Source organism: Phalaenopsis equestris, unplaced genomic scaffold, assembly GCF_001263595.1.
Source record: "Phalaenopsis equestris unplaced genomic scaffold, ASM126359v1 Scaffold234359, whole genome shotgun sequence".
Classification (NCBI taxonomy): domain Eukaryota; kingdom Viridiplantae; phylum Streptophyta; class Magnoliopsida; order Asparagales; family Orchidaceae; genus Phalaenopsis; species Phalaenopsis equestris.
The window spans coordinates 1-63,292 of record NW_018252277.1 but is presented as its reverse complement, the minus strand read 5'-3'; the positions used below and the strand labels follow the sequence as shown (position 1 = coordinate 63,292).

Sequence of the window (63,292 nt, the reverse complement as noted above, 5' to 3'; positions counted from 1 at the left end):
ACTCAAGCAAGGGCTGAGGGCCCCTCAGGGGCCAGGTGGAGGGAACCTTTACTTCGAAGCTTCTCAATTGAGGGTCAAGGTGGAGAATTGTTATATTGATTCACAATTATTGAACTAAGGTAAAATGATACTTTTGTAATGTGACACTGCTCACCTACCACATCTCACTTACCGCTCACCTACTTCCCACCTACCACTCTCTTGCTTCTATAAATAGAGAGAGTGTGAGACTTAGGAGAGCAAGGGAAGAAATCTTAAGCTACCACAAATGATGAGAGAATAGCTAGAGAGCTATAGAGGAGGAGAGCATCTTGAGGCCTTGTATCAAGGTGTCGCTTGAGAGGGAGACCATAAAAGGAAGATGAGGGCTCAGCTCTATGTATAAGCTATGTATTCTCCATTTTTTTTGTCTTAGCGAACTATTTGATTCATTCCCTCCCGTGGACGTAGATCCAGTTGTATCGAACCACGTAAATGATTTGTGTTCTTTGCGGTTCATTTCTATGTCAGGAAGTACAGATCTCACAACAGGGTCAAATGAAAAATTCCAACCCGAATCTAACCCATATGACCCATTTGATAGTGGTCAATGGCTTTCATGTTGCAGCTCATGGAAGAATGAAAAATTAACTTTCGCTCTCTCTCTCTCCTCCTTCTGAACTTAAATATTGATAGAAGGCTTACTAGTTCTTTGCCTCAAGGTAGCGATTGTTGCATTAATTGTAGTCATCTAAAGCATTGAAATCTATTTCCTTGAAGATTTCAGTGTATGTATTTACACAACACAATATTTATACATGTACATATCTTACACCTAAACTATGATATTTATATTTATTATGCTATGGTGTAAGAAATTTATGCATGAAAAAGTGTTTTCTTTTTTTAGGTGATATTAAAGATTCGGAGTGTTATTTATGTAAATATTAAAATTTAGGTGTAGATATGTGACTGTATGAATGTAAATCGCCTAAAGTAAGTTGGCCTAAATGATGACAAGTCATAAATACTTTTTTTTTTGTTCTTTCAAATTACTCTTCTTATTGAGTTCCATGTGATTAAGAGAACTGATGTAGTCATGGTACTTTTTTCATATTTATTGATCAACTATATGTGAGGATATATGAGAGATAATGGAAGTCAAGTTACAGTTGAGTGTTTAACCAAAGGGCCGACTATAAGACATCTCTAAAGGACTTCAACTTAGGAGATAATCACAAAATTAAGACCAATAAGATCACCCAATGTTCAAAATGTTTGAACACAAGCATAAATAATATTATGACTTATTATAATTAATATTCAAGCCTAAGATAGGGAGAGAATCATCCTTGCTTGTAAAGATAATTCTCTATCTCATAATAAATTAAGGGTGGTCTTGACCATCACTATAGATGACTATCATTTGGGACAAAAAAATGATCGAGGATTAACAAGAATTATTGAAGTGTTTTTTTTAATTGTGTTATTGGCCTATTTTGATTATAATACATGGTTCATAAATTATGATATTAGACAAAAATAGTACTCATACAATATAAAAAAATTTGAATGGCAAATCTAGCACAAATATTCATTCGAAATACACATTTTATATCTGATGAGAAATTTTATTCAATTTATACTCACGAGCTTAGATTATTTCAATTCTTTCCAACTATGAAATGTTAATTTAATATTATTTGGGAGCTATAGCATGCATGCCACACAATTCTTATGTATTTATATATCTTGGACCTAAAATTTCATGTTGATATGTATACTACTCATATTTATGATATAACAAATAAAAAATATTATGATTGCTTATTTTTTAATAGTTAAATATATATATATATAATTCTATAAGGTGATCAATAATAATAATTCCTTTGTAAATACCATGATAAATATTTATATATCTTGCATCTCCATTGAGGAATCTTTAGGTATAATGCGTGCTAGAAAATTCGTGGCGGTAGAGTAATGAATTATTGTCTTAGCGTTGCGCCATGATTCAATACACACTCATATGAAGATGAATCAAGCTGTGATAACACCAGAAGTTTTTACGTGGAAAACCCGTAAAGGGGAAAAACCACAAGGTCTGACCAAGTTGTAAAAATCCACTATAAGTTAATGATTATATATGTGTCTGACCAAGTTGTAAAAATCCACTATAAGTTGATTATATCAGATGCCCCTTGTCCCACAAGCGGGAAAATGTTACTAGCTTTCCAAGTTACAATGTCGACTAGTCAACGGTGGCAATGGTAGTTGATGACAATCGATGGCGGTCGGCGGTGATCAACGGAGGTCAGCGGTGGTTGTCGACGGTCAGTGATGGTCGACGACGATCAACGACGGCGATGATGATTGTGGTTGTCGACGGTCAGTGGTGGTCGACGACGATCAACGACGATGATGATGATTTTGGACTTGACCTCCTTCTCAAAATCTCAAGTTCTCTCTTAAGCATCCTCCTTCTCATGTGAGAGGTGATGCTCTATTTATAGTGTTTTGAGTGCAATTAATGCAGAAATATGAACAATTTTGATCGAGCGGTCTAAAAAGCTTCTGCGGTCCAAAAAGCTTCTTTTGATCAGATGACGTTTGATGGACATTTGAGTGCCTTAACGATGTCGAAATTGAGCAATCTTGTGCTCGTTGGACTCCTCTTATCGAGACGCTGGATTCGACAATGAACTCGCTAGATTCGACATTCGTTTGACCTTTCAAATGCCTTCATTTCAAATGCCTTTCAAATGCCTTCAGAAATCCTCCAATAGTGGTTTAATGATTTGATTCGGGCTTGATTTAACTTGGATTAAACTGACTTTCATATCATTAGGTCTATCTCATTGAGTCGATCAGTTTGACTATAAGTTTGCTAAAATCGGAGCTCCGGATGACTCTTAATCGAAGTTTGAATGATTCTTGTTTAAAGAATTGCATTGAAATTCAAGCTGACTGATGAAAATTTGTTGGTGACGTATCAAGTTATGATTGATCAATCATACCTAAAGAGAAGAACACAAAGGATCCTATTTGAGAAAAGGCAGAAAGTGAGAGTTGACAAAAATTCCTCAATGGAGGAGAAAAAAAAAGAGAGAATTCTCTCTTTTTTGTATCACCCTAATAGGTTTCGGTTTAGACAATATGCAACTTGAAATCAAGGCTGGCCTGTAATAACAATACTTGGGAAACAATATCTTCATGAAGGGTTTAGTCCTCTTATGTAATCGTCTCGACTATGATTATGGACTTTTAAGCTATTTACCCCCCAACTTTGAGTTGCCTAGTCATAAGGCTTGATACTGGCGGTGTGGTATAAACGACAACCCCGTGACCAATTCCGATCTTCCGGTTGGTCTCATAAGTGCACCCTATGCCAATCATTTATGCTTAGGTCGTTGTCGCTTGGCTCGGGTGGTTCTCATCACTAGATCTATCATCTTTAGCTGCCAACTTTGTTTCCGTGGCTCATTAAAATCTCCTTATCGTCCTTTGATGCGTGCACGTAACAAATATTGGGCCGCCTGAATACACTATGGGATGGCTTTATGAATATTTAAATTTTTATATTTAAAAACATGAAATTTCAATGTTTCAGGTAAAAGTTGTAAAAAATGATGGGACTCTCAGGAAACGACAACGGTAAAAGTGATCCGAGAGGCATTTTACTGCCGATATGAATGAATAGGTCCCATCGGAAAGCAGTCGCCACAGCTTTAGCTGTAACGTGCACCACGAATCCAGCGCTAGATTTTCCTCCAGTTGAGTCATTTAATAATTTGTTGGTTTCTTTGATTCCCACCAACTCGTCACCCTCACTTTAGATCCAGGCGGCGTTCGGGTGTAATCCTGGGTTCCTGACAGCCAGGAATCGATTATTTAAAGGGACCCGCCCTATTGATGGGCCTTGGCATTTTTCTGGACAAACTTATGGGTATAGCCGCTAGTGGGCCCTATCTCATGTACCCGTTACTCCAGGCCCCATAACTTAAAAAAATAAAATAAAATAATTTTAATTTGTTATTGATTTTGAATTTGGATCGATTACGTTGAACTCGATGAAGACTCGAAATTACTAAAAAAGTTATAAATTAAAAGTATATTTATATAAATCAAATTTAAATTTAAAGGATATTGACATACTTACGCATTTACATATCCAATATTTATATAACACCACAAAAAAAAAAAAAAGTTATTTCTTGAAAATGAAAATTTGGACCTGCTTAGAAAAGTTGGATTAACTGTCAAATAAGTTTTAGGACAACTTCTCTACTTGAAGGGCTCTCCCCCATTAATTTATTTTGATTTGATATTGTTAAATTAATAATTTTATTTTATTTTACAATAAAAATTGGTGACTAGGCACACGAATTAAAAGGACAAGCTAGTTATTTAGCACATATCACAGTCATGTTTCAAAATCGAATTAATTAAAATTTATCAAGTAAATCATATTTAAAGAGCCAGCTAGCCGAATAAACTAGATCAGCCCTTAAAAAAAAAAAAAAAGGGAAATTTAAATGCCTAGCACATAATTCTTATGCATTTACATATCTCACAACAAGTTTTTCATATTTACACATCTTTGTATTCTAAATCTACCTATGAAAATGTTTATTTTACTTATATATTTGATGTGATATTAAAATTTAAAATGCTCGTTTAAATATATAAGTATGGTTGCTATGTATATCTAAATGCTAAAAAATTTGTTGCTAGCATTTCTGCATCCTATACTCAGTAGTTTAGGCCAAATCGTTTTAGCTTTCATACAGAAACATAAACACGATTAGCCTTTTAAAAAATAAAATAAAATAAAAGAACCAGAAGCATAGATTGGGATTTGCATCTCCAGACATCTTACTGTTAAATCACGTGCAATCACGATGCGAGAGAATCAAACAGCACCCCGCTCAGCTTACAATAAAGCCGTGAAAAGACGTTAAAGTAAGAATTTAACTGCCTTCCGTAAATATATATGTATATTTTTATATATATTTATTTAATTATACAGATTAATATTAAAAATAAACAAAAAACTTACTCAGATATGTTCTATAAAACTAGCTTCCCAGCAGGTTGTAGCTCCATCTGCTAGCAGCAGCGCATATTCATGAGCGAAGTATATTAAGCTGTTAAATTTTCTGAGAGCTTTAGGTATTCGATTCTCCTTCATAGCTCTTTTACCTCTTATTGCAAGAGGGTTTTGAGGTTTTGTTTGGCTGCGGTAGAGCTCCTTACTCTCCAAAAATGGGTTTTTGAGGGTTATTTGAGCTGCTGGGTTATGGATTCCACTCACTTATTCCATACCAAGTCTGCAAAGAAATGAAATAGAATAAAGTCAAAACTTTGGTGTATATAAATATATGGGATAGGCATGTGGTTTGCATAACTCAGGAGCTGGAGTGGCCTTCTATCTGGTCTTTTTTTGGATTGAAGGGAGCTCTACATCAACTCATCTTTTCCTAAGTTATCAGATTTATAAGAAGTTTTTTATTTTAGTATTATAGTTTTAGTTTGCAATTTAGTAATCATATTTCACTTAACTTCTGTAGAGGTGTGTTCTGTCACAAATTTGTACTTAGATTTTATCTTAAAATCAGTTTTTGTTCTGCCAATGTTTGCCTTTTTTTTGTGCTAATAGGCATTACTTTTCTTAGCTGTGTTTGCTGGCATCTACTCTAAGCAGATTCTGATTGTTAATTCTATAGTAACGAAAATTGATCTTATGTATATCATCAAATAATCAAATGGTTGATACATTTATATTTTTTAATGAACGCTTTGGTGTGTGTGTGTGTGTGGCTTGATCATTAAATTAAGAACAAAATTTGACTGTAAGGACCATTTTCTTTTGCATGTTTTATGTATTTATTTAGAAATTGACTCATTTGATGCTTAATGATGGTTTTTTTTCTTGTTTGACTTTGAGTTTGAAGGTTCATTAAATCATGATATTGAAAGCACGAGGTTGTTGTAGTATAATTTTTTAAGGTGCTCTTCAGCCTTGAATGAGGATAAGGTTGTTTAGAGAGGGTTCATTTTCAGCATAGCCAAGAGTTTTAATTTTACAGCCAAGTATAAAGTTCTCTTTTTTATTATTAAATATTTTTATATTTGATTTAATGATAATATGTACCTTTTATAATAAAATTTACGTATGAACATGATAGATTTTAAATTTGAAAACAAAAATTATTGAAGGTTTGTGTTCATTTCTAAAGATGATACGTACCGTTTATTTTGTTTTTCTTTTCTTTTTTTTTTTAAGTTTTTGTGGCTAAATGCCGCATGGACCAAAAAGCGTGGAAGGTTTGACGTCGCATGCTAATGTTACTACTTACCATGTAGGTTTTATTTATAGCTTTACATTCATATAATTGTTCCATGCATGGTTTTGAAATAGTAGAAACCATGTAATGGATAACTAGATAAGTACATTTTAAGTTAACATTAACTGCAATTTTTCTTAAGAAAGTATAATTACCCGTGTTGATCAAAAGCCTTCTCTGTTTACACTTTACTTTTTAATTTTGAAGTGGCTTATGAAATTTTATAAATTCAGAATATATAAAAAATCAATTAAAAAAATTCTACATTGTGATAGAAGCATCAAGCTTGCGTGGTGGTTTTTATGATTGTGGGTGGCTAGATTATATATATCTATGGTTGTAGATGATTTTTTTTACTTTTTTTTCCTTTGATGTTTTTATCTATTCTTTTCTTTTCTTAACCTTTTTTTTTTAATTTACGATTTTTTTTTACTTTTTTTTTCCTTTGATGTTTTTAACTATTCTTTTCTTTTCTTAACCATTTTTTTTCTTTTGCATAAATTTAATTTTAAATTAACATGAAGGTATTTATGTAAGATTTTAATCTCATAGTATCTGCTTTCTTGTCAGTAGTTATGATCCCTGTCTATAGGCTGTATTAATATATAAAAAGCAAAATAAAAAGATGGATTGTATTATTTCAATTTTGGATTGTCCTTTCTAAATAATGGCATGTCTTCTAAATTTTATTTCTTTGTGTCCCACTTTAAAAACTTTATTCCAAGCAACAATATCTAAGTTTTGGTGAACAATTCATCAAGTTGAAATTATTATTATTAATTATTTTATTTTCTTTTAGATCGAAAGTTGTTTATTTAGATTGACCTTTTTACTGTACTTTTAGATTCAGGCAGATATTATCAGTGTATTTAACTTTGAGGCATACATTCCACCCAATTCTTATGTATTAGCATATTTTATTTTGGCGCATTTGAGGCGCTTTTGCACTTTCTCAATTTTTTTACTATATCACCCCACATATTTCTACATATTTCTAAAAATCTCTAATCAAATCCATGTGCTCCTAGGCTAAAAACCACCTAAATATAAAAATTCTGAGTATTGTGGTGTCATTTGCTAGACGCATTCCACTATTCTATTACTTTCATAGGATCTCATTTTCCACCATTAAATTATTCATATGATCTTAGTTTCACATCCATAGAGATTGATGACTATTTCATGTATACAACTGTTGATATTTGAGTATCCACAGAAACAAACACCAATCTTTACAACTATTTAGGACAATTGACATTATATTAAATATAAATAGCAGATCCGAAACGGATTTTTAGATTATTTATCATCAAATTAGTTTTAATAAAAAGACTTGGATGGGGCATAACCACCTATGGTAAAAACTAAGAATCATTTGTCTATAATTTTCAATGTATTGAATTTGCATCATTCCTTTTTTTTTTTTTTTTTAATCAACCCAATACTGTCATGTATTGAATTTGCATCATTCCTTTTTTTTTTTTTGAATCAACCCAATACTGTTACGATTATGTCCTACAAGTAAGATGTTATTCCTTTTGTTATCATTATTTTTAACTGCATAATGAAGCGACATGTTATTTTTACATTTTTTTACTAATATAAAATTATAACTCATTAAAATATTTTAAACAATGTGATAATATTACATCAAAGGTTCCATTGCTATAAATTTTGATGGTTCTAATCAACAACTTTAAGCGCTCAGCATCAAAATATCACATATTTAGCAATAGTAAATAGTATAAAATTTTCATACAACCAAAAATATCTAATTATTAATTGTAAAAGCCCAAATGTGTAGGTCCACATTCATTTTCTAAACTGTGGGAGGTAGTGTGTTTGAAGTGGGAATTGTAGACTATCAGAAAATTTTTTAAGTAATTACGTTCTATATTCACAACAATTTTTCAATAAAACATTGAAATAATTAAAAGTTGCTTACCTCTTAAAATCAGAATCCTCTTTTATGCCCGCTATGCATCGTTCTGATTATTATGAAGATTTGCCCATGGGATCTTGCGTTTGCTCTCTTTTTCTTCCGTTCTTTCTATTCTTCATTCAGTTTGTCATGACTAGTTGCAATGTAATCACTTCACTTCTCTTTGTCAGCTGAAAAAATCAAAATAATTTATGAATTTATTTTCTTTTTCTATTCTTAACCAACTCTGATTGATGCTGAGAGGATTTAGGGGGAAAAGGTGAACTTATTTGTGTGAGAGAGTATACATTTTATGGCGAGAGATCTTAGACCTAAACCGACTAGCGTTTTACCCTAAAGCAAATTGGCCCCATTCAAAAGCCAAAGGTAGCCCGCTCAGTCACACGATTCAAAGCTTTGCAGAGCAGAAATGACTAGAATGCCCCATTTCAAAAAAAAATGGGTGAAATATGAAAATTCATTTTTTGTCCATTTCTTACAAATAAGAGGGTCAAAAAAATTACATATAGAGGGACTTTTGAGTCTCCTTTGCATGTAAAGCCAACATTCAATATATTAAATGAGTCAGAAGAGCTTTAGAAATACCCCATTTTGGTCCAGAGGGGCAGGTCGCTTTGCATCTCCTCACCTCTCTCGCTAACTTGAAGGGCAATCTCAGATTTAATATTTTTAGATGTGCTAGTCAGTTTGGAGCATGCCACCAACCAAAATGTGAGTAACACTAATGAGGAGAAACCCATCATAGGGACACTCTTAATAAGGAGCATGCCAGAGCTCATTCAACAATAAGCCCTTGATTCAAGCAAAAAAAAAACTCTATTTCCATCCCCTCCTAAGAGGGTTTGACTCGAGGCGAGAACCACTTCGAGAAACTCCCCCAGAAGACCAACCGACCACACCTCAACAATTCTCGGACGATACTGAGTGGTTTGCGTCCAACTTGGCAATGAAAAGTTGATATCTTGAATTTCTCACATTTTTTTAAAAATAATAAAACTCTAAAACTTTAAATCAAATAGAATCTGAACAATAAAAACAACTCGATGGTCAACAACGCCATAAACATCCAATTGATGTCCTGATAATTGATCGTCAACTAAAAAATTAAAAATCATATCTCCTAGCTCAGCACAAGCCTAGCCTTAGGAATGATTACGCACTCATCAACGACACGATTTACGTCGAGTGACATGGTGACAAGCTTCAAAGGTTACCCCAACGAAGGAAGAGACAAGATCCACACTTGGTGAATGGTGAAAGATGAAGCCTTGGTGCGGCGCTTGCTTAATGAGCAAAAGAGATATGAAAAGTGGTAAGCCTTAGTTAAAAAGTTGGCATTAGTCGCCCCTAAGGGCCAAATTGCCAACCACAAACAAAGAGCAAAATAGAAGTAAAATGGCAAAGAAGCAAAGGGAAACATAGAGTTTTCACTACAAAAGATTTTTTTCCTTTACAAATAAATTGCATACATAAAAATAAAATTATTTTTACAAAGTTTTAATACCAACAAATTTTCAGGCCATCTGGAGCTAAGAACAAGATATCCTTCGTGTCCCCTAGCTTTCAATTCCTGTCATGAAGACCATTTGGAACTAGTCTAAAGGGCGACAAATTCCTCCAAATCGATAAATTTGGGGTGCACAAGTCTCGACTTAATGAACAAGTCGACAGTCGTGACGGTACTGATCCAAAACTGCACATTCAAACTTCCCATATGTTGTGGAGGGTTTCTTGATGGGCGACCAACAACAACTTTGACAAGATAGAAATAGCTTCCTCTTGACTACAATTGCTTTTTTAATTTTCTTCTTGCAAATGAGGTCGAAGCCTCTGCCATTTCCGCAACGGCGGCCCATCTTGACTCCACTTAATCAAGAGCCATTAATTGAAAATGGAAATCCCTGGTGACTTCTGCCTATTCGCAACAGCCTCCATGATGGAAGCCAGCTTTGCCCGAGTCTCTGTTTTACCCTGTTAATTTTCATAGTCACAATCTTCCCCTTTAACATATAATTTCTTGATGGAACCAACAACAGTTTCGACAGGATAGAAATAGCTTCTTCTTGGCTACAATCTACTGCTTTTTTAATTTTCTTCTTGCCAATGAGGTCGAAGCCTCTGCCATTTTTGCAACGGCGGCCCATCTTGACTCCACTCGGTCAAAGCCATTAATTGAAGATGGAAAACCTTTGGTGGCTTCTCCCTATTCACAGCAGCTTGCACGATGGAAGCCAACTTTGTCTAAGTCTCAACTTTTCACTTTTGCAAGGCAATTCTAGCAACGATTTCCTTTTACTGTTGTATCTCCTTAACATCAGAGACGACCCATAATTATGTTGTCACCTGACCAAACTTGTCCAAGAAAGGACTTTGCTAACAGTACCCCTTTCCTTTGTCAGTATACTGGGGTATTGACAATATATGCATGTCAATCGTGACACTCTCAATGTGAGAGTAGTCTACCCCTTTCATTTTCTTGATAGCGCCCCCAATTGGAACGTTCTTAATCACCCAACCTGAGGAAGATGAGTTTTTAAAGAACTATGTTTCCAGTCTTTCATTTTGTTCCCGACACAAAAAAAATTAAAGCAACCAACTTAGCGGAATTGGAGTACCCGAAAGGAAAACATGTGGCTGAAAAGAAGGGATTCCTTTGCGTCGACAAAAAAAATCAAGAAAGTCATGACTGTCGTAACGGAGTTCGACTTGATTTGTGTCAGAATAACTCTGTACCAATTAAAAACAGCCTAGAGCTACTGACAAAGAGACAATCACAGACCATACCTCAACTGGTTCTTGTAAATGCCAAGTCATTCACAAATAGATATGTACCCCTCTCATTCTAGCAAGCCGACCAGAGCATAATAGATGGATCAAAAAATGAAGACCTCCACTCAGTCGCAATTGTCTATCTAAAGGATTATGGAGTACATTGTGAACCTTCAAAAATCAAATTAAAAGATAAAGTTAAAGAAGACAAAATTAAACGAAAGAAAGGCAAAGGAAAAAAAAAACGGTGCAAGCGCAGAAAAAACTCATTCAACTCTAATTTATTTGGATATAGAGGAAGACGAGCCGTCACAATAAATCTTTGAGAGAAACATCACTTTGACATAGAGATCGAGAAGAAAATAAAATTTTAATTTTTCTCAAAAACATTAAAAGATTACTCTCTTATTCTAGTTCAACAAGAAGTATTTTACAAATCAGCCTTTGGTAGCCTCGGCCGAGACGAGACCCTTCTTAAATATCCTCTTGCACAAAATCTATCTGTCAAGCCTGAATTCATTTACTCAATCACTCTCGTATTGTGCCCTTTAAATAGAAGCATCCTAATGAATTTCAACCACATCTTGGCAGATTGCTGATGTCTCCCATCAAACCTCCTTTGGTCAGACCAACACTTTGCGAAGATTCTCTTCTCGTCGGGCCCTCAACAATTTTTCTGTAAATCTCGATAGGGTCCGTCGACAAGTTAATGGCCACCACAAGTTCCTTGTGCTTCGACCGATTGAGGGACGCTGATTTTTTTTGGTGCAACCTGATCAATTGGCCGATTTAGGATCATGATGAGAATCTTAGTCGAAATACTAGTGTCTGAGCCACCCAACTCTTTGAGGACATTGGCACGATTTTCCTTTACAACCTACTAAATCAAGTCAAATGATTCCTCCTACTTCACCCTCTCAAAGCATCTTCGACTTTTCAACTAGCATCCTCTCCCAGGCCACGAGTTTTGGGCGAAGAATCGCTTCCTTTTCCCACAAGGATATTTTCAGAAACCGATCAGATGTAAGGAGGGAAAAAACCATTTTTGTTGAGTCATCTGCTATGTCTTTTTTTATAAATATCATGGGCATAGACACCTAATGAGTTCAATTATTAGAATTTAAATTATAACTGTCGAAATCTCTTTTACACTAAATTCTCTTGTTTTTATTGCAGATTTTGCTTTCAAAAAACAAGAAAATCAGTTAACTAAATATACATACAAAAAATGTGTCCACATCAATCTCAAGACAATCTAATGATTCTGATCAAAGAAGACAAAAAGAAGATACCCCACGATGAAAGAGTGAGAAGCCCCACAAATCCGCCCGACATCTTACACTTAAACCAATAGGCATCTTACACCTAAACTGACTGGCATTTTAACCTAAAACCAACTAGCCCCAGTCAAAAGCCAAACGAAACCCGCTAGGCCACCTGACTCGAAGACCAGCCGAGCAGGAAGTCCAGGTATACCAAACGATTAGAATGCCTTGCATGAACCCTGCTTTGTCCTTCTCTCTCTTATAAATATGAGGGCCATGTCAGGTATGAGGGACTTTGGCTCTCTCTCTTTTTTCATGTATTACACACATTCAATATATGAAATAGGTCACAATAGCCCGGGAATAGCCCAATTCGCCCCAAAGGGGCAAGTCACCGTGCATCTCCTCTCCTTCTCTTTTCGTCGCTCCCTCATGGTGCCTACCACTCTAATCTTTAAACATGACTCAAAAGGACAATCTCGGATGCAACTGAAGTACTAAGAGGACTTTGTGGCTTCTTAGCCTAGCCCACCGAAACAAATCGAATGCAAGCCGTAGAGTGTGAACACCGAAGTAAGGGACGTTGAACCCACAACCACCATCAAAAGCACATATGATCTAGTAGGCATCCGTATTCGAGTTAAATCAAAAAAGAGTTTATCTTGCTCCAAAGACAAACTCAGCGCCTTTAGAGGGAATTAATGTTAATCTTATAGAGAAAATATAACATTTCTCTTATAAATTTTTCTCTTTAGTTCATTCTGTCCTCTTTTGTTACTTCTTCCCTTGAGAAGTAAATACACAAACTATTCAGGATTCTACACGATTTTTAAGAGAATACAAAAGATGGTTAGGCAATTTTCTAAAGGTTTACATAATTCCAATATATTTGTATGCATGTCCTAGATTTTGGAATTAGCTTCTGATTTTCTAAAGGCTTACATAATTCCCATATATTTGTACGCATGTCCTAGAAAATAGCAACTGAGCCTGGTGCTCACGAGCAGCTAAGGCAGGTAACCTACAAGACGCTAGTAATATGTTTTTCGCATCAATCTATTAACTCAAAATCATTAAATTTAATTTTAATTAGTCATGTCATAATTACCTTAAAGAATTTGATGATTATAACTTTATTACTTAAATTTACGTTGGAGGCTACTCGTTTATTCTCAATGGACCTCATTGTTGGTCGTACACGGTTAAATTAAAATAGATGTTGGCACCATTTTTAGATCTATTGTTAGATATTAGGATCCTCTAATATTCTGTTTGTTTTCTTTAGTCATATCTAAAAGATCTCTCACCCTTATATTTAATTTCTTTATGGCGGTCACTTTTTGGGATTTTATATTTTCGTATTAACTTTGCCCAATTTCCTTTCTGGTTCAATCAACTTTTAGAACAAAAATTGAACTTATTTGCCAATCCCGACTGGCTCAATGGCCTTAGCTTTAAACTTTCTCCTGTTGATTGATTTAGTTAGATGCTCTTGCATTAGGTATATTATATTAAGTCCTCTTGATCTATTAATGATCAAATTGTCACCGAAAAAAAAAATCAATTTGATAGTTGGCCTTAGAAGGAAAAGTGATTAGAGATTAACTCTCTTTTTCTTTTTTTTTTACTAATTCTTAGTTCTTATATATTTTTATATTTATTGTTCTATGATATTCTAGGATTCATATTATGTGAACTTTCTTGTTGATAATTAGAGTTACAGGAGTGTGCATCATTCTCTTACCCCAAATTTATTTTAAAATGAAATAGTACATAACCTAAGCTTTTAGTAGCAATTCAACATACTGGTCATAAATATGTGGCATGTCAGCCTCCAATCTTGTAAATACACATATCATATCATGCCCTTGTGAGTATATGTATATGATCCAATATTTATTTTAGAACAAATAGTTTAGTCACTTAATATAAATATATGCATCTTTTCTATCTAGCTTGCACCAACGCCTGCCTTTTCTCCATCTGAGTTTGACTGATCTACCACTCACACATGTACCTAGGTAAATTGACATTCTTGATCAAATAGGATGTAATTTCAATGTTCTGTGCTTCATAATTATTAACGTGGTGACGTTGTAAGTTCCAATTTTTCTACTTTTACAATCAAGACTCACAAATTTTACGATCTAAATCCTCCATTGGGCTTCTGCCCCCTTATGATTGTAAAGTCTTGTATATCAGCTAGGATTAAGTCTCTCTTGCATTTTGAAATTTATCAAATTCCTTTGGCTGATGAAGACCATGAAAGCAGATAAAGATTCTCATGACTAAAGAAGTATCATTTTTTTTTGCCAAGTAGATTAGAAGCTATGGCAAACCAATATGATACATAACCATGGGATGTTGACTGGGACCATCCATCTTTCCGTTAAATTAACAAGCCTTTTTCTTATGTTTAGTCAATCTATTTTTATAATTGATATTGTTTCTTTAGGTTGACACTGTTCTTCTTTCTCAGATATAATATCTTTTTCGAGATTAATCTTATTATTTAGAATAGTCACTTTATTTCTAGATTAGTTAACATATCCCTTAGGAGATAGTTCCCCTTAGGATGTTATCTCTTAAGGACCTTATCATACCATCATCTTTTGTGGCTTTATAGATTGTAGAACCTCCATTCCCTAACTGTCTTTGTGAGATATAATTTAGGCGTTTCAAAAATATCCAAACATTATCTAGATGTTCTAGAATATAAATCTCATCATTTTTAAAATTTTTATTCAAATATTATATTTCTAAAATTAACGCAAGAAATCTTCTTATAAAAAGGACCTCTTTATATTCAAGACTTAGTTATTCTGATGACTTCCGATTATATCTTCATCATCCCAAACCCTACCTCAATTAAATATTATCTATTTGACAAAGCTTTATTTCTCACACACTTTAATTTATCTTTGTTTTGGGTCTAATGAGCCCCCCATCGGCTTATTAAAGGTACAACTCAATTAACTAGATATTATAAATGGCATTTTAAGGTGATTAAATTTGTATAAACGTTAATTTATGAAGCTTAATAAACATAATAATTCAAATTAATTTATGAATTAAAGTTTTAATGTAATCAAAATTTATTTTATTTAAAATATAAGAACCTTTACTAGTTATATGCTGAATATTACCTCATTGACATAACGGTTCAAGGGTGTTAGCTTTTGTCCCAATTTGACATGGACAATTTTAATAAACTGGGGAAAGAAGAAACACTTATAGCAGTTACTAAGTTTATAGAAGATTGACGTCAAACGTTCATCGATTACTTGCGAACAGAAAAACTATTGGACGATAAGTCAGCAACACATCAGATACGCAGAAGAGGAACAAAGCACTCGACTGAAAGAAGAGGCGATATCTCGATTGAAAGGAGAGGGAAGCTTGTATTTGCTCGACTGATAAGGAGAGGCTGTAAGAAGAGGATGGTCTTGCTATGCCTTTTGCTTAAAAGAGCAATAAAAGAAATTTCCAATGTAATATGGGACTAAATGTTTCGTGTGATAGCTTAACACGGACCACTAAAAATTCTCACTCAGGTTATGGCTTTATTTTTCAGAAACTTACATGCATACTACTCAATTTCTATGTTTTAACATATCTAACACCTAAACTTCAATTTTTACATGCACACCAGACTTCACAAGTTAAAACGGTGGCATCACAAAATTTAAATACTTGTATTTTTGATTTGATATGAAGGATTTAGGCAGTATGGATGTAAAATGTGAAGTTTATGTGTTAGATATGTAACTACGAAAAAATTTAGTTTTGCAAGCTCATAACACATATTTGTATTAAAAAAATTATATTATTTGTGATATTTTAGCCCAAATAGACAATAAAATGTGGTAAAATTATAAATTTTATATGTGAATTATTAATTAACTGTTTTGAATACAATTATTTATTATCTTTTTTTAATAAGTTTTTTGTAGTAGTATGAGTTTCACATGAAACTTGAACTCTCATTAAATTGTGGTGTGTGTGTGTCTCTATTTACATCTATTTATTGTTTGCTATTGAGTTACAAGAATTTTAATGATTCATTTGCTTTATATATATTATTTTAATATTCATATTATAAATATTTAATTAGAAATTTTTACTTATTTATATTGATATTAGACTTTTTTCTAGGTTCAAGTAAATAAATAGTTCTTTAAATGAGTGAAAATAGATTGAAGAAGTGTTTGAAATTATGCAATACTATCAAAGAAAATGCAAAATATATTGAAATACTGGTAATATATATCAATTTATCAATGAAAACAAATATAAAACTTAATTTTGAATTATGTGTTTTTTAATTAATTAATTTTTATAATAAATTTGCCCCTTAATAAAACTAATTACGCTCTACATTTGCTAATTTCAAATACTTATCTCAATTATTATTGTCAATATAAAATTCCCAAATCATATAACAAATATATAAATATTATACATGGAAGACATTGCCTATACGTTGGCAACTTTCATTTCTAAGCACTGCTACATGTGTGGGCCCTTAAAATAAATAAATAAATAAAGGAATAATTAATAAAATTAAATTATTAATCATTTCCACCTATTTTCATTATGGCGCATTAGTTGAAAAAATATTAAGTCAGGAGTTATAACGCATCAGGATTGTAATGCGTGTGTCAAATGACCCCTATACTTTTTTGGGGTTATTTGACAAGTGGCGTCTGATCATTCATCACTGACATAATATTGTTTTTGGAGATGGTGGCGCCCAGTGCGCTAAAAAGCAACGATGGACCGCGGCACGTGAAGAACTCCGAAACTTTGATCATTCCTCTCTTGGGTTGAGATCCTCCGCCACAACCTCTCTGCCTCTTCCAGTTCACTTCTTAAGTTCGAAACCCACACAACAACGCCGAAGCACTGCCTCACCTGCCGACACAAAACCGCACTGCACCATTTCTCCTTCCCCGCCTCATTTGTGGTTCAACCAGTCGAAGCCCCTTTGACACGATACCGTTGCGGTTCGAATCACTGGGAGGGCTACGGCGGGATCGTGGTACAGAGACCCGAAACTCGCATCTTTTTCTCCTTCCGCACTTTTCTCTATGGTCGACGCCGAAGCCCTCTGCCTCGCTCGTTTTCCTGCGCCGGAAGTCCTCACTGCAATCGATTCTCCTTGCCGCTTCTCAAGCCGCACGTGAATCATACTTTGCCGCCAGTCTGATGCCGCTCTGCCTCTCTTCACTTCGTCTTCTTCATCTCGATCGCAGCATTCTAAGAAATCCGATCTGCATCGATTCTGCTGTCCTTTGCTCAGTCATTGCTACATCGAGCCTCAAGCAACTTCCTTTTTCGGCCACCGTCCGTCTTCTTGTACCGCCGCGCCTCCTAAGCTGCTCTATCCTAGTCGCACGTGCTGCTTTGGCGCTTAGCACTAAATCAGCCTAATATTCCTCATAATATTTGAATTTTTAAGCACAAAATATTCTAAAAAGAATAGGAAGAAGTATTGAAGAAAGGAATATTTCACTCAGAAAGAATAATCAAAAAGTTTGGAAACTTGGAATGTTTCCTTAGATCCTTTCTTAGATAGTTCCAAATGAGGGGGAGACTCCTATTTATAGCCCCCTCCAAACCCAAGAAAAACTTCTATATTACATGAGAATAGCTTAGTTTCTAAAGAATTCTCTAATATTTATGTATACATACATAGCCATAGAACTTTCTAGGTTATTCTTGAGTTTTCTAGGTTATTTTTGAGCTCTCCTTGAAGTCTTTTCTTCTCATATTCTCTAGAATTAGGTGAAATCTTCTAGAATCTCTTGAATTGCTCTCTACAATCTGGTTTTCTCAAGAATCTTCCATCTCATGCTTGTCTTGCCAATTCTAGAGGATAATAGAGCGTGACACTCTTTAACACTAAATCAGCCTAATATACCTCACAACACTTGGACTTGTAAACACAAATTACTCTAAGAAAAGTAAGGAGAAGTATTGGAGAAAAGAATACTTCACTAAGAAAGAAGAATTACAATACTTGAAAGCTTGGAAGCTTGGATGGTTTCCTTGGATCCTTTCTCGGATGGTTATAAATGAGGGGAGGGACTCCTATTTATAACCCATTCGAAGCCCAAGGGAAACTTTTAGATCACATGAGAATAACCTAGTTTCTAGAGAATTCTCTATTATTCATGTATACATACATAGTCCTAAAACTTTTTAGGTTATTCTTGAGTTCTCCTTGAAGCCTTTCTTTCTCATATTCTCTATAATTGGGTGGAATCTTCTAGAATCTTTTGAATTGCTCTCTATCTGGTCTTCTCTAGAATCTTTTATCTCATGCTTGTCTTGCCAATTTCTAAAAGATGGCGGAGCGTGACACTCTCCCCCACTTAAGCTTGCAATGCCCTCATTGTGGCTTCCTCTTGGCACTCGGACCAACTTCCTTTGTTTGCTCTTGACAAACTTAGATTTTTTCCTTGGTTTTATGGGAGAGGGGTGTCATGCAGTGAGACTTCATGACTGGCGACTTAATCCTTGACTCCAACCTAATCAGATGATTTTTCTTCATACTTGGCGATAGTTCTTTAAGAACCTCCACCGTTCCAAATATCCTTTGCCAATAGCATGTGCATCATGAAAGGGAATCAAGCTTGCTTAGTACCAATAACAAGGACTAACAGGCAGGAACTTAAAATGCTATCGGTCATGCAATTCAAGAAAGACATTCCAAAAGACGAGGAGAGCTACTTGACTATTCTTTATGACTCCGATGAAAGAATTGAAGCCCCAAGAAGATATATTAAGGGAAGTGTTGTGAAAAAACGACGGCAATAAAACAAAAAATAGATCTAGAAAAATTACACCAGAAAAGGCGACACAAGATTTACGTGATTCGGCAAATTGGCTACGTCCACGGAGCTTCAGAGAATTTTATTAGCTTTGAGAATTACATCGTCGACCACGTCAACTTACAAGAAAGAATTCTCTCTCTCTCTCCCTCTCCTCACCTTCTCTCTCTCTTCAACTTACAAGAAAGAATTCTCTCTCTCTCTCCTCCTCCTCACCTTCTCTCTCTCTACCGAGAGGCGCACCAAGAAGAAGAAAGACAACTTTTAAAGAAAAGTTTCCTTGTGATTCCTTTATTTCAGTCTCACGACAGGGTATAATCCAAGGAGAAAAGGCTGTTTGGACAGTCATTCAACTTCCCTGTAATCGTGAGCCCCTTTTAAAGCTTCCTAGTATCCAGCTTATTTTGGTAACCCTTAATTTCGTGATTCCATAGAGAAAACATGGAATCATGCTTTAATGACCCATATAAAGCCCATTAAGACAAGCTATCAAATTCATTGTCTTTTTCTCTATAGCAACAGGAGGGACGGGAGATTAATTTGGTAAAACTTAATTAATTAATTAAGCTTTCCTTAATTCTTCCTGTCAATAGAAGACAACTGTTTTATATGAAAAAAACAGGGAAGCATCAAGCTATAGCAGGGAACAAAATAGATAAGGAAATAAACTTAAATAATTTTCATAAGTGTCGAGGTCGCCAATTCAAGGAAGTGGACCGAGTCTCCACCTTTCTTAACAATTCTCCCACTTGGAGACTAGGACACTGACTACATCGACCTTATCCTCAAACGTGATATCATCCACCTCTGCAACTCAAAACCTCTGTCTTCAAGCTAGAAGACTAACTGAAGTCGAGCACAACTTCAGTTTCTCAAGTGTAACGCCATTGGTCAACATATCCGCAGGATTCTTGCTTCCACAAATTTTCTCAAGTAGTAACTGTCCGTCATTTAACAATGATCGAATAAAGTGATACATGCTCTGAATGTGCTTGGTCCTGGATTGAAATGCTGGATTTCTAGCTAAGAATATGGCGCTCTGGCTATCACTGTAGAAAGTGCCTTTCTGAACCTCCTTACTCAATTCCGCTAAGAAACTCTGCAGACATATCATTTCCTTAGCAGCCACTGACACTGCAACATACTCCATGATGATTGTTAGAGACCAAGTCAGAGGCACGTTGAGGCTTTCACAGGCTGAATATGTGAAAAAGGTGCTTAGCAGGTTCAATATGGACAAAGCTAAGCCAGTTCACACACCTTTGGGCAATCACTTCAAACTCAGCAAAAATCAGTTACCCAAGTCAGAAGAGGGATAAGACTACATTAGTAAGGTTCCTTACGCTTCAACTATTGGTTCACTTATATATGTTATGGTTTGCACCAGACCGGATATTGCCAATGCAGTAGAGTTGTGAGCAGATACATGAGTAATCTAGGGAAGAAACATTGGGAAGCTGTGAAGAGCAAGTCAAAGTCTGGTCAGCAAGCAACCTGCTGGAATTGTGGCAAAACTGACCACATAAAAATGAACTGTAAAAATCCTAAGAAGACGGAGAACGTCAGTGCTAACACTGTAACTGAAGAAGTGCAGAATGCATTATTACTTGCAGTTCATAACTCTATTGACGACTGGATGCTGGACTTGGGGGCTTCTTTTCACACATCTTCTCACCAGGAGTTAATAAGAAACTATGTTTCAGGTGAATTTGGGAAAGTGTACATGGCTGATGGAGCAACTTTGAACGTGGTAAAGATGAGAGATGTTGAAATTGCACTCTCTAACAGAAACAAATGGATCCTGCAAAAGGTTAGACGCATTCCTGAACTGAAAAAGAACCTCATATTTGTTGGGCAGCTTGATGAGGGAGGTCATTCAGTAGTGTTCTCTGATAACACCTGGAATGTTACTAAAGGAGCATTGGTACTGGCTCGGGATAAGAAGACTGGTACACTATATATGACAACTGGTTTAATTAACAAATACTGATACCACAGTTGCAGAGAGCACAACAGACATGTGGCATTGCACACTTGGACACATGAGTCAGAGAGGTATGAAAGAGCTTTAGTCCAGAGGCAAGCTACCAGAACTAAAGTTCGTTGATTTCGACATATGTGAAAGTTGTATCATGTGGAAGCAGAAGAAGGTCAGTTTCCTGAAAGGTGACAGAGTGTCAAATGCAGGAAAACTAGAACTGATACACACCGATGTGTGGGGGTCTTCCCTAGTGGCATCTCTTGGAGGCTCTTGCTATTACGTCACATTCATAGATGCCACAACATACAACATAAAGGTATGGGTTTACTTTCTAAAGCATAAATCTGATTTATTTTCTGTGTTCAAAACTTGGAAGGCTATGGTTGAAACAGAGACAGATCTAAAACTGAAATGTTTGAGATCTGACAATGGTGGTGAGTACATTGATGGTGGGTTCAAGGAGTACTGTGCAGCTCAAAGTATCAGAATGGAGAAGATCATTCCGGGGACACCACAACAAAATGGAGTTGCAGAACGCATGAACGGGACCATCAATGAGCGTGCTAGGAGCATGAGATTGTACGCAGGACTACCACCAACCTTCTGGGCATATGCGGTCAGCACTGCAGTTTACCTGATCTGCAGTTTACCTGTACCTGATCAACAGAGGGTCATCTGTCTCATTAGACTGTAAATTACCTGAGGAGGTCTGGAGCGACAAAGAAGTCAAATTTTCTTATCTTAAGACTTTTGGTTGTCTTTCTTATGTTCTAATCAATCCTGATGTACGTAACAAGCTTGATGTTAAGTCAAAGAAATGTTATTTCATTGGTTATGTAGACGAAACATTTGGTTATCGTTTCTGGGATGATCAGGATCGAAAGATTATCAGAAGCAGAAATGTGATTTTCAATGAGAAGATGATGTACAAGGACAAGACCAATACAAATTCTGGAGCAGCTCCTCAAGAGTCAGAGTTCGTGGAGTTCGACGATCTACCAGAGGACACAGAGTAGGACAGAGATGGGAATGAGGAAGAGAATGGGTCTGAGGCACCCATTCCTATTATTCCGCAGGCAGGTCCAGAGTCATTCACTACTCCAGTCGTCGTTCGGATGTCAGTCAGGAGCAGGCATTCGCTGCAGCGTTACTCACCAACTTTAAATTACATATTGCTGACAGATAATAGAGAACCACAAAGCTATGAAGAAACCTTGGCATATGAAAATTCTATCAAGTGGGAGTTGGTCATGAATGAGGAGATGGATTCCCTGCTGAGAAATCATACATGGGATCTAACAGAACTTCCCTCAGGGAAGAAGACATTGCACAACAAGGGGGTGTACCAGGTAAATACTGATTCTGATAACAGTAAAAGGTACAAGGCCAGACTTGTTGCAAAAGGCTTTCAACAAAAGCAAGGCATTGATTACTCTGAGATATTTTCTCCTGTGGTAAAACTCACAACCATCAGGATGGTCCTGGCTATGGTTGCTATCAAAGATCTATTCCTGGAGCAATTAGATGTGCAGACAGTTTTTCTTCATGGAAACCTTGAAGAAGACATCTATATGCACCAGCCTGAAGGGTTCGTGGTACAAGGAAAAGAAGATTCGGTTTGTAGACTGAAGAAGAACTTAGAAGAAGAGCTTGTATGTCTGAAGCAAGCTCCCAGACAATGGTACAAGAAGTTTGATAATTTCATGCAAAATGCTGGATACAGCAGATGCCAGGCAGATCACTATTGTCATGTCAGGTACTTTGACCATTCTTATATCATCTTGTTATTGTATGTGGATGATATGCTTATTGCATGGGCCAACATTGGCCAACATTTATGAGATAATGAGATAAATAATCTGAAGAAGCGGATGTCAGAGCACTTTGCAATGAAGGATTTGAGAGCGGCAAAATAAATCCTTGGCATGAGGATTTTAGAGATCGAGTCAAAGGCACATTGAGACTTTCACAGGCTGAATATGTGAAAAAGGTGCTTAGCATGTTCAATATGAACAAGGCCAAGCCAATTGACACACCTTTAGGCAGTCACTTCAAACTAAGCAAAAATCAATCACCCAAGACAGAGGATGAACAAGACTACATGAGGACGGTTCCTTACGCTTCAGTTATTGGTTCACTTATGTATGTTATGGTATATACCAAACCGGATATTGCCCATGCAGTGGAAGTTGTGAGCAGAAACATGAGTAATCCAGGGAAGGAACATTGAGAAGCTGTGAAGTGGATTTTGAGATTCCTAAAAGACTCTTCATAAACCCGTTTGTGTTTCTCAGGAAAGAGCCTAGAGGTACAAAGTTATGTTGATGCAGATTTGGCTGGAGACATTGACAGTAGGAAGAGTACTACAAGTTATGTTTATACTCTTGGCGGTACTGCAATGTAATGGGGCTCTAATCTACAGAAGACAGTTTCTTTGTCAACTACAGAGGCTGAGTATGTTGCAGTGTCAGAGGCTGCTAAGGAGATGATATGGCTGCAGAGTTTCTTAGCAGAATTGGGTAAGGAGGTTCAGAAAGGCACTAGCTACAGTGATAGCCAGAGCGTCATATTCCTAGCTAGAAATTCAGCATTTCAATCCAGGACCAAGCACATTCAGATCAGGTATCACTTTATTCGATCATTGTTAGATGACAGACAGTTGCTACTTGAGAAAATTTGTTGAAGCAAGAATCATGCTGATATGTTGACCAAGGGCGTTACACATGAGAAACTGAAGTTGTGCTAGACTTCAGTTGGTCTTCTAGCTTGAAGACAGAGGTTTTGAGTTGCAGAGGTGGAGGATATCACGTTTGAGGATAAGGTCGATGTAGTCAGTGTCCTAGTCTCCAAGTGGGAGAATTGTTAAGAAAGGTGGAGACTCGGTCCACTTCCTTGAATTGACAACCTCAACACTTATGAAAATTATTTAAGTTTATTTCCTTATGTATTTTGTTCCCTGCTATAGCTTGATGCTTCCCTGTTTTGTCATATAAAACAGTTGTCTTCTATTGACAGAAAGAATTAAGAAAAGCTTAATTAATTAATTAAGCTTTACCAGATTAATCTCCTGTCTCTCTTGTTGCTATAGAGAAAAAGGCAATGAATTTGATAGCTTGCCTTAATGGACTTTATATGGGTCATTAAAGCATGATTCCATGTTTTCTCTATGGAATCACGAAATTAATGGTTAACAAAATAAGTTGGATACTGGGAAGCTTTAAAAGGGGCTCACGATTACAGGGAAGTTGAATGACTCTCCAAACAGTCTTCTCTCTTTGGATTATACTCTGTCGTGAGACTGAAATAAAGGAATCACAAGGAAGTTTTTCTTTAAAAGTTGTCTTTCTTCTTCTTGATGTGCCTCTCGGTTTGATTCCATGTTTTCTCTATGGAATCACGAAATTAATGGTTAACAAAATAAGTTGGATACTGGGAAGCTTTAAAAGGGGCTCACGATTACAGGGAAGTTGAATGACTCTCCAAACAGTCTTCTCTCTTTGGATTATACTCTGTCGTGAGACTGAAATAAAGGAATCACAAGGAAGTTTTTCTTTAAAAGTTGTCTTTCTTCTTCTTGATGTGCCTCTCGGTTCAGAGAGAGAGAGAAGGTGAGGAGAGAGAGAGAGAATTCTTTTTTGTAAGTCGATATGGTCGACGGTGTAATCCTCAAAGCTAATAAAATCCTCTGCAACTCCGTGGGCGTAGGCAATTTACCGAACCACGTAAATCTTGTGTCGCCTTTTCTGGTGTAATTTTTCTAGATCTATTTTTTGTTTTATTGCCGTCGTTTTTTCACAACACTTCCCTTAATATATCTTCTTGGGGCTTCAATTCTTTCATCGGAGTCATAAAGAATAGTCAAGTAGCTCTCCTCGTCTTTTGGAATGTCTTTCTTGAATTGCATGGCCAATAGCATTTTAAGTTCCTGCCTCTTAGTCCTTGTTATTGATGCTAAGCAAGCTTGATTCCCTTTCATGATGCACATGCTATTGACAAAGGATATTTGGAACGCTCTTGATTGCTCCAAGAAGTTCATTCCTAAAATAACTTTAAAATCATCCATGGAAATGACAGAGAAGTCCAAGGCACTTGAGCACGCCCCAATACTGACCTTTACTCCTCTAACTATTCTATGGATTGATCTTTCTGTTGAATTGACCACCTTGATGGAGCCTCCTCCCTTAATCATCTGCAAATCTAATATATTAGCGAATCAATCCTCCTTGTTTGAGCCTTCACAATCGGGCTCTAACTTCATCCTTGCATTCTTGGGATAAAATTGTCTCTTTAGCTCTCTCTTGAAATCATTAAATATGGATATGGTGCACATACCTTTCTCGATATCTCCTCTTCTTCTTCACAACCACAACATGGCGATGTCTGGGAGATAAAGGGTTGCAAATTGAATTCTTGCAACTTCATCTGTAATCCTCATCGCTCCAAAGTATTGCTCAAGTATCCATAAGAAGTTATCCCTTCCTTCGCGTTGCGAGCTCCTTCAAAACTCTTTGATTTTGGATCGTCAATCATCTTAGCCTCGAATGTGTGATAGCTGGTGAGCGTCACTAGTGCCCTTTTGCATAGCGAGATGTCTCCACACATTTCCTCCAAGCTAGCATGTACGTCGCTCTTCTCGTCTTCATAAGCTCTTCATACTTCCTGGAGCCTGCCCATTAAATCCTCTTGCATTTTAGCCATTTGATCCCTTAAGGATCCCTCAAGTTGGAGCATCATACCTCTGATCGTTGAATGGATTATGATGTCCACTTCCTCGAGTCCATCAACCTTTTGGTCAAGATCCTCTATCTAGGCCTCCGGGTTATTCATTGCCTCCTCCACTAGGGCAAGGCGCGAATCAAAGTCGTGAATGATCTCCTTTGACCTCCCATGTGGTTTGGATACGACTGGATCTCGTTGCTCATGACGACCTCACCCTTGTTGAGATAATTCCACATCAGTGGCTTCAGACTCCATTACGTGCTTTCTAACGTTCTTTGACATACCTTTGAATCGAAACTCTGATACCAACTGTCACGGACCCACTTATCCCAAGTTAACCGTGCAGCTTTGACGCTCATCTTTAGTATTAAATCAACCTAATATCCCTCACAACAATTGGACTTATAAGAACAAAATACTCTAAGAAAAGTAAGGAAAAGTATTGGAGAAATGAACACTTCACTAAGAAAAAGAATTACAACACTTGAAAGTTTGGAAGCTTGGATGATTTCCTTGGATCCTTCCTTGGATTGTTACAAATGAGGAGAATGACTCCTATTTATAGCCTCATCCAAGCCCAAGGGAAACTTTTAGATTACATGAGAATAACCGAGTTTCTAGAGAGCACTTAACTATTAATATATACATACATAACCCTAAAATTTTCTAGATTATTCTTGAGTTCTCCTTGAATCCTTTCTTTCTCATGTTCTCTATAATTAGGTAGAATCTTTTAGAATAATTAGGTAGAATCATTTAGAATCTCTTGAACCGCTCTCTATAATCGGGTCTTCTCTAGAATTTTCCTTCTCATGCTTGCTTTGCCAATTTCTAAAGGATGGCAGAGCGTGACACCTAGCTTGCTTCCCTTATCCAACAAATTGCACAAAGGAGCTACTACACCAAACCAAGTCCCCTTAGTCTTCTTTGTTTGAGCATGACCCCACCCGAATTCCAACCCATTCCATCTACCTGTGTCAAAACAGTAATCCTACACTTTTATTTTCTAATTTGTTGTTTGCACATTGCATTGCAAATTGTATGAAAAAAGGGTATGGGTTTTACTTTTATTTTATTCTCATCGAGATTGTCACAGTCAACGCCATTAAAGCTTGAAAGGCATACCATTAGGGCAATGGGGTCAATTTTGAAAATTTCTACTCCAGAAAGCGCCTGTTCATGGGGAGAAATAACACACTCATTTGGAAAACTTTTTAAAATTGGGGCTTTAAAATTCTCGTCCGTGGGAAAAGCAAGTACTCATTTGTGGGAATATTGATTTGAGATCTAACTTTTTTGTGAATGTATATTGAAGGCTAGTTGTGTCTTCTAAGATCGAGAGTTAAATTTATATTTTTCTTTCCGATCGTAGTGTCTTACAACATTGACCGGTGTGTCTTTTAAGATAGGAAGATTGTCATTCACCCGTGCCCCCAAAAGGGAGCTGGCATCGGGAGGCTGTCAGAACTTGGGGCGATTTCATATTGTAAAACCACTCTTACACTGGATTTTCAAACTAATAAAATAAATAATTAAATTTTAAAATAAGTTGAATATTTTGAGATTTTAAAGTTTTTAGGCTCCTCATGTTTGAAAGTATTCAAAATTTTAAAACTATAAAATTTTAGGCTCTTAGGGCTTTAAAAATAATATCAATTTTTTGGTTTTTTCAAACTTGAAATTCTAAAATTTAAAATCAAAATCAGTGAGAATTTTTAAACTCGAGTCACGATGGTTCAATTAATCCAAAGTTGAGCTTTCAAAATTAATAACTTAGGGTTTACAATTAATCCAAAAAATTGAAATTTACAAATCTAAATTCTTAGCTTTGAATCATTTGAATTGACCTAAATATTAAATATTTGTACTTCCAAAAGTTAATACATCTGGGCCTTAGTCGAATTTAAAATTGAAGTATTAAAATTAGCAAGGCTAAGCTTAAGTTGAAATTCAAATACCCCAAATTGAGGAGTTAAGTTTGAATTAAAAAAAAAAAAAACGCCACCAAATTTGCAATACACCTACTAGCAAACAGAATGTGATAAAATGCTTAAAAATAAAAACTTATATCTATTTGATTTAATTCATGTTTTACAATCATATGAATTGCCTTAAGACATCAAATGCTCCAGCTAAAATAGCTTAAATACATAAATTAAATGCCCGCATGTGCTCCAAACAATATATTTGATGCACAAATACTATAGATTCGAGAACTTTGTGGTCGCCTTGTCTATAGGATAGAATTATAAGTCTCACCCCACCAGTCCAATCTTTCTCATCGTAAGGACTGGAGTTGACGAGGCTAGTAAGCCCAAATAAAGGTCTAAAACCTAAAATAAGAATTTACAAGTTCAAGTCACCTAACTTGATCTTATTTCTTGACTGACATGAGTCGACATGACTCATACCTTAAAAGTCTAAATTAACAAAACTAAATACCTCTTTCAAATATAAAATTTTTAAAATATTCAATATTTTGATATTGACTGAGTGGATCGAAAATTTCAACCGAAAAGGTTATTTTTTAAATTAAGATTTTCAAAGTAATTAACCAAATCTTCCAAGTAAAATTCAATCACTTAAAATTTAAAAGCAAAATTTATTTACCCTTCGCAACAGTTTATCGAGGGTGACAAATTTATGATTGACTTCATCTCACAAAGAGCTAATGTCATATGGAATGTACATCTATATTTAGAATCAAAGTAATTGCATGTCAGTAAGGACGTGACCTGAGACCTCTATCCACGTGGTTTCACCGCCAAATAACACCACAAAACAATAATTACGACCAGAGCCCTCTGACTGAGTGGTTGCTGTCAAATGACACAATTATATTACGGTCACGACCGCAACCATATGTTCCCCAATGATTTTATACTCTTGGAGTTGTGAATCATAAGGGTATAATTGATTGACGTAAAACCTTAAGTTAGCTAAGGTTAACTTAAATTTGTCACTTTAGACAAACATCCACCTTAGATCTACAATGATTTTTTGGACGACACAACTCATGGCTATTAAGAAGTCCTCTGACTAAGTAGATCAAGGATCACGATGACCCGGGATGACAAAACCATATGATTTTGATTGGGTTTCGTCTTTATTCCCCCACCATCTGCTTTAAACTTCAAGTGATGAATTGTACAACTTAAATTCTAAGTTTAATGCTATTATATGTTAAATATTTAATTTTTAATGTCTAACCTTAATCAAAAGTGTTCTCCCATTATCAGGAGGTGTAATAAACCATAAGGGTTTGCGCTTATTGAAAACCTCGAACCACATATCAAAAAGTCCTAACAAAATGAAGGTGAAATCTGTGAATAGCGTTATATCTATAATCCAATTTGTTTTCTGAAAATTCAAAGACCTAAAACTCTCTCAAAACAAAAATAAAATTAAATGAAGAGTTTCCTAGGGAGCGGTCGAAATTTTTGAAGCCTACAATATGTTGTTATATATTATATATATGCTATATTATAAGAAAATTGGTCTTACTTGTAAAGAAAGTAACATGGACAACCCTTTTGATTCACATTCTTTTATGAATACAAGCGCTTTCATTATAAAATAATTTAAAAACTACTTGTCCAAAAAATAAAATAAATAATAACTATTTGATATATTGGTGTGAGCAAAACCGAACAAATTTTATTTATTAGATATCGCCTGAATCGTAAAGAGCGTAATAAAATAATAATTATGTTTGTTATTACATTCTAAATGAATATCATGACATGCCTAAAAATATGAATTTGTTAGCTTATATTTTTTTAGAGATGTGTTAAGAAATATAATTTAAAAAAATTAGATGATATGAATGTTATTTTTCCTAATTATATAATGGTGGGTAATGGTAAGAACAAACAACAGGATGGTGATTAAAGCTTTGACAATAAAGAAAATTATGAAACTAATTGTAAGACTATAAGAAAAATTGCATTAAATTACAACGAAGATAAAGAAATTTTAGTAGATGAGAGTGAAGCGTACTTAATTCTATCAATTCCTTCTCTCCTGAGAGCATTCGGATCCACTCCCGCCTTATGTGCCGCGATAACTCCCACAGCTTCCCAGTAATTTTTTACCCTAACCTGCCAAGTGAGAATCAATGAAATCAATCTGAATTTCACTTTCGGTGGATTTTCAATTATATTTGCAGTAAAAGAAACAAGCAATTAAAAATAATCTATTTGGCTGAAAAATTGGACAGCGTTTTCCTACTTTTTTAGAATTTTTTCTATTTAGAAACTATGCAGAGTTCGTTGGGGCACTTTATGAATCCTGCTTTTGTTGTTAAAATTCCTTTCTATAGGTTTAATCTGGCGCCGCCACACTGTGTAACACTAGAATCAAAATGGAAAATAAAGTTTAAAAACAGTAAAAAACTAGCATTCAAACGGACAGGCTAGCTGTTTTTATCATAAAAGTTGTCCCAAACGAACATCTGAAAACAGCTTCTTAAAAAACTGATGGCTAAAACAAATCATTTGAGGCAGTTTGTGCTTTCCCTTTCTTTGTAATTATTTTTTTAGAAGATATAAATCAGATACAATCTCTCTTTTGCTTTACCAAAAATAATTTTTAAACGAATCTTGCAAAAATCAGGAAAAAATGTACAATATTCTATTTTTGCTGGCCACTTTTCCTAATACAAATGCGATAAAAAACTGTCCCAAACAAATAATTTTAGTATCGAGATAGATTTGTTAAGTATCAGAATGCATACCGCTTGAATTCCAAGCTTCTCAGGAGTGTCATCAAGTACCGTTTCATTCTCCTCAACAGCTACTAAGAGGGGCTGCATGCAAACAGTAACTAAATATAAAGCAGTTTCCTGAATTTAATATATTCAAATTCAACTTAAAAAAGAGTTAAAAGTGTCAAAATAGTCCCCTGCCTATTTACATAGGGTCATTCTAAACCCAAGTAATAAACGTGTGAAGTTTGATATGGGCTAAAATAGCTCTTGTTGAGAGTATTTCAACCTATATTAAAAGTCCTAGAACTAAATTGACACTTCTATAAACTCTGAGCCGCAAGTGACCCTGAGCAAAAAGACAAAGGACCATTTTGACACTTTCTCCTAACAAAAACACAACTATAACAAAATTACCTTGTTTCTTCTGCTGCTCCTGGCAAAAGCTAGAGCAGCATCACCCCCACAAGCATCAATAGGTAGAATTACACTGTCAATATCACCAGTGACTATACAGCCATCATTACAGGAACCTTGCCAGTCTACTAAATATTGAGGCGCTTTACTCAGTCCAGAAAGAACACAAGGCAGGAAGGTATATCCTAGCTATTGCACGCAACAAAAGAATAGTGGTGAGGCTAAGCATATACGTTATCATTGCATGGCGTCTCTCAAATAAAAGAAAGAAAATTAGATAGAAATATTTAGATGCATACCACTCAATTCTTATGTAATGTGTCTAACATCTATACTTCACTTTTTTTTACATACCCCACCTTAGCCAGGCAAGAAAAAATGTATTTCACCTTTAAAAGTAAAAAATGGTGGTATTTTTTATGTGATATGAAAGATTTGGGTGGTATACAAATTAAGAATAAAACTATATTGTTAGATATGTAAATACATAGGAATTGGGTGGTATTTATGTAAATGCCCCTATTAAATGATGCTAGAAGCATTCAAATCTTTTCGTTAGAACTAAAACATTCTAAAATATGATAAGAATACAGAATTAATGGCACTATTTTGCAAAATAATATTTACTCTATATATCTATCCAGTCTATGGAAGATGGGTGGCCCTTGGCCTCCTCCATTAAATTTGAAAAAAGTCTATGTAACTACGTGTAATAAAAGGCATTATCTCTTTAAATTCTCCTCCAAGAATTTAAAAACTCTTTGTCAAATCTCCAATAGAACGTATAAAATCATACAAAACCAGGAAATCTTCACACATACCATTGTATAATTTGTCCAAAAGATCCGCTCCAAGGTTGTTATTTACAAGATAAAAAAAGGTGTAATGAATCATCATCACAAATATCCATATTCAGCTGTTTGAATTTGGCTTTATGCACTCTCTTTTTTCGATCGTTCATATGAAATCAGTGTTGGAAGCGTTAAATTTATTCTTAACAAATCATTTTGAACAACTTCTATCCGTTATATTACATCTACACATCCTTCCCTAATGATTTAATGTGAATTTTATCTGCCAATTCAATGAGCAATTTTTCTGCCACCGATTGTATTCACTAACCGTATGTAATAACAATAAACAAACTTGCTTCGATGGATCAGATGGAAATATATTTTATTTAACAAATTGAAATAAATTTTATTTAACAAACCTTATCATAATCAAACTGATACTCTAAAACCAAAATAAATTGAAGCCTATATGCATTACTAACCCATAAGTTTATTGTATGACTCGTTAATTTGACTTATCTTTGATTAAAATAAGTATTAACATCGTTTTTATCATAAAATCAAAGCGCTAGAAGGCTTCTTCTCCAAGTATTTAAAAGTGACGTGGGCCATCTTAGAAGTCTACATGTTAGGCAAATTACTACATCTCTTTCAATGCAAATCAAAACGAATATAAGAGTCGCTCCAAATAATATATTAAAAGTAGCTTAAAATAGTTGTTTTTTTGCAAGAAATATTAATTAGAAAAACCACATAATAATTAGATTATACTCCACAAGAACAAATTATGTCAAATTTGGTCTAGTTGCAGCCACAAAAAAAAAATCACAAAGTATGTAGATGAAAACAATATGAATAGAAATCATAAAAAAAAGTCATATCCCATGCCTACCAAAACTTGCACCACTCTAAGAATCCACATTCAATAACACAAATTCAAAACAGAATCCAAATTTCACTAAACATTAATATGATTTTTAATATTCTTTGAAAGTAGTATTTATAGTTAAAAAAACTAAAATAGTTTCTCAAAATCTTAGAATATGGCCAACAATTGTATTTTCTGTGATTCAACTAAAGAGACTTCTAAGTTCAATTATAGTGCCAAAAAACTCCTAATCCACAGCCAAACAACTTTCCAGAGTTCAACTATAGTGTAGCATGGCCAAAATCAGTAACTTCCTAATTTATGCAATAAAGAGAAAAATACGGAATCCATAAATAAGGAATTGACAACCAACAGCAACAAGCAGTAAGTCATACATAAAAGGTAACCTATAAACAGCCACATAGGAGAATAAAAATAAACATGCGATCATAGGTATGTTATAAAACTAGACTAGAAAAATAGAAAAATCAGAAATAAAACTAAAGCAAAAATCAAATACTTGGCAGGAAAAACATCAAGAGCGTACACTGCATTTCCATTAAGTATAAACCTTCAGATCTATATCAAATCTTCCTAACTTCAAAACGAAAAAAAAAAAAGACTAAAAAAAATGAGCATTTGATGTTCATCAACTATAGGCAGATTTGTCATACAATTGGATAAGGCATATTTGATATCCACCATTAATAAGGGGCGTAATCTCATCATTTAGAAAAGTTTCGTGAATAACAAGATCTATCTAATATAGTCTTGGGTGAGAAATGAAATCTACACAAATGCATTGAAAGCTGAAATAATACCAAACTTCGACGGATTTATAATTTATTTGCACTTTTCCAAATGTTTTGTATGATTATGTATGATATAGCCTATTTTGCAATTAATTTCTTATTCAAAAGAAAATATTTTAGAAATCAAATATATCACTATCTTATCACATTGTTTGAATTTGCATAACACTTATTTATATAAAAGGAATACTTATAATTACCAAAATTAATAGTTAATTTTTAGGTAATATCTTCACGAAAGTTGTGCATGTGTTATGACCAGGGATGAGCCGGTAAAGCAACCCAACCGGCCCACCGCAATAGCAAGTGAGCCGGTCTTTGATGCGAAGAGAGGCGGCGCGGTCAAGAGCTGCGGCAGAAGAAGACATGGAGCAGAGGGGTCCACTAGAGCCATAATCACATACTCAAGAAGGAGAAATTAAGGAGCCTAAAGGGAAAGTTCGGAAGGAAAGTTTGAAATGCTGTGGGAGGATTCAGTTAAGTGGAATAACCTAGGATTTGTTTTATTTATGCATGTTTTGTGGGCTGCGGTGTTTTTCTTCTACTTGTGGTGTTCCTAGCAACATTTAGGGTTTTGGGAGAGTCGATCTACCTCTCAAAAAGTAGATCGCCATTATATCTTGCTTGTTTTTATGTGTGTTTTGTAAAAGTAGCCCTTATTTGAATTGTTCCCATCTATCTAATGTCGTTTCGTCATTATTGTTTGCTGATATTGGTTCCGAAGCATATCAAATTGGTATCAGAGCCTAGATCTTAGTAGGATAACAACAAAGAAAGTAGATTTGCTAGAAGGGAAGGTAGAGCAAATCACATCCGAAATGGAAGATAGGTTCACCACCACGGAGGACAAGTTTTCTTCTATTAAAAGTCCAATGGAGGACGGATTTGAGAGCATAGAAGAAATGCAAGAGATAATGAAAAAGCTCATGAAGATGCAATCCAAGGCCATGTCGATCGCTCCAATTGCAAACCCTAACCAAAAGTTGATCAGAGAATCCTTGACAAGGTCAAAAGAAAATGAGATCGAGAAAGAAGACAACGAAGAAGACATCATCTACCAACAAGAGCACTATCCTAGGACTCCGAGAGGAGAGAGAGTGAATACTTCTGAGGGAGGGGATAGGCCGAAAATTAGAGGGATGGTGTAAGAGGCACTGAAGAGCAAGATGGAGGAATGAGAGAATTAGAAGTTGGATATGTCTATGGCTGAAGAAGAGAATTCCAACCTAGATACATGGGAGGAAATACCAAAGGAATAGGAGGTTGGGTTGGAGATGCATTGGCCAAAAAGCTGAAAATGTCAATCTTCGAAGAGGTATATGCACATGAGTGGGTGTATCGGGTAGAGCGATACTTTGCAATCAATGGGTTAACTGAGAAAGAGAAACACATGACAGTGAAATTATGCTTGGAGAGAAAGGCTTTAGCGTGGTTTCAGTGGATGGAGGCATGGTATCCGATGCAGTCATGAGAGGAGTTTAAGGATTGCTTGTTGGAATGTTTTCGAGTAATTCGGGAAGGAGATCTGCACGAGCAATCATATACTCTAACTCATGAGAGGACGGTTACGGAATACCGAGAGAAGTTTGAGCTCTTGTTAGGAGAGGTCGAGAGAGATTTTTGCAGCAAACAGAACGGGAACTTCTTGAAAAATCTAAAGCTCGACATACGAGAAGTCACATCCGCCCTTTCAGACCGCGAGGATTAAGAGAAATGATGAAGCTCGCCCAGATGATGGAGGATAAGAAACATGTGAAAAAGAACATGTGAAAAAGACCAGCAAAGGTGGCAACACCGGAGGATTCTACAAAAAGACCTTGACAGCTACGACACCGAGGACCCAAACCGTGTCATTTCAGAAAGAGACATCGAAGAAGAAGAATACAGGGACTTGTCCCAGAGATAATTTCAAGTTTCTCACAGATGTAGAAGTGCAGGAAAAAAACAAAAGAATTATGTTACCGTTGTGATGAGAAATATATCCCAAGCCACTGTTGTAAGGAGCACGCCCTGCAGATTCTTTTAATTTATGAGAAGGATACAGAGAGTAGGGATCAGAAGAGGAGGAAACAGTGGAGGAGGAGCATCTGCATTTGGATGTGGCGGAGGTGTCCCTCAATTCGGTGATGGGATTTACTCTGAATCACACCATGAAAGTGAGGGGGTGGATCCGGAAAAAGCTGATTATGGTGTTGGTAGATAGTGGGGCCAAACATAACTTTATCTCAAATAAGTAGTGGAGAAGCTAGGGTTGGCGTGACTACATGGAGTTTCAGCGTCATGAAAGGAATAGAGAAGGTAGAGAGAAGTGGGGAATTTGCAAGAGGTTGATTTTGACACTATATGGTCTACAAGTGGTGAACTTTTTTCCCTTATATTTGGGCAACATAGATGTGATTTTAGAGATGAAGTGGTTGCAAACACTGGGGAAGATAAAGGTGGATTGGAAGTCCTAGCGATAGAGTTCCAAGTGGAGGGTAGGAAGGTGATGCTGAGGAGATGCTAGTTTATTCAAAATTATGGTTTTGCTAAAAACAATGGTCAAGTCAATTCAAGTAGCAGAACTGAGCTACTTGGTGGAGTTGCAGACATTGAAGAGATTCGAGATTCAAAGTTGGCAAAGTTTCTTGAAGGGGTCCAGCAACTCCTACAACAATTTACGAATGTCTTCCAACAGTCAATCGAGTTACATCCCTCGAGGGAGCAAGAGCACGCTATTACATTGAATGATGGTTTTCCCTCATCAGCATCAGACCATACAGATTCCTCCAAATCCAGAAGGATAAGATAGATAAGCTGATCCGAGAGATGCTCGATGTCAGGATTTTCAGGCCTAGTGTGAGTCTTTTTTCCAATCTCATCATATTTGTGAAGAAAAAAAGATACTAGTTGGAGATTATACATCAACTACTGGGTTTTGAACAAGGAGATAGTGTTGAACAAGTTTTCTATTCATGTGATTGATAAGTTATTGGATGAGTTTTATGGGACAATCATTTTCTCAAAAATTGATCTTAAATCGGGATACCACCAGATCAGGATGAATCTTCGGATGTGTACAAAACAGCGTTCAGGACATATGAAAGACATTATGACTTTTTTGTGATGTCGTTTGGCCTCACCAATGTCTCGACGACATTTCAGTCCCTTATAAATAGGATTTTTCAACCTTACCTTCAAAAATTTATCCTAGTCTTCTTTGATGACATCATATTCTACAGTCGTACAAAAACAAAGCATGTGGGGCACCTAAGGACAGTCCTGGAAATGTTGAGGGAGTACCAGTTGTATGTCAATTTAAAGAAATGTTTTTTTGCATAGTTACAGGTGGAGTACGTAGGACATGTTGTGACTAAAAAGGGAGTAGCAGTGGATCAGTCCAAGATCAAGGCTATGGAGGACTGGCCCTTACTAAAGAATTTGAAGGAGTTGAGAGAAGCCCTCTATTACCGGAAGTTCGTGAGGGGATATGGCATGATAGCATGGTCATTGACGGAACAATTGAAAGATAATTTCAAATGAGGGGAAACAACAACCCAAGCATTTAAACATATGAAAAGAGTCGTGACTAGTGTTTCAGTATTATCACTTCCAGATTTTAGTAAACCGTTAGTGGTAGAAACAAATGCATCAGAGTATGGTTTAGGAGCAGTGCTCATGTAATACCAACGACCGATTGCCTACTTTAGTTGGGTTCTTATTGCCAAAGCAAGACTAAAGTTAGTATATGAACGTGAATTGATGGTGATTATCTTGGTCATTCAGAAGTGGCGGCCCTATCTGTTGGGACTACATTTTCTGGTCAAGACAAATCAGAGTTTAAAGTATCTTCTAGAGGAGTGGATGGTAACTGAGAAGCATCAAAGATGGCTATCCAAGCTACTGGGATATGATTTCGAGATTCAATATCGGTCATGATTGGAGAACAAGGCTGTCGACGCACTATCGAGAAAGTTGTAGGAACCCAATTGACGGTCCTATCAGTACTCTTGATCCTAGATTGGGAAGTCTTGAGACAGAAAAGCGAATGGGATGAGGAATTAAGGAAGATAAGGGCCGAGTTACTACATGACCCGAGCAGTAATCCAGGATATGCATTAATACGCCAACAGCTGCTCCACCATGAGCGATTTGTGCTACCCAAGGCGTCAAAATCTAGTCCCGGATTATTACAAGAGTTTCATGGCAGTACGATTAGGAGACACTCATGGCTACAGAAGAACTACAGTCGTCCAGCGACACAATTACTTGACCACAGAACCAGGAGGTTTACTACAACCATCAACATTATCGGGGAAGGTTATGGAAGAAGTGACGATGGATTTTAATGAGAGATTTTCATAATCAAAAGGGTTCACGGTAATCCTGGTGGTCGTGGATCGCCTGAGTAAGTATGCAAATTTCGTCCCCTCAAGGTACCCCTACACTGCGGTCTCAGTCACACCGGTATTTATCCGAAAAGTGGCCCATTTGCACGGAGTGCCGGAATCGATAGTATCAGCTAGGAACAAAGTGTTCCTCAACCACATCTAGAAAGAGCTATTTTGATTGCAACGGACAGTCCTTAAGAGAAGCACCACAAATCATCCCCAGATCGATGGGTAGACAAAGGTGGTCAGCAGGAGTGTGGAGACATAACTATGTTGTTTTGTATTAGATATGTCGAAGCTATGGGTCAAGTGGATTGTGTGTGTCGAATATTGGTATGATACATTGTACCACATCGCAGCACAGACAACCTCATTTAAGATATTGTATGGGTGGGATCTACTTCACTTGATACATTATGGGCATAGCGCTAAAACAATATCCAACGTCGATCAATACTTGGAGGAGAATGACGGGATACAAACAAAGCTCAAAGGGCATCTAATGAGAGCTCAACAAATCATGAAGAAGAAGCGGATGAACACGGAAGAGATGTGCAGGTTGAACCAGGGAACATGGCCTACTTGAAATTGAGGCCCTACCGACAAAAGACGTTGGTCTGGAGGTGCGAGAAGCTTTAACCACGAAACATTGGATCTTATGAGGTAATGATACGCATTGGGGCAGTGACTTACCGCTTGAGGTTTACCACCGTTACCCTCAGTACACCTGGTCTTCCAGGTATCACAACTAAGACATGCGATTGGAGACCATACAACCTCGTCTAAACTACCCCTGATGCTAACGAAGAACTTGGAGGTAATTCTGGAGTCGTTAAAGATCGAAGGACTGCACCGAGGAGTAAGGTGAGCAAATAAGGTATTGGTTAAGTGAAAAGGGTTGTCATATTATAAAGCAACATAAGAGCCTTACCAGGTGATCCAAAAGGAGTTTCCATCAATCCACCTTGAAAACAAGAAACTTTTTTGGGAGGAGAGTAGTGTTACGCCAAGGGAATACCTGGTCCCTCCTGGACTAGCCGAACGCAACCCAACCGACATGCCACAACAGCGGGCAGGGCTACTAGGGCTATAATCACATACTTAAGGAGGATAAATTAAAGGAATTTGGAAAGAAAGTTTGGAAGGAAATTTTGAAATATTGTGGGAGGATTTTATTGAGGTGAATAACCTATGGTTTGTTTGTTTTTTTATGCATGTGTTGTGGGCTTCGGTATTTTTCTTCTTCTTGTAATGTTCCTAGCGACGTCTAGGGTTGTGGGAGAGCCGATCCATCTCTCGAAAAGTAGATCACCATTGTGTCTTGTTTGTTTTCATGTATGTTTTGTAAGAGTGGCCTTATTTGAGTTGTTCCCATCTATCTATTGTCATTTCGTCATTTTTTCTTGATGATTTTGGTTCCGGAGTGCATCAATATGTCACTCAAATGATGGTGCAAACTCAGTAGTATTGGATGCAATAAGAGGTTTTATTAAAAGCCACATTTTTATCAACAAGCGCAATTAACAAGGATAGCAAAAGAAAAAATACATACAACAAAAAAAAGATAGCATAAAGCACACGCAACCATCTGAGTCCAAAAACATGTATGATAAAAATATTTGTTAACATAAGAATAAAAAGGGTAGCCCATGCAATAAATATAAGAATAAAAGTTCTCTTTTTTAAAGATATTATATAACAACGCGTCTCTATAATCTATATGATAAAAATAATTGTTAACATCCATTGCATTATAAAGAATTCCTTTTAGCTTTCTGGTTCAATCTTTACAATATCCAATATAGATCTCCAAATCTCTGAAGTTGTCTTATTTGAAACTAAAGTTTTATCCTTGTGCATCTACTTTAGAACAAACTCCAGTTCACTTATTGCCCACAATCAATTCCCATGTTATAAATCATAACAAATTTTATTGGATAACAATCTTATTGGTCAAACCCAATTAGTTTCTCTAAATAAATAGAGCAGTCAATACATGCATTAAACCCCTTCAATACAAAATTTGAATTATTGATGAATGTGCAGTAATACAATCGTTTTAGAGAGGTTGTTTCCTTGATTCTAAACAATTTTCTCCAGATCACAATCAAAGAAATCTAACCATCACTAAGAACTCGTTGTTGAACATAACTTATAACAATAATACGATACTCAGATATGTAAATACATAAGAATTGCGTCCCCCATATGTAAATTTCCTTGAACTTGTTCCACTCTGTTAAACGTATAAATTCAAAGGATATTCTGTTCATGAGTTGCAAGGAAAAAAGCTCAAGATTCAGAAACTAAATTTCATCTCCTTGAGTCAAGATTCAGAAACTACACAGAATTAAAGGGTAAAATGATTTCTTTACTGACCTCTTCTGCAGCAGACTTTGGGGACAGTGATGAGCAGAGAGGAGCAGGTAATATTGCAGGTGAATGGGCACAAGGAATCTGAAACTTTTCCACAATAAGATGGCTAATAACCGCCTCAACTCCAGCCAAAGAATCTATGCCCTGCAAAATTTTATATTAAACAAGAAAATGGTTCAAAATTAGGCCCAAGAAAAGTAAGGTTTACAACGACGACTCTTCAAAACAAGAAATAAATGCTAACAAACAAAAAAGATACACTAGAGCGACGGCAAAGGGGCGGGTGGTGGCTGGCCAGCAGGTACTTACGCCTGTAAAAGGTGGTGGAGACAGCAGGGTGGTTGGAGGTGGGTTGCAGTTTTGGACAGCAGGAAGGAAAGGGGTGGTGGCTGTAGATGAGAACAGAGCAGGGGATTGCTTTGGCAGTAGGATTAAAGTTGGGAAGGAGCTGCGTGCAGGGTCAGCAAGGTTGTCATGTGAGAAGGTGACAGGTTGGAGCAGTAGATGGAAAAGCAAGTTACGGGATGGCTGAAGGGTTGCGGGTGGAACTCGAGACAGGTGGGAGAGGGGGCGGCTCAGCAGGTAAGATAGGGAAGGGGTAGCGACACTGATATGGAGCAAGCATATAATTTACAGCAGGAGGTGTAAGGCAACAATGGCAGAGAATGAGGTCAACAGGAGGTTGCGGAGGGAAGTGGGGAAGGATGGCAATCCCGCGGTGTCGACTTACAGTAGGAACACCCCTCGAAACTTTGAAGAAGATCACCACCTCAGAGGAGTTACAACCAGAGCACCTCATCGACATCAAATAAAACCCGAAAATGAAAAACAGCCGCCGATAACTAGCTTAGACATAAACACAGCAAAAACCAAACCCCAAATAACATTAACATATATTTATAATAGGCGAAATAGGGGGAGGGGGAAAATACGGCACATGCTGCCCATTAGCCTCAACCAACTGAACCAGCCTTCCTGCTGGACTGCATCCCTTGCAGAACCAACATGTTCAGCCCAAAAACAACTGTGTCACATGCTTAGTTATTTTTAAGATCAAGCTAGTTTGTTTTAAAAATAAAAATAAAAATAAAAACAGGGAAAATATGGACTAAACAAATATGTTTTTTTAAATAAAACCAAAAAAAAATTTTAAAAAAAATATAGTGATTCCAAACAAGTCCCAAGTATTCCAAAAGAAAAGCGGAGAAGGAAACTTTCAAGTAAACTACGGATAAACATTGGCAAAATATTACACTATAAATTAGTATTCGAGTAATATCAATCCCACATTAACCTTTATGGCAGTGAAACGTCTTAATAGAAGTTTAAATGGAAGTTGAAAGTTACCTTTCCTTGCCGATAATCTTCCATTTCGTCTAAGTCATCATCTGGAAAACGCCCAACAATAGCTACGGCATTTACATGTGAACGATTGACTAAAATATCAACCGCCCTAAGTAAAGAATCAGGGTTCTTAATCCTCCCCGTTGACTGCCCACTCTTGGGGTTGACCCATTTTTCAACCTACAAAATAATGAGAGATGTTTAAGTTTCTCTTTTAAGGCCTAAGGAGATTTTGAGTTTTCTTTTTATTCCTTTTTAATGAAGTTGATAAAGTTACACAGTAATTCATTTTTGTTTGATATGAAGTGAATTCAAGGACTACAAAAATCATGGTTCAATTTCTTCATGGATCTGCTACAAATATCACATTAGTACAATACATTCATTTTGCCGCAAAGCAAGTAGCCTTTTAAGTGGTTTGTTGGTTGATGGAACTTGAAATCTTCTAGAAGCGTTTTAAATGTACAAAGAAAAGCGAGTCCGATATGATTAAAAAGTATGATCAATATTCAACATATATTTCAAACATAATGCTCCTGCAGATGCTTATCAGTTGTTAAATGAATAGAATCATAAGCTTACATAAAGTAATGCAAAACAATAAGTATGATCCTAAATATGTAGGGTGAGGGGTATGGGGAAGGCTAACTTATCAGTTTTACCACTTTTTGTGAAGAGTTTAATCTAAAAGCTTGAACGCATAATGTCTAGATCTAAGCGAAGACAATTAAATCATTGCTCCACCCACCCTCACACATGATGCAAATGCAAATAAGAATTTGATACCTAAAATATATTCAATTTGCATCTGCAGTTCGCAAAAAATGCAGAAGTTTACATCATGTGCTCGTATATGAATGTTCCATGACGATAATTAGAAAAAATTCAATACTGATATTTATAACTCTTCATACATTATTCTTTACAACTTGAAGTATCAACATTTTATATGCCAGTACGTTATACTATGAACTTTTGTTTTGCTAATAAAATGACGGAGTCACTAAAAATAATTAAAATTTCAATCAAATTAAACCGAGCAGCAAGTTCCTAAACTGGCTATAAATAAATTTTAAGTAAAACATAAGTTCATAATTGCTCCAAATTGATATGAAACACTTCCAAAAAGTGTAGACAAACAAGTAAATACAGCCTTATGCAAATTTACATGGGTTTGTGTACATGTGGATACTTTTTCACTAGAAGTTGTAAAACTTTTCCCTGTGATTTTGATTTTACACCAGTTCTTTCCTTCCCTAATTTGACTTCGAGTCAAAGAAATTTCATTCAGAATTGGCTCAAAACCGGTGGCCTTCCAGCAAAGCTAGTTTAATTAAAAAATTAATTTATTTCCCAAGATAAGTTCAAGTTGAACTAAAATCAACGATTTAAAATTCCATTCTGGCTTGGTTTAATTAAATTTTGATTAGCTGCCCTTCATTATTATTATTCCAGTTTTAATAAATTGGAATTACCTAAGATGACATTTTTCTAGCATTTCTTGGTCTAACAGAGCTTGAATAGAGTGACGTAAAATCTGCATGAAAGGAAAAACAGGAATAGCGCTAAAAAATTGATATTGACGATTATTAGCACCTAAGAAACAAAAAAAAAAAAAAAACACCGAGACTTTACATTGAATTTCTCTTTTCTTTGTTTGATTGTTGAAAGTTTTACATACATACCACTCAGTTCCCATGTCTTTGCATAACTAACACCTTCGCTATGCACGAAAAAGGTGTATTTCACATTTTAAAAGTTGAAATTATGATATTTTTTATGTGATACAAAAGATTTGGGTCTATAAATGTAAAAGTAAAATTTAAGTGTTAGATATGAAAATTCATAGGAATGGAGTGGCATGTATGTAAATGCCCCTTTATCTTTTCATCTTCGGCATTTATTATCCAAAAAAGAGTCATAAGTGCACCTCCAAAGGAAAGTCGGTGACAATATATTCCAGGACCGGCAAGCCTAATGAAGCCCTTGATGCATCCGCAACTTGTCGATGACGAATCTGCAGCTCTTCCTCCATTCCAGCATCAAGAACCAGACCTATCTATGTTAATTGATGAAATTTTTGTAAGAGAACATCAAAATATCGATTTTATGAAATCAACTTAACAAGAAAAAATAAATAAACATCTTCCGTCAGTAACCAACTTCACATATCATATGCCTTAGTGGCTAACTCTATAGTGGCTAACTCTAAAAAAAAAAAAAGATATATGCAGTTAGCTCAAGCATTAGTTGTAGGAGTCTCAAAAGTTGAAGCTACACGTCAGCTCGACCCGAACTCGACTTGAAATTTGGGTTTAGGTTGAATCGAATAAATTTTTAGTCAAGTTTGGATTAGGAATCTTAACAGGTTTAATTTTTTTGGGTCAGGTTCAGGTCGACCCACCAACCTAAAATTGACCCAAAACATACCGCTAACCCAAAATTAACTCAAAATCAGTCTGTCAACTCGAGATTGATTTGAAATCGATTCGAATTTAGCCCAAATAACTGTTGTTTTATGTTAAACGGGTTATATGGGCCGATTCGGGCTGGACATTCTACACCGTTTAATATTTGAGTTAGGTCAATTTTGGGTAAGACCACCACTAGTGACAGCACTAATTATTTGCAGCAAGTATTTAGGTTCAACTAATTGGTAGAACCTAGTACAAAAAGTTCAATCACTAAGGTCTTTTGTTTGGCAACAAACAATTTAGAAACATAATCCATTAACTTGATAATTTAGGTTGGTGAACTTGAGGAAAAGAACATCACAACCCATTCGACAATCAAAGGTATGATGGTCCAACTGAAGAAGTCTTTAAGGGAAAAAATGGCTAAGTTTTGGGAGGACTTGATGGGGGAGCTCCAGAAGGTACGAAGAGCCCATGAAGACGAGATGAGCAGCGTATGTGCTAGCTTGGAGGAGATGCGTGAATTCATTTCGCTATGCAAGAGGGCACTAGCGATGCCCGCCAACCATCATACCTTCGAAGTCAAGCGTATCTAAGTACCAAAACCTAAGAGTTTTGGGGGAGCTCACAATGCAAAGGAAGTAGATAACTTCCTATGGGGACTCTGTCAATACTTTGGAGTGATGGGGATTACAGATGAAGGTGCAAGAATTCAATTTGCTACTCTTTATCTTTCAGACATCGTTATGCTGTGGTGGAGAAGAAGAAGAGAAGATATTGAGAAAGGTATGTGCACATTTCTACCTTTGATGACTTTAAAAGGGAGTTAAAGAGATTATTCTACCTGAAAACACAGGATGAGGCTAGAGCCAGATTACGAAGGCTCAAGCAAACGGGATCGATTCAGGAATATATTAAGGAGTTTACGGATCTGGTCTTGAAATTCCTAACATGTCTGACAATGATGCTTTGTTCAATTTCATGGATGGACTCCAACAGTGGGCGAAGACTGAGCTTAGGAGGCGTAGAGCGCAAAATCTCGCTATTGTCGTCGCCGACGCGGAAAGCTTGGTTGATTACACAAAGGAGTCTACAAAACTAAGGGAAAAGAAGAGCAATTATGTCAAAAGTGGGGGAGAAAATGATCAATACAAGGAAGAGACCCGTCGCAAATCAACCCCAACCAAGGCAAAAGATAAGGGAAAGCCTAACAACAACAACAAAACTAAACCACATAACAACTTCTTCATTTATGGAGGAACTCATTGGGCAACCGATTGCCCTAAGAAGAAGGCTCAAAACTCTCTCCTATCAAGTCATCAAGAGGAAGAATGAAGCAATATGGAAGCACAAGTGGGAACAATGCAATTGCTTAACGTGATACATTCCTCACCAAACGCCCCGGCAAAAGGACTTTTTTATATCAATTTTGCATAAAATTTAACACACACAGATATATATATATATATATATATAATATTGAAATAAAAAAGAATACAAAAAAGTTGTATGAGAGGAGGGTCCAATAGATGATGTCTTACTCATACGATACATGGTACAAATATATCCTAACAAAAAAATACAAAAAACTCAAAAAAAGGAAAACATGCAAAAACAAGTGTCTATGAACGAGGCAATTTAGACCTGCCTCTTCCTCTGGTTCTTGGAGCGGATCCAAATAGCAAACTCTGAAATGTTGTTCCATTGCCAGAAGTGACAAAGGTATCATTCATTAAGTTTCCAAACTGAACAGTGTCTTCAGCCTTCTTCCTCCGCCGAGAAGTGTAAACTTGTCATTTTTCTTCTGGAGACTGTTCAGTCTAATCCGTAGAAAGAAAGTCAGTTGCAGCGATGAGTTCCTGAGTTTGTGTAGGACAGTCTTCCAAAACTTGGGAAACACCTGCCCTCTCAACAGGTAGTTCTACCAACTGATTAATTGCAGTAAGATGGTTTGTGTTTGGCTCTAAATCTTCCTCATTAGTATTAGGAGACACATTTTTTGTCATCTGAATGTGAATATTCATTTCATCCTTATCTTCAGTCACCTCATAGAGGGGAGCGTGAGCACCCTCCACGGTAGGTAGAGCTTGAGAGGGTAGTATGTCCACTCCAGTAGAAGAAGGGGCAGTGACCGCGTCCTGCCATCTAGGGGCAACCACCTGACTCTCCTCCAACAAACGTTGACATTTTCCGAAACAATATCAGTAGACAAACCATTTTGCACCATATCCACCATGGGCATAGCAATAGGTATCACAAGAAGTGATGAAGAAGATATAACCTCCGCAGAAGAAACCGGAGGTGGGGCTACAATAGACCGAAGATGGTGATGCAACCGATAACAGGATGAAGAGCTATGATCAAACATTCCACAGTGAGAGCAGTATTGGGGATGAGGTCCCATCACAATCTTCTGCCAATAACCCTGATGAGAGGAGCCAATCCAAATCTCCCCTCGAAAGGGTTGAGTGATGTCACGCTCTACAAGCACACAAGCTTCAGATGGTCTGATTGTATCAAGCATGGGAGTATCGACCTTCAGCGGTTTCCCAAAAGCAGTTGTCAATGTATAAATTGTTTCATAATTGAAGAGATGCACCTTGAGCCCTGGAAAATTAACCCAACCCGGGATAATAAGATATTCCAATTTAGGATCAAAATCTACTGTCCATTTCAGAATTTTCATAAAGCGATTATCAATTTTGAGAACTTCTTGAGCAAAAAGTTGAGTATAATCTGCGTTATATGGAGTTAAATGAGAACGTGACGGTCATCTAGCGAACCAACTTTCCAACTCCCTGTGAGCTTAAGAGAATCGAAATGCTTTCTAATAATCTCAAGCTTGGGATTTCCATACAAAAATTTCCCAACAATAGTATATCTACATGCTGAAGCCAATATACTTGTTTCCTCATCTGTGAGAAACAAAGCGGGTTTGTCATTCTTTCTTCCCAGTATTTTAATGAAGGTGTAACCACCTCCAGATTCATGTGCATTGTGAAATTCTTGAGGGAAGAAACAGGAACGATCGCCTGCTCCGGGAGTAGAACCCCCGGAGACAGCCGCCGCATAACTCGAGGCCATTCCCCAAAACCGGAACCAGAAACAGGGAACGCAAATCTCGAAAGCAGACGAAAACGGCCACAGACTGCGACCAGGGAAGAAGGTTGCGACCGGAATATTGCAGCGTAGGTAGCAGACAAGAACGCAGTTTGCAACTGGGGACGAAAGCTCGGCCGACGCACTCGAATGCAGACGACAACGAAACAGACGACGACGGAGAACGACGCAGTCTGAGACGCAACCAAGGACGTGCGAGTCTGCGTCTGAAGCCTACAGAACAGTAGCACGGCGAGGAAGATGGAGTGAAAGTTGGAGGCTAACGCTGGGTTTCGCCATCGGGCGAAACCCTAGCAGAGGAATTCATACTAGTCTATATATATGTATATCTGTGTGTGTGTGTGTGTGTGTGTGTGTGTGTGTAATTATTCGAGCTAAATTTGAACCAAACACAAGCTGAAACTAACACACGAATTCAAATCAAATAAGACCACGAACACATTACTCATGAGCCAATTTCGAACAAAAAAATTTTCAAATGAGTTGAACATGAATAAACACTGAGCTTGCAAGTTCGGCTTATTTACACCCCCTAGTGACCCGTCTATGCATATAAACATTCAATATTGAAAGTAATAAATTACTAATCTAAGCATGAGACCTAGGGGTGTAAACAAGTCAAGCCGACTTGAGCTTGACTCAATTACAAGCTAACAAGCCAAGCTTATCAAACCTTGAGCTCGAGCTCAATCCAAATATAAAAATCAAGTGCTTATCGATCTCGAGTTCAAGCTAGAGGCTACTCGGCTCGTAGGCTTATCAAGTAGCTTGTAAGGTGGTACCATTGCAGTCGTAGATTTAGTGAACGGGCAGGGGAATGGTTGTGATGAGTTTAGGGGTGTCAAGAAGTACATTAAAGTTACTATCCTAACCATTTCGACTCCCAATAAAATCTAAAATATGTCGGCCTCACCTCAAGCTTTCGCCCAACACCCTCACTCGCCACACACTCTCACGGCTCGTCCTCTCTCAACTCTCGATAAAATCAATCTATAGTTTCCACCTTGTGTCGCCCCAAGATCACGCCCAATGCCCTCTCGATATAATAATTTGCTTCTATTCTCTCTTTCTCATTCTATTGCTCGCTTGCAACCTAAGGTTCACCATTGGGGTTGGGGATTTGTCCAAACTTAAGATGGGTGTAGAAGATAGGTTACAGTCAAAGAGAAAAGTGATGGAGTTGTGGGAGAGCTGGGTTAGGTTCCTGAAAGCATGTGAATGCTTCTTGGTCTAGGAGAACTCACTTTTTATGTGTGGAGTTGGGCCCTTCGGGATTTGTCCAAAATGGAACTAGGTGTCAGAGCTTGGTTGAATAGTTAAGGTGAAGAGAAATGGAGCAGTGCGAGAGCTGGTAGAGGCTCCTCGACGCCCTTGAGATTCTTTGGGGACGATAAATTAATTTTTTTATAGCCATTGTCATATCCCTTGTTCAAAATCAAAGCCTTAAATCAAGTTCAATATTAAGCCAAGATCGGGCTTTCGAGCCTTCAGCTCAAGTCAGAAAAAATTATCACGACCCAAGTTCGAGCTCAATATACGAACTCAAGCTCGAGCCAACCATATCTCTCATGAGCCGAGTCGAGCTCGACTTTTGGTGTGGTTCGAGCTCGCCTCGACTCATTTACAACCCTAATGAGACCTATGAAAGTTTGGGTACAATTACAAAAAAACAAGTTGCCATCAAGGCATCATAAAGCATGAGTCCGTTAATGTAGCTCGACATATACCTTGTTATGGTGAACAGGTTGAAGAGCCCAGTTTCCTTCAGCAAACCTATCAAGTGCATATCCCTCTACGTAGAGCGTATTTGGCATTGGCCAATACAGCATTGCTGCATTCAGAACCTGCCATTTTATCACAGAAAGATCTAAGAACATTTAGTCTAATAAATTCTATGAAATCAATATGAAGTATATTTTCTTGAATAATTTGTAGCAGTTGCAACAGTAACGAAAGAAAAATGAGAAAATGTTCATTTCAGTGAAGAAAAATGATTTAAATGCACGTATCAGTTCTATGAAGAAAGTCATCAAATTTTTAGTATAACGCTGGGTGAAAAGAAAAGAGCTTTATTTCTAGGAAGATTTACATACATACCACTTAATTTCCATGTACTTAAATATCTCACCTAAACTTCAATTTTCACATACATAACACCTTACCTATGCTTGGAATGAAGTATTTCACTTCTTAGAAGTTAAAATGGCGGTCTTTTTGATATGATATGAAAGAGTTGGGTGGCATTAATATAAAAAAGTAAAATTTACGTGTTAGATTTGCAAATTCATAGCATACTTCATATGTGGAAGCACACATTACTAAAAAGTTGACAAAGATACTTGAAATAATTATGTGGAAGTCCTATCAAAGGCTGGCTTGCTTAAAAAAAATAGGACAGCTTGTTAGGCTGAACATTAATGTATGTACAATCTAAATTGAAAATTAACAGATTTTTCCATGCAACAAACAGCTAAAAGGCAAGCTGACCATCATTTATCATTTCCAAGATAGTTCTTTGCTCCATTAGGCAGCCTATGAAGCCATAATGGGAAAATGTTAACATTTTCTCTTTTAATAGCTTAAACTCCGACTTAGAAATGGACGACAATAGCACTGCAAAAAGAAACCGACCATAAGAGATTTGCTTATTTACAATAAGGTTGATGTTTTCCTTAACCTTGAAGCATGTCCCTACTTCCAAGTTTTTCCAACTTAACATCACACATTGGTGAGGAAGACATTTTCTCATTCCTTTAATAATTTCTAAGAGAAATGTAGACGGTAAATGCCTTCTTTTGCACAAAACAAGGAAAATTTTACATAGTAGCGTACAATTCTTATTTATTTACATCTCACACCGAAGCTTTCGTATTTACATATATAACACATTGGTGCTTTAGCCCTATGTATGAAAATGTGTATTTCACTTTTAAATGTGATGATAGTACTATTTTTTATTTGATATTAAAGATTTGATTGCTATGTGTGTAAATACGAAAATTTAGGTAAGATACGTAAATACATAATAATTGTGTGCCGTGTATGTGAATTCCCCATCAAAATAATAGAATGATTAGCAATCAAGACCATTTTCAAGTTCTTCTGCAGGTTGACTTCAGCATTTCAAGTAAATAAAAAACAAATAATTAACAAGGAAACTGACAGAATTTGCTCATTGACTGATTAACCTGAATTCGGCCATCCTTCCAAAATCCCATGCAATTATAGTAAACAGTTTTCTACAAAAAAGTATTCAAACTAACCACAAATCCTCAAAATACCCCATCTTTAATGAATCTCTTTGTGCTAGTTCAAACCAAGAATGTGACATTGCTCCAGTGCGCCAAGATAGAGGCAAATGATTTCTATCATAATTTCTGTTGACAAGAAGAGTTAACACCACATGGAAAATTGATCAGATATGAATGGAGAAGGATTCTGTTATGGCGTCGCCTAGAGCAATTTAGTCTTTATTAGTCTAAGAGCAAGTTAGTACCACTGTATGCTTGACATTAAGCTTGACAATATGCTTGAGAGGATCGATCGGTTGTTACAGTATGCTTGACATTGAATTAGGCGTCTACTGCAACCTTGCTCGACAACTTCATGCAGCAGTAGAATGGATGCAGTAGAATGGATGCACGAATCCATCGGGCGATAGCCCTGATACCATATTTCAAAGAATAACATGGGTATTGAGGAATGAATTCATCGTCTTCATTACAGTAAAGGCAAGGTCATTAAATGACCTCAATGGAATATTCTAGTATCAAACTCTAGCCTATAACATGAATAACCTCAGTTGGTTATAAGTAATATACTCTCCACCTTGGTGTTATCAGAACAATTGATTATGCTCTCATGATTCAGTTATGGCTATATTTCAGGAAGAAGGCACTTCCTCAAACCCTTGGGAAGATCTTGTCAATCAGGAAGAATGAAAATCAGACAGTTAAATTAAGAATATTCTATAATTAGAAGCTTCCTTATTTCCAATATTTTTATGCTGATATATTTCCCTTTTAACTGAATATTTAGATTAGGAATATGTATTATTAAGTTACCTAAAATAAACTATATGCACTTTATTTTGTACCTAAAAAAGATTATAAGATTGTTATTTAATGGAATGAAAGCAAAGGGAAAAGAGCAATCGAGCCTATTCAGAATTCAGTCTATTATTCTCAAAACTTTGACATGGTATCAGAGCCTAAATTTTTACCCTGATCACTAGTAATCGTTGAAGAACCGTCAAAACACCCTTCCCGCCAACCTTCTTGCGGGAAGGGAAGAAGGTTGGCGGGAAGGGAGGAAGGTTTTTTCTACCCCACAACACTCAGATGGCCATGTCTTCTTTCGTCGTCTCGCTGGCGCGGGCAAATCTATCGTTCCGCTCGACCCTAAGTCTAATGTTCTTGAAACGCTTCTTCCACTCTGTCGTTCCCTCTTCCCTGCATCCTATTGGCATTGTCTCCTCCATGATCAGCGGTATCACGCGCCGTCGTCCGATACCTTATGCTTACGTGCAGCTCGTAGCTGGAGCCGACGCTGTCAGGCTCAACCAAATCCTTTGCAGAATCAATTGGTCAGATGACTCTCCCGACTGAGATGGCGCCTCTGTTCCCTGGCTGCGATTATGAGCACTGGCTCATCGTTATGGATAAGCCAGGCGGAGAGAACGCTACCAAAGAGCAGATGATAGATTGCTACGTCAAAACCCTAGCCAAGGTTGTTGGAAGTGAGGAGGAAGAGATAAAGAAAACTTACTTTGACTGCATGGAGACGTTGTCATGGATTTCTTCTACTTTGACCGCATGGCGTGAAAATCAGGGAACAAATCGTCATCTTCGTAGCAAGAAGAATCAATAGCATTTGGATCGTATAACATAACGTGGATCCTACTTGTCGGCAATGATCGATAGCATCTAGATCGTGTAATTGGAAGCGGATCTTTCTTGTGGCTATTATTCGAATTTCTGGACGACAGTGATAAAGGATTTCTTGCTTTTCTTTGCTTGAATCATGTTATGGTTCAGGAGTTATCTCTCAGGCTTCAACACTCTTAGGCTTCGACACTCTCAGACTTCGGCCTCTTAGGTTTCGGCACTCTCAGGCTTCGGCCTTTCGGGCTTCGGCATTTTTCAGGCTTCGGCATTTTTGGGCTTCGGCACTTTCAGACTTCAGCACTTTCAGGCTTCGGCACTTTTAGGGCTTTGGCACTTTTAGTCTTCGACACTCTTGGGCTTCGGCACTCTTGGGCTTCGGCACTCTTAGGCTTCGGCACTCTTAGGCTTCAGTCTTTCGGGTTTCGGCATTTGTAGCCTTTGGCATTTTTGGGCTTCAATAATTTTGGGTTTTGACACTTTTGGGCTTCGGCACTTTCAGGCTTTAGGCTTCGGTACTTTTGGACTTTTGCATTTTTGGGTTTCAACATCTTCGACACTTTGAGGCTTCGCCACTCACGACTTGAAAATTTTTTGTCCCGACAAAGTCATCAACTTATTGTTGGCAAATTGAAGTTTCATAATCAGTCAGCATTAATTTGAGGGGGGTGTCAATTAGAAAGAATGGAAATCAAACAGCTAAATTAAGAGTTTTCTATAATTAGAAGTTTCATTATTTCCAATGCAAAGAATGAAATATTATATTTGCACAGATATTTCCCTTTTAGCTGAATATTTATATTAGAAATAAGTATTATTAAGTTACCTACAATATATTATATGCACTTTATTTTGTACCTAAAATAGATTGTAATATTGTTATTTAATGGAATGAAAGCAAAGAAAAAAGGGCAATCGAGTCTATTCAGAATTCAGTCTATTATTCTCAAAACTTTGACAGATTTGCACCCTTCAAACCCCACAATGACTTCACTGTGAAGAATGACCTGCAGATAATTTTTTGAGGCGCATTTTTTTTAAAAAAGGGCAAAATTTATGCACCAAAACTTAAAAAGAGATCATATGGCTTAATTCTCCATTATTGAATCAACTAAATGGCCAAACTCCAATACAAAAGGATCAATTTTGTTTGGCACAAATGTTAAAAATGATGTGACTTGCCCCTCAGATGTGTGGTTCACCAGGTATCAAAAGACCCAAAATCAGCACAATAGCGTATAAATTCCCAGGTATCAAAAGACCCAAAATCACCAGGTATCAAAGACAAATGTTTCTGCCGGCGACGAGCTAACGTATAACCAGCATCTCACACTTTCGTTTGTTTTGATTTTCTTTTAATTAATCTCTAGTTGAAATGAAACGGTTTGTTTACCAACAAGCTATGTCGTATCATGACGGGATTCTCTCCTTTTCATTCCTGAGAAAACTTATCTCAACACTTCTTTGCTTTCAGGTTCGGCTATTGAGTTGAGTGTCGAAAGTCCTTACAAAAGGTTATAACCCTGGCTTTGACACTTAGTATATTGGCAAAAGATACGCAGAAAGCAAGCTCAATCTAAAGGAAGCCTGGTTTGAGAGCCTCGGCCGGACCCAAAACTCTTGATTAAAACCAAAGCAACCAGCTACAAACAATTCGCGACAAAAGGGTTAGGCCTTTCTTTCTTTCGAGCTCTACTAGTATCCATTTTTTACACTTTAAAGAAGATTCGTAAACTACTTTTGATAAGTACACCTTTCTTAATGAGATCTCAGGACCGAGAAATTACATTGGGATGCGAGATGAGGCAATCGGCCACCGAAGCCAGAGTTCGTGCAACTGGCAAAGCATCACCGGCGTAGCCACCAATAGTAGCCCCCACCCCCGTCGGAACCACCATTACCGTCGTATATGGCCTCTGATACTGCGGGGCCATCGCAACCAGTACATGGTCAAAATAAGATGAAAATGGCAGACAAACTCACCGGGAAATAAAGAGGTTTGGCTCTTGCCTTAGAAATGGGAAAAGCGGAGCAACTGAAGCGGAGCCGAGGAAGATTGGGATATCTAAAGGAGTTGGGACACGATGGAAGGCTGCAGACACCTCCCAAATTCATCCAACAGCAGGAAGATACTGCCATTGGAAAGAAGAGGGAAAACATTGGCGCAACCTTTAACTATAACAGAGAATGGCATAAACGACTTTTCAGCTATATGGTAAGAACGAATGTCGGAGCTAAGATCACGGTGGTCTATGGTCTATATCGGTTACCGATCTGTATGCAATAATTTTTTTACATCATGGTGCGTTGAGGATGTATTTTTGATGGGCCTAACTTTTTTTTTTTTTTTTTTATTGCATATTTCCGGTAGGTCACCGTGATTTATGGTGTAGATCGGCATCACATACATCTCTGCATGTGGTATCCGTATGCAATAATTTTTCAGATGGTAAAAAGTATTTGGTGTCCTTACCGAATATTTTCTTACATTAGGTATATTGACGGTAGAAACCCGATAAAATATTGCATCCGGAGCGCTGTGTGTCTGGACTTCGAAGAGATTTTGCCAATGGTGAGCCCGAATAAAACATAAAATAAGAAGTTTTAAAAATTTAATGCATGACTACGTCTGATCCAGTCTATTGCTTTGAAAGAAAAATCCTTCTTGCCGAATAAATTTTTATTTTCTTCTAACATCATTGGGTAGGTTTCACATAATAATTTTCTCAATCTCTCTCCCCCTTAATTAGAAATATTGATAATAAAATATGGCGGAAATTGTTAGATTTTTTAAATGAAGGTGATTGAATCTCAAAATAATGACAATAAGTTCAAAATGAATACGAGTTTGGATGTATTTGAAATGTCAACATTAATTTATGGTGTTATTGTGTTATTATTGAGGTGTTATTGTAATGTTATTTTATGACGTTATTGTAGTGTTATTATGATGTTATTGTGGGGTTATTGTGGTGTTATTGAGATGTTATTGTAGTGTTTTTTAGTGTTATTGAGGTATTATTTGAGTGGTATTGTCGTCATTCTATGGTGATATTCGACTAGTGTCATTATAGTGTTATTGCAGTATCATCATAGCATTATTCATGTTTTATCATGGCATTTTTTAGTGGTATTATGGCGGCTTTGTGGTGGTATTTGACTGGTGTTATTGTGGTCTTATTGTGATATTATTGATGTGTTATTGATGTGTTATTGTGATGTTATTGTGGTGCTATTTGAGGTGTTATTATGATGTTATTACAATATTTTTGTTGTGTTATTGAGATATTATTAATGTGTTTTTTGAGTGTTGTGGCAGCTTTGTGGTGATATTCGATTGATGTTATTGTGGTGTTATTTAAGTTGTTATTATGATGTTATTGCAATATTTTTTGTGTAATTGAGGTGTTCTTTAGGTGGTATTATGATGGTTTTGTGGTGATATTTGACTTGTGTTATTGTGGTGTTATTTGAGATGTTATTATGATGTTATTGCGATATTTTGTGATTTTACTGAGGTGTTATTAGAGTGGTTTTGTGGCATCATTGTGGTGGTATTTGACTGGTGTTATTGTCGAGTTATTGTGGTATTTTTGTGATGTTATTGAGGTATTATTGTGGTGTTATTATGATGTTATTGCGATATTTTTTTTTGTGTTATTGAGATCTTATTTGAGTAGTATTGTGGTAGTTCTGTGGTGGTATTTGACTGGTATTATTACGATATTATTATAGTGTGGGTTATTATTGTGGTGTTATTATGATATTATTTGGGGTATTATTATGTTGTTTTTATGGTGTTATTACAATATTATTATTGTATTGTGTTGTTATTGATGTGTTATTGTGTGATTATTGTTGTGTTATTGTAATATTTTTTTGTTATTGAGATGTTATTGAGGTACTATTGAGGTGTTATTTGTGTGGTGTTGTGGTTGCTTTGTGGTGGTATTATATTTGTGTTATTGTGGTGTTATTATGATGTTACTGCGGTGTTATTGTGGTATTATAGCGACATTTTTTAGTATCATTGAGGTTTTATTTGAGTACCATTGCAGTGGCTTTGTGGTGGTATTTGACATGTGTTATTGTGATGTTATTATAGTATTATTGTAGCATCTTTTGAGATATTATTGAGGTGTTATTTAAGTGGTATTGTGGCGCCTTTGTGGTGGCATTCGACTGGTAATATTATGGTGTTTTTGTGATGTTGTTATTGTGTTATACTGATATTATTAAGGTGTTATTTTGGTGTCATTGGAATATAAATTAAACAATCTTTGTCGTGTTGTCTTGGAGATCTACCTCCTTATCGATGATTGTAATGTGCATCGGAGTTAGAGATTCCACACCTTCTTTTATTGCTTGTTTTACTCATTCAATATCTAAAAGTAACCTGACACCACTAACAGTTGGAGTATCTACGATATTTTTTATTGTTTGTTGTTCCACGACATCATTATTGTTTGTTGTTCAGTTGATTTATGAACATCAATATCTTCTTTTATTGTTTGTTTTGTTTGTTCAATATCTACAAGTAACCTCTTACCCCCAATGGTTGAAATATCTACAACATCATTTATTGTATGTTGTTCCACAACATCTTTTATTGTTTGAACATCTACATAATTTTTTTCATTCACTTTAACATCTTCCTTCTATTTTGTCTGACCTTAACCCTTAGAATTATATTGTCAAGCGAGAATTGATATGTTTCTCTCTTCATTGAACTTCTGTCTAATTACATTATTATAATTTTTAATTTAGTAACTTCACTCTTCAGGTCTGTAACTATATTATGCAAATAAGATACTTTACTGCTTCTTGATTTTTGAAATTCATAAGGAATTTTATTTTGATTTATAAGTAATTGAATAATTTCTACGAATCCTTTATTGACCCCTATGCACGTTGGTTGTGGAGTGACGTTACTTGACATGAGAGGGACCACATCAAATGAAATTGGTGATTGTTGTATGGAATGAGTTTCATGGGTGATATATTGTGACATTTTAACTAGATTTGGTAGTCCTTCAACTATAGGAGCAATCAAGTTGTTCAAATCCAAAAAGGAATTGAAAACTTACAATGAACAATAATTACAAGCACACTGAACTAAATTTTGCAAAAAAATAATAATAATAATATAATGAGATAAAAACCTATACAGTGTTGAGTTGCTTAAAAGTTTGATGTATCAGGAATAGGTCCCATCTCACATTTGTTGACCACCTCAACATGCTAGGCCCGACCTCAGGTGCAGCAGGAGTAACAATAGATGCATGCTCATAAACAAAGTGTAAAAGTTAAATAATAATTTGCTTTGACTAAAGAAAAAAAAATTACGTAAACATCACACTAACTGTTACCAGAAAAAACAAGATATATCTCAATGATTGATTCCACTTTAATCATATGACAACGACAATCACTTGATTAATAAGAAACTTAAATTGCATCAGGTCAATTATAAAAAGGAAAAAATGTACATTCTCAACAAAAATGTAAAGCCCTTTGGACACACTAAAGTTGCTTGAAGAAAAAAAATAAATTTATTAACAAAAACTTTAAAAATAGTTCATCAAATGACAAAGAACACTCCCCAGATAAATCCTTCGCCATCTCATTCTTTAACTGTCTCAAAGTTACACCACAGGAGGGGGATTTATTCCAATGTACTTGTTCTCTCCTGTTGGGCTTGTCTATCAGTAGGCCAACTGGTTAGAGTCTAATATTAATTCTTTTGCATCCTTCCTGAATACACTCTGTTGATCATCCCAACATTTCAGGATGTGTAGTATTAGGAAATCATCTTGCAGATATAGAGATAGATAAAAAAAATTGAAGCACATTCAAAACTTTCAAGGTGAACAATGAAAAAAATATGTGCATACAAATTAGAAACCTAATAACATCAAAATATATGCCCATAATACAACACAGATATGTTCATGCCAAAATAACAACAAAACATATACATGGTAACACTAAATATGTCTGGACAAATTGACACCCTTATTTCACCAAATATGTTCAGAATACAACATATATTCACCACAATAACACTGAATCAACAACAGAATAATATTATGTTGCCACCAAAATGATTATGTTATACAACTGAGATACCATCAATGTAACACCAAATTAACACATTTACACAATCAAATTACCATAAAAAACATGCATGCAAAAGCAATAACTCAACATCAAATAACCTACATGCAATAACACCAACTTACAATACCACTCAAATAATATCACAATAACACCTCTATAACATCTTAATAACACCACAATAACATATTAATAACACCCCAATAAATTCAGTCAAATACCACCACAAACCACCATAGTTCCACTAAAAAAACTTAACAATAATACCAAAAAACACCATAATAACATCTCAATAAACTAGTCGAATAACACTCAAATAACTGTGTAATAACACCTCAATATCTCAAAAAAAATATCTTAATAACAATATAATAACATCATAATAACATTGCAATAACACATCAATAAGACTTCAATAACACCACAATAAAATCACAATAACAACAGTCAAATATCACCACAAAACTGTCATAATACTACTCCAACACCACAAAAACACATCAATTACACCGGTCGAATGCCACCACAAACTCATCATAATATCATTCAAATAACACCATAATAACATCACAATAACACGATAATATCACCTAAAAATGTGAGTCGAATATCACCACAAAACTATTATAATATCATTCAAATAATGCCAAAATAACACCAGAGTGATACCAAAATAACACCATAATAACACGACAAAAAATATCACCATAGAACAACCACAATGTAGTAGTATTTTGGCGTTAATGTGGTGTTATTGGTGTCATGACTCGGTGCATTGTCAAGCAAATGTGGTTGTATATTTGTGTTATTTGTGTCGTCGTATTGTGGTGTTATTGTGGTTGTATTGTGGTGTTATTAGTGTAATGAAATTTTGTTATTATCATGCAAATGTGGTTGTACATTGGTGTTATTCATGTCTTCATATTGTGGTATTATTGCAGTATTACAGTGGTTGTATCGTGTTGTTATTGTGACTATACAATGGTGTTATTTGTGCTATGATTTGTAATGTTATTGCAGCTTTATTTTGGTTGTATTGTGATGTTATTGTGTCATTATTATAATTTTATTTTGGTGTTATTGTGGTTGCATAGTGGTGTTCTTTGTGTCGTCATATTGTGATGTTATTATGGTTGTATTGTGATTGTATTGTCGTGTTATTGTGGTTGTATGGTGGTGTTATTCATGCATTCTTATTGTGGTGTTTTTGTAGTATTATTATGGTGTTATTGTAGTTATATTGTGGTTTCATCGTGGTGTTTTTGTGGTGTTATTATAGTTGTACAGTGGAGTTATTTATGTTGTTGTGTTACAGTGTTACTTTGGTGTATTGTATTGTTGTTAAGGTGTTATTATGGTTGCATTGTGGTGTTATTCATGTCGTCGTATTATGGTGTTATTGCAACATTATTGTGGTTCTATTAAAATGTTATTAGTATAATGACATTGTGTTATTATCATGCAAATGTGGTTGTACATAGTGTTATTTGTGCAATCGTATTGTTATGTTATTGCAGTGTTATTGTGATTGTATTATGGTGGTATTGTAGTTGTATTATGGTGTTGTTGTGATTGTCCGGTGGTGTTAGTCGTGTCATCATATTATGACGTTATTGCGGTGTTATTGTGGTTATATTATGATGTTATTGAAGTTGTATTGTGGTGTTATTGTGGTTGCACAATAGTGTTTTTTATGTCGTCTCATTATGATATTATTGTGGTGTTATTGTGATGTCATTGCAGTGTTATTGTGGTTGTATTGTAGTGTTATTGTGGTCTTATGGTGGTTATACAATTATGTTATTTGTGTCGTCGCATTATTGTATAATTGCGGTGTTATTGTGGTTCTATTTTGGTATTATTGTGGTTTTAAAGTGGTGTATTTGTGTCCCTATTGCAGTGTTATTGTTGTGTAATTATGGGTTTATTATAATATTATTGCGGTTTTATTGTGATTGTATTGTGGTTGTATTGTAATTTTATTGTGGTGTTATTAGTGTAATGACATAATATTATTGTCATATATAATATTGTGGTTGTAAGATGAAGCATTTTCTCCTCCAATACTAAATCATCAATCAATATGATTAATTTAACTATCAAGTTTGTCATTGCACAATTCAGATAAAATCTATATGTAACAATGCTTATATTGGTTACATGAACTTTTCAATGCAAGTACAACAACAAAAAATATACTTGGATGCTGTCCGCAGACTCTTACGCTCTTTGTTTTCCTTATGTTCTTCCATTATTGTATATTATCTTGCTTGAAAATACAAATAGAAGTACATGTGTTGGCACCCTAAATCCTAAATCCTTACAAAAGGCTTGTTATTTGTGTCGTTGTATGATGACGTTATTGCAGTGTTATTGTGGTTGTATTATGATGTTATTGAAGTTGTGTTATGGTGTTTTTGTAGTTGCATAGTGGTGTTATTCATGTCTTCATATTATGATATTATTGTGGTGTTATTATGATGTTACTGCAATGTTATTGAAATTTTATTGTTGTGTTATTGTGGTAATATGACGGTTGTACAATTATGTTATTTGTGTCGTCGCGTTATGGTATAATTGCGGTGTTATTATGGTTGTATTGTGCTGCTATTGTTGTTCTTGTGGTCGTTTTTTTATTATTGTGATGTTATTGTGGTTTTACAGTGGTGTATTCGTGTCATCCTATTGTAGTGTTATTGTATTGTTATTGTAGATATATTGTGATGTTATTGTGGTGTTATTACGGCTGTGTTGTGGTTGTATTGTGATGTTATTATGATGTTATTAGTGTAATGATACCGTGCTATTGTCATATATAATATTATGGAGGTAAGATGAAACATTTTCTCTTCCAATACTAAATCATCATTCCATATGATTAATTTAGCTATCAAGTTTGTCATTGCACAATATATATAAAATCTATACGTAACAATGTTTTTATTGGTTACATGAACTTTTCAATGCAAGTGCAACAAAAAAAAACTACCTAGATGCTCTTCGTCGACTCTTACGCTCTCTATTTTCTTTATTTTCTTATATTATCGTCTATTATCTTGCTTGAAAATACAAAGAGAAGTACACGCGTTCACACCCTAAATCCTAAAACCTTACAAAAGGCTTGTTATTCGTGCCTTCGTATTAATATGTTATTGCGGTGTTATTGTGGTTGCATTATGATGTTATTGAAGTTATATTATGGTGTTATTGTGGTTGTATTGTAGTGTTATTGTGGTCTTATGATAGTTGTACAATTATGTTATTTGTGCTAACACATTATGGTATAATTGCAGTGTTATTGTGGTTGTATTGTGATGTTATTATTGTTATTGTGGTTGTATTATGGTATTATTGTGGTGTTATTATAGTTTTACAGTGGTGTTATTTGTGTCATCTTATTGTAGATTGTGGGTGTATTACAATATTATTGTGGTGTTATTGCGGTTGTATTGTGATTTTATCGTAGTGTTATTAGTGCAATGACATGGTGTTATTGTCATATATAATATTGTGGTGGTAAGATGAAACATTTTTTTCTTCCAATACCAAGGGTCTGTTTGGGGTAGCTGCAGATTATATAAGCAGATTATCCTGACAATTTAATAATATGCAGTTTATCAGGATAAACTAACTCGTTGTTTGAGGGAGCTTATGCAGAACAACTTATTGACAGTTGTTGCTCGATAAATGATAATTTTGCCCCTGTTTAGTGAAGTTGTTTGCAACGGAACTGTATGAGCACAAAAATAGATAAAACATAAATTGCAAATTATTACGAATCAGTTCAAAAAGATAACATAGAGTGCTCACATTCTCGTGAGTATCAGAAGATATAAAATAATTATAAGTACAATTACATCTACAATGAGAAATATTAAAATATTTAATTTAAAACTCTGATTACGTTTGTCATCAGTTGCACTGTCTCTATGGGAAATCAACATACCCTGATCACTGTTGGTAGTGTAATATGCTAGACTGTTGGCCCAACAGAAGAAACTGCAATGAGCTAAAACGCCCCTGCAAAAACCGTAGAACTGTCTCCCACTACTGCGAGGTTGACGTGATGTGAGTAACGAAGCCGGTAGTCTACAGTAACACAAGACAACTCCGTTAGTCCCAAAAATCCTGGAACTCATGTTGTTATAGCTGCCCAAGAAAAAAAGAAACAAATTGTCAGATCCATAAATAAAAAAATAACAAAACAAAATACATAAAAAAATAAATCTATAGTCTAATGAATAAATAAGATTGGTGGATCAGCTGCCACAGATTGCATCTGCGATAATAGACTCCCTCAAAGCAGCTCAAAGCAGCCATCTCGGCCACACCTTCACCGTCATGAATTTCAAATTCATTAGAGTTTATCTCATCCTCAGGAAATGAAGACCCAACCACAAATTCTGAAGCTCTTTAGAGAAATTTTGTTCATCATTTTCAGTCATACTGAAGTCCCTATCTGATTGAGAGAGATGTCATCAGATGAAGTTATGAAGTGTCATTGTGACCACCACAATATGCACTTGCTTTTGAAATGAATATGACGACATATCACTTAGGATGACCCATTTCTTCTTCCAAACCCCAAATATTATTTCAATTACCTCGTGTAAAGAAGAGTGACGTTTATTAAACATTTATTTTCTGTCACGGATGGTGTCACTGGCTATCTCAAAATCAGAAATATGATATCTGGTGTTTGGATAGGGCTTCAAGTAGCCCCTCTTCATGTATCCCTCATTACATTCACTCTTCAATTTATCACATCTGTTTTTAAATTTGAGCTCATCGTAATCTCTTTCAGTCAATTCTTTCAACCTCTTCGTAATATTTTGCCAACCTTCCTTGTTAAAATACGTGTTTGGCTTATTTCCGAGTCTATTTATTTAATACAGAAATTGCAAATAATATTTGTAACTTCCTTATCTCACATAGCAGACAAACCCCCTTCATTTGTCTTAGACATGTTGAACTATAAGTAACTTAAAATATAAGTACAAGTAATAATTGTAAGGAAAAAGAAAGACTTATCTCCAACAATCCAATATAATCATCAAATTCAGATAGCAAGTTGCCATCAAATTCGGATAGCAGGTTGCCAATTGAGAATTTTGTCTCCAATTGAAGAGTTTTGCATGACAAAGCTTCGTAAACTTTAAGAAGATACGTAGAAATAGAGCAAAATTATGGCCAAATTTTTATGTTTCTCGCCCTTCATAAATTCTCTCTCT

The 63,292-nt window shown here is 36.0% G+C and overlaps 1 protein-coding gene across 3 annotated transcripts; it reads right to left on the bottom strand.

The window, feature by feature from the left end:
- Window positions 1-4,835: 4,835 nt before the first annotated feature.
- Window positions 4,836-54,253, bottom strand: LOC110038925 (uncharacterized lipoprotein syc1174_c-like). Of its 3 annotated transcripts, XR_002295468.1 has the most exons (11): window positions 53,955-54,253; window positions 53,732-53,866; window positions 48,789-48,905; window positions 43,458-43,586; window positions 41,531-41,707; window positions 40,187-40,327; window positions 30,964-31,152; window positions 30,577-30,648; window positions 29,841-29,941; window positions 8,275-8,441; window positions 4,836-5,312 (listed from the first exon to the last, which is right to left on the bottom strand). XR_002295468.1 is itself a non-coding variant. In XM_020743852.1 (10 exons), the coding sequence occupies exons 1-10, from the start codon at window positions 54,102-54,104 to the stop codon at window positions 5,297-5,299; spliced, it is 1,227 nt and encodes a 408-aa protein (XP_020599511.1). In that variant the 5' UTR covers window positions 54,105-54,253; the 3' UTR covers window positions 4,836-5,296. The 3 variants fall into 3 exon arrangements, 2 of the variants coding, with proteins under 2 accessions (XP_020599511.1, XP_020599510.1); XM_020743852.1 differs by lacking the exon at window positions 8,275-8,441; XM_020743851.1 differs by lacking the exons at window positions 4,836-5,312; window positions 8,275-8,441 and having other exon boundaries at window positions 29,698-29,941.
- Window positions 54,254-63,292: the final 9,039 nt, after the last annotated feature.

Excerpts from the sequence above, each read along its gene's own strand:
- LOC110038925 (XM_020743851.1), bottom strand. The coding sequence starts at position 54,104 with ATGTTTTCCCTCTTCTTTCCAATGGCAGTATCTTCCTGCTGTTGGATG. Across the intron at positions 41,708-43,457 it reads TCACCGACTTTCCTTTGGAG|GTTGAAAAATGGGTCAACCC; the intron begins GTGCACTTATGA and ends ATTATTTTGTAG. Across the intron at positions 40,328-41,530 it reads AAGATTATCGGCAAGGAAAG|GGCATAGATTCTTTGGCTGG; the intron begins GTAACTTTCAAC and ends AAAATTTTGCAG.